Below are 72,089 nucleotides of genomic sequence, written 5' to 3'. Positions count from 1 at the left end.
TTGGGGGAGGTGGTGGAACAGAACACATTTCAATTTCTGGAGTTTTCAAAAGGTGACCAGAAATGACTTAACAATAATGTCTCTGTGACTCCCATTTTTGTATAAGAGGCACCCAGGCTAATTCAAGTACAAGTACCTGTTTTAGAAAAAAAAGTTCCTGTGGATTGAAATGTGAATCATTCTCCATCCTTTGTTCTAAAACACACACAACTCCCAACAGCTTGTCTCTGGGGTACAATGGGGTTGTCTCTGTCTTCATCATTTTTACATATAGACTTCCACAAACACTAAAAAGAATTATAATCACCTGATTATAAATTCACTGTTAATATTGCCTTAGAGCTGAGAACACTTCACTCCAGTAGTTAATTTAGTCTGTGGTAAATTCTCACTGTTATTTAATGTCATTTATCACCTGCTGTTTTGTCTTACTGTGAACATCCTGTCTGCCCTCTACTGCTTACTGTACATGGACCTTTTTTGACTTTAATGTACTCAGAACAAAGGCTCCTAAGTGCTTGTATCGGGACGGTTTTGGCAAGTTGCCTCAGATATATTCAAGCCATTTTGCTGCCTGTCACTCAGTGCTTTACAAATGGAACTCCGAGGAGAGGTAAAAAGGGTCTGCAAGGCATTTTTTTTTTTCTGGGAAGAATATGCTAATAAAGCGCCATCAGCAGGAAGCAGGTTGTTTCTGAAAGAGTTTTGTCAACTCTGAATTAATTTGGTGTGTTAAGAAGCACAGGGGTGCATCTCGAGCTGGCCCATAGTAATTAATCCTTCCTGTTTCTGGAAGAACAGGGCGTCAAAAAAACGTAGGCCAGATTCCACAGATGTCTGCATACAATGTCTGCTTTATGTGGTGGCAAACAAAATGAGGGGAACAGGGAAAAAAAGCACACCCCAAAATTAGAAATGAAAACACTATGGAAAATGCCTACACTATGATTTCCCTCTGCTTATGCAAATAGTGAGATTCTTTTAAATGTTAGCTGGAGGGGTGAGGAGAGAGAGAGAGAGAGAGAGAGAGAGAGAAAGAGAGAGCGCGCGCATGGTTTGGGAAACAACTGCCCATGTGCTGAAATGTCAGAAGAATGGAAAGGACAGATGTGACTTTTGCTTATTAATGTTAATATATATTTTTTTACAGAAGCCAAAGGAATAAGATTGCAGATTCAGTGGGTTTGATAGTGATGAGCTCTCACCTTTTGCTCTGGGGAAACAGGTAATGGGAGCAAGGTGACAACAGCATTAAACTCATCAACTTGCTTCTCAAAGGTTGCTCATAATACTCGCTTGTGTCTCTGGGACGGATGAGAAAAATGCCACACCCCCCCCCACCTCTTGGATTTGTCTACTTCCAGATATGTGCTGGACTCTAGAAAACGTGCATCGCCTCTCATTGATATTCTCTATACATAATTTCATATTGAAAAAGCACAGGTCTCCACAAGGGCGAGAGCAAAGGCACAATTCTAATCAGTCTCCATAGAACGAACACTTGCCCGTTACAAAATAAAACCACTTTGTCTGGATTCATGAAATAATCTTGTGTGCTATCTAATCGCCTCAATGTCAAGTATGCAACAAGTACTGAGATTATTAATGCTGTTGCTCGCCACCTCAATCTGCAAGCAGAGTGAGATTCTGGGGGTCCCAGGGTTTGTGTTTCCTTTTGGAAATGAGGTACAGTGGAGCCTAGTGTCTTTATGATATATTGTTTATTTACCACATACACAACCTTAGCCTAGAATTGAGGGGTTTGCAGCATCAACACCCCAAGAGGGCCTGTTTCCCCGACAGCCGCAACCTTGGATTCAAGCAGAAATCAAATATTTTGTTCTGTTCTTCCGGCTTTCCAACCTGCAGCTTCACTTTTAGGTCACATTACAGCCAATTCTCAATTTTAAACTCAGACTTTGGTCCTTCTAACAATTGAAGAGCTGAAGCAATAATAATAATAATAATAATAATAATAATAATAATAATAATAATAATAATAAATTATTTATACCCCACCCACCTGGCTAGGTTGACCCAGCCACTCTGGGCGGCTTCCAGCAGAATATTAAAATACAATGATACATCAAATATTAAAAGCTTCCCTAAACAAGGCTGCCTTCGGATGTCTTCTAAAAGTCTGATTGTTGTTTATTTCTTTGACATCTGATGGGAGGGCATCCCACAGGGCAGGTGCCACTACTGAGAAGGTCCTCTGCCTGATTCCCTGTAATCTCACTTCTTGCAGGGAGGGAACTTCCAGAAGGCCCTCGGAACTGGACCTCAGTGTCCGGGCAGAACAATGCGGGTGGAGACGCTCCTTCAGGTATACTGGGCCGAGGCCATTTACGGAGTGGCCTCATCCATTCGATGTCTGGCACAGAGCCCCCTTTCCTTTGTTATTTTATGACCCATTACATTTATTTGGTTATCTCTTAGTGGCCCATTCTTGAACATAGGAAGCTAGCCTGGCTTGATGAGCTCTTAATACTTGTTGGGTGTCTGGCCCCCAGTTTAAAACCCCAAGCCTAGATGAAATTCTAACACTTACTAAATCCAGGAATTTAGAGGGGTTGGCACCCCCAAACTCATAACACTGTTTTTATTTAAACCATTGTCCTTTTCTAGTCCCATCAGAAAAACAGTGGAGACCCATGAAATTTGACAATACCAATTGCTTTGAAGCATCAGAGAGTGATGTTGGTGGTTTACTGGAAAGAAATTTGAGTACCCTAAGGCACCCCTCCCTACTACTGAGCTCTATATGTACAAATCCAATGATTTCATCAGGAAGAACATGAAATCATCCGTTCTCCTCCTCACCTCTTTAGTTTTTTAATTAGTTAATGGAGGATTGATTTATTCTTCTTTTACCCCTTGGAAAATTTATTGTATCAAAATGATTAACAGAATCTAATCATCCAGCCATCAAAAAATGGTATTTTAAAGTCTATGTAAAAATCAGAATGACCTCTCTTGATTTATGAGTCCAGGTGTTATTTCATCTGTTCAGCTCAAACAAGCCAGCCAGTTGTTCTTGGACTACAGTTTGCATTGTCCTTGCCCACTGACCACATTGGCTGGGCTAATGGAAGCTGGAGTGAACGTCTAGAGGGTTACAGGTTCAGTTCTTCATTTCCACTTCCATAAACCAAGGTTTCCATCAGACATGAAGGAGGATGACAAGTGAATAATACAACCCAACTGAAAGAAAACTGTCTAGAACAGACATCTATTAAGACTCATATTATGTAAAGGGCATGTGCAGTTGGGTTATGAATTTCCATATAATGTACCATCAGAGGAAGAAAGGCACACAAAGAGAGAAGAGACCTGTAAAACTGTGTGAGGGGAAAAGCAAGGCTATATTTGTGGGTTCACCTCATCACATCACATTACATCCTCATCATCCAGCCCTGCTGCTGTCATGTGGCGGGGGGGGGGGGAGTCTGCTTTCCATGTGATTTAGAACCCTGCACGATCAAGGGTTCAAAACCCACTGCAGAACCTACATGTGTGGATGGGGTGAGGATAGCAAGCACAGGGACACACTTTTCTCCTGACATGACTCTGATCGTGTGAAAGGTTATATATATATATATTTTTATAATATTTTTTATTAGTTTTATAAAATACAGAAAAAAGAATAGAGAACGTATTATAAAAGTAAAAAAGAAAAGTCACAAATTTTTCTTACTCTTTTTTCCAAATCTATTGGACTTCCCCACGTCCTCCCAACCCTGCATTCTCTGTGATACATAACGTCTGCAATTTGTTAACTTATTTCAATACTTATTGTATCTTCCTTTTTATCATGTTACCCAGTTTCAAATGTATTATAACCCAAATCATGTACATTTTCATTTTAACACAATAAAGTTGTTTCATTATTCTATCTCTGACTCCTTGTACCTTAATTTCCATTTCTTTAATTTAACATTACTGAAGCTAGGATTTCCTAAAAGGTGCGTTTTTTAACATTCATACAACTTATAATGTTTTTCCAAATAGTCTTTAAATTTTCTCCAATCCTCCTCGAATGTTTCTTCTCCCAAGTCTCGGATTCTGCCAGTCATTTCGGCCAGTTCCATATAGTCCATCAACTGCGTGTGCCATTCCTCCAGTGTGGGTAAATCTTGTGTCTTCCAATATTTTGCAATCAGAATCCTTGCTGCTGTAGTAGCATACCTAAAAAAGGTTCTGTCCTTCTTAAACACTCTCCGGTCCACCATGCCCAGAAGGAAGGCCTCTGGTTTCTTAGGTAAGGTAAATCTCAGTACCTTTTTTAGTTCATTATGAATCATTTCCCAGAAGGCCTTCACTTTCGGGCAGGTCCACCAGAGGTGAAAGAATGTCCCTTCCGCCTCTTTACATTTCCAGCATTTATTATCAGACAGGTGATATATCTTAGCAAGCTTGACTGGGGTCATGTACCACCGGTATATCATTTTCATAATGTTTTCCTTCAAGGCACTACATGCCGTAAATTTCATTCCGGTGTTCCATAACCTTTCCCAGTCTTCAAACATAATGTTATGCCCCAAATCCTGCGCCCACTTTATCATGGCGGATTTGACTGTCTCATCCTGAGTATTCCATTTAAGCAGCAGGTTATACATTCTCGAAAGCAGTTTACTTTTTGGTTCTAACAATTCTGTCTCTAGTTTCGATTTTTCCACCTGGAATCCAACCTTCTTATCTACTTTAAAGACCTCTTGAATTTGTGCATAATGCAACCAATCTCGCACCTTGTTTTTTAGTTTTTCCAAGCTCTGCAACCTCCAATTGTCTCCAATCTTTTCAATAATTTCCCCATATTTAGGCCAATTGGCTTCCATATTAGGTCTCTTACGTGCCTTGGCCTCCACCGGTGAGAGCCACCTCGGAGTCTTACTCTCCAATAAGTCTTATATTTTGTCCAGACCATTAAAATTGCTCTCCTGACAATGTGGTTTTTGAACAATTTGTGCACTTTAACCTTGTCATACCACAAATATGCATGCCACCCAAAGGCATTGTCAAACCCTTCCAGATCTAGGACATCAGTGTTTTCCAGTAAAATCCAATCTTTCAACCAGCAGAAGGCTGCAGCTTCGTAATATAACCTCAAGTCTGGCAGGGCAAATCCCCCTCTTTCTTTCGCATCAGTTAGTATCTTAAACTTTATTCGGGGCTTTTTGCCCTGCCAAACAAACTTAGAAATATCCCTCTGCCACTTTCCAAAGCATTCCACCTTGTCCACGACCTGTAGGGTCTGAAACAAAAATAGCATTTTTGGCAATACATTCATCTTTATAGCTGCTATTCGGCCCAACAAGGAAAGTTTCAGTCTTGACCATGTTTCCAAATCTCTTTTGATTTCTAACCAACATTTCTCGTAGTTGTCCTTGAACAAATTCAAATTTTTGGAGGTCAGATTCACCCCTAGGTATTTTACTTTTTTAACCACATTTAATTCTGTTTCTTTCACAAACTCATCTGTTTCTGTACTTGTCAAATTTTTTGCTATAACCTTAGTTTTTTGCTTGTTCAGCTTAAATCCCGCCACCCGACCAAAGTCCAAAATTAATTCTAACACTCTTTTAGTACTAGAGACAGGCTCCTGCAATGTTAATACCAGGTCATCTGCAAATGCTTTCAATTTATATTGTTTCACTCCGACCTCAATTCCCTGTACCAACCAGTCCTTTCTAATCATGTTCAATAGCACCTCCAGAACTGAAATAAACAGTAGGGGGGATAGGGGGCACCCCTGCCGTGTCCCTTTTTCAATTTTAAACTCCTCTGTCACCACATTGTTTACTATCAATTTCGCTTTTTGTTCTGAATATATTGCTTCTATTCCATTTTCAAACCCCCGCCCCACTCCCATCCCTTCCAAATTTTTCTTCATAAACATCCAGGAAATATTGTCAAAGGCTTTCTCCACATCAATAAAAATTAACACCGCTCTAGTGTTTAGTTTTGTTTGTAAAATTTCCAAAATGTCGATAATGTTTCTTGTGTTGCCAAACAAATGCCTACCAGGGAGAAAGCCAGCCTGGTCTTTATGGATCACTTCATTAAGCACTTTTTTAAACCTACTTGCCAAAATGTCTGCAAAAATTTTGTAATCCACATTTAGGAGTGAGATGGGGCGGTAGTTCTTCAGCTGAGTCTTTTCAATTTCTAGTTTGGGTATCAATGTGATGAAGGCTTCTTTCCACGTTTCCGGTGCCTTCCTCCCCTCCATAATCTGGTTACAAACCTCCAGCAAAGGTTGTATCAAATAGTCCTTCAAAACCTTATAGTATTTGGAGGTAAGTCCATCGGGGCCTGGAGATTTGCCTAGTTGGAGGTTCTGAATGGCGCTTTCAATTTCTTGCTGTGTGATATTACTATTCAGGGTTGTTCTCATTTCCTGAGGTATTTTCTGTAATCCGTTGGTTTTAAGAAATTGGTCCACCTCCGAATCTTTCTGTGGCCCTTGTGAATAAAGTTCTTTGAAATATCTCTGGAAGCACTTTCTAATTTCCTCGGGTTTCTGAACCATTCTCCCTTCAATCTCTAGATTTGTAACAGTATTAAGTTTTTGTCTCTTTTTCAACTGCCATGATCGTGTGAAAGGTTATAAAGGATGGAGATGTCTCCAAATCTGAAGTGGCACTGGAAGATGCCACAGGAATGTAGCATTTCATCCCAATGATGCCCCCATAATAATAATAATAATAATAATAATAATAATAATAATAATAATAATAGTAATAATAATAATAATAATAATGGAAAATGGAGGGGGGAGTGATGACTAATGGGGTCAAAACACATTCATCACAATGAATTTAGAAAACAATTAGTACTTTGTGCCTATGGAGCCAAGCAGGAAATTCTGGCTGATTTTGTGTTGCTTTATGAAAGGACTTAAATTTCAAAAGGAATGTAAGTTTGATTTAACTGTGGACTAATGTTTAGGGTTTGGAATCACAGTATCAAACCTTCCTAAGACTTTTAAAATCTCTCAAATAAACAGATCTTTGGTTTCAACTCTGCCTACCTTTGACCACTTTAGGAAATGGGAGACGTTAAGGATTTATATACCAGGTCTGTTTTGTAAACAGAAGGATTAAAGAGATGTGCAAAACAATCAAAGGTCACCTTACACACCTGCAGGTCCAAGAACAGGCATCAAACTCCATTGTCTGTAGGACTAAAAATCCTGGCCCCCAAACTGAAACCCAGAGACTAATTAGTACCCCTAGTTGGACATGCTGTGGAAAAGGCTTCCAGAACACGTCTGCAAGATGACAAAGCAAGTATTGCAAAAGTACAGAAAGTAGTAGAAGCAGTTGTTAAAAAAGAACAAAACTAATGGTTACAATATAGCCACAAATTTAGTAGTTTTTGTGTATTTGGGGTAACATATGCTTGAGGATTTTGAATTACAGTGGTACCTCGGGTTACATATGCTTCAGGTTACATACGCTTCAGGTTACAGACTCCACTAACCCAGAAATAGTACCTCAGGTTAAGAACTTTGCTTCAGGATGAGAACAGAAATTGTGCGCTGGCGGCGCGGCAGCAGCAGGAGGCCCCATTAGCTAAAGTGGTGCTTCAGGTTAAGAACAGTTTCAGGTTAAGTATGGACCTCCAGAACGAATTAAGTACTTAACCCGAGGTACCACTGTAGTTCTGTTCATGAAGTAAGTTTCAGGGCCTCCAGTATTCACTGTAACAAGGCTCAGACAAGATAAAAGGAAATTTCCTTCCCTTTGAGTTCAGTGGGAAATCTAAAAATATCCACCCTCAGACTGCCTTTTACAGCATAAACTTACTACAGAATGTGTATGCATGGATAGAAAAGTATTGGTGGTAGTAGTGATAATGATGATGAAGATGATGATGATGATAGACACAAGCAAGCTGTATTTTGCTCACCAGTGATTGACATGTTGCCAGAACCAACTCTGAGAATAGTTGCTGTGAATATCCCTTAAGAACATCACACGTCTGCAAGGCTATGGCAAGAGGTTAAAGCAGCAAAACTACCTGAGAATAAAAGGAGGAGAAATTAAATCCCTTTCTTACCAAACGTTTTGGAGGGGCTGTGAATTTCCCTGAGTATGCATGCACTGAAATATTGTTGTAGTTGTTGTATACAACAAAGTCCTCCCAATAGCACGAGGACTTTCACCTATGTAACAGGACTTTCTCCCTTACCCCAATGTGCAGCAGGAAGTTGGAGGGAAATCCAGAACAGATTGGTTGTGGGGTGTCTAGGAAGAGGAGAAGACCCATTGCACAAATGGAAGTCCTTGTCCTAATGGGATGACTTTACTGGATACAAATTGTTGTTGTTGTTGTTGTTTCTTATCCAACTTTCACTACAAGGTTTGAAGGCCAAGTTACAATGATACAGAAAAAAATGCATTAAATTTTTTTAAAAAAAAATATTAGTGGAGTAAGCCCTGTCACTTTCCCAAACATAATGTCAGTTTGTTGGTGTTAGATTAAAAATAAGAGTGCAGATTGTGGGATAAGGGAGCAAATAATAATAATATGAAAATTGGAAAGATGTAAAAGTGTGTGTGTGTTTGTGTGTGTGTGTGTGGCAGTGTGGGGAACAGGAATAGCTTCCTTGAGAAGTGGCTGAAAAGTCATCCCATCTTTTGAGGGGGGATGGGATGGGACACCAAATTAGCAGAAACCAAGGATCATAAGCATGGATTTGGTAAGAGGCTAGTGAATTGTTTAGTTTGTTCACAATATGTTTTCTGTTGCTTGGTGGCTGTGCATGTGGGAGGAACATATTGCTGACTGAAAGAGCTGTGTTTGCCTTGAGTAGAGGCTAGGAATTTGTTTCTCAGGGAAATGTCTCCTAAATAGACGTGTCATTCTTTAAATGTACATTGAATGCTGCGTGTGATTAAAAAAAAAAGGCATTCTCTTTGAAATCACTTGCAGCAAGCAATTTTGGAGAACCAGATCTGTGATGATCACTAATAAAGACTACCATATGGTCTATTTAAAAAAAAAAAAAAAGTTAAAGGAAGGAGACAAGGTGACCATTCCAAATTCTTAGCAAAGCAATAATGACATTGTTATTTAACGCACCCAAGTGCATCAGATAATAAATCTTGAAAAGTTTAAGCAAGCTGTCAAGCATTCAGTGTTCCACACCCTAGTTATGACCCCCCCCCCCTTCTTGAGATGTCAACCCGGAACTCCTGTGTCCAACATTCCCAGGACAGAACAACATCAAGTAATGAACCCTGCAGAGTTGTGTTTGTCTCCAATCCCTTAAAGGAAAGAAGAAGCCTTTTATTGGTCATGAAAGGGAGGGGGCAGTGTGGATATACTACATTGGCTTTTATAAACAAATATTGGTGAGCAGGGAATCGTTTTTCTAAAAAAGCATATTGTGTGGCATTATCCCCAAACAATTAAAAGACTTCCTATACATTATCCCACTAATCCTTACAGAGGCTAGTTTGTATTCCCCATATTACCCCAATGATGATAATAATAAAAAATGGTTGTATGAATGATCTCTTAAGGGGGTAGCTTTAGGTGCCAACTCTAATTATCCCACTGATGTGGCACCCACAGGCACTAGGCAGCAAAGTGGGCATTCTGAAGCCAACATTATGCATGGGACTTGGGACAGTGCTTGAGAAGTTCCTTTAACAGTAGGGCAAAGCCTTATTTTGACTCTTCCATGCAGAGTCCTGAGTGAGGTGTCAGCTTAGCGCATAGCACTGTGGTCTAAACCTTGGGCTTGCCGATCAGAAAGTTGGTGGTTTGAATCCCTGTGATGGGGTGAGCTCCCATTGCTCTGTCCCAGCTCCTGCCAACCTAGCAGTTCTAAAGCATGCCAGTAGATAAATAGGTACTGCTGCAGCGGGAAGGTAAACGGAGTTTCCGTGAGCTCTGGTTTCCGTCACGGTGTCCCATTGCTCCTGAAGCGGTTTAGTCATGCTAGCCCATGACCTGGAAAATCTGTCTGTGGACACATGCAGGTTCCCTTGGCCTGAAAGTGAGATGAGCACCACAACCCCATAGTCGCCTTTGACTGGACTTAACCGTCCAAAGGTCCTTTACCTTACCTTTCATGTCATGGGCATTGCTAGTTGGTTAGAGCATGGTGCTGATAATACCAAGGTTTCATGTTTGATCACCATATGTTACAGCTACATATTCCTGCATTGCAGGGGGTTGAAATAGATGTTCCTCAGGGTCTCTTCCAACTCTTCATTTCTATGATTCTATTATCCTCTGTCTGCTAGTGCAAGGGCTCTTGCACCAGCTGATGGGTGAGTCTTAACCAGTGCTATTTTTTCTAGAAAAAGAGAGGTGCCGAAGCTCACAATGAACTTTTCCCTTGTTCTCTTAGAATGACAATGGTACCCACTTGAGAGGTGCTGGAGTTGAGCTCCGGTGAGCTCCAGCTGCAAAACACAAACAAAAACCCCCTGGTCTTAACCTTGCGCAATAGAGGAATCCTGTGCAACAGTTGTGCTAGTGGAAACTCATTGTGCAGCTGATCTCATACTCTACAGCGGAAGAGCATAGTTTATGAACAACTTGGATTCAGAACGCTGCAAACCTGGAAGTAGGTGTTTTGGTTTGTGAACTTTGCCTTGGAATAAGAACTTGTTCCATTTCCTGTTGAGTGTGTTCCATTTGTAAATTGAGTCCCCCGCTGCTCTGGGAAAGTACGCCTTGGTTTAAGAACACTTTGGTTTAAGAACGGACTTCCGGAACGGATTAAGTTCATAAACCAAGGTACCACTGTATTGTGCAACAAAGTTACCAGCAACCGGCTTGCAAATTCCCTTGCACAACAAACTGCAGGCACAAAACCTTTAACCAGCAGAACAAGCATACCGCTAAGTATGTCGCTCAGACTTTAAGTTAGCACTACACTGGAGTAATGAACGCATATGGTGAAAGTCAAAGCCCATAGTGGTTGCCACATCGTGGGAATGGTTACTTTCTGGATAGCGATGAGGTGATCCAAGTCAATAATTAACCTCTTTTAACTGCAGCTGTCTCCTTCTTTTTCAATTGTTTTTGTTTTGCTTTTACAGGTCCTGGCTTTTAAACCCTGCGCTAGTGAGGAAAGCCCATTTTTAAAACATCTGGCCTCCGTATTGAAACAATAGCATAGTTTGAGTGGTAATCTCGTATAATTTCTGCTGAATAGTAGGGTACGTTTAAACAGTTCCAAGGGGGCGAACAATACTATTTTAAAGGGGGCTTTGATCATTACTTATCTTTCAGCTGATTATAGGAATCTCGCTGGAAGCTTTCAAAGGGATTTTAATTTTGACTCTCTTTATGTCTTCAGCCTAGTGCTGACATTAATTTCCCCCATTGCCTGTGAAAAGAAGCACAGTTTTGTCTCAGACGGGTTTTTTTTTTTGTTTGTTCCTTGTGTCATGTCTTTTGTGCATGCAGATGGGACTGATTAATTCCAAGGCCTTCTTGCTCTCGTTGCCACATTAACCCCCCCCAACCCCACACACCCTGCTTCCTCGAGAAATAAATAAATAAGTCGGGGTGTGTGCGCGTGCGACATATATCTGTCTCCGTTATGAAAAGGGTTTGATATTGCTTCTCAAATCAAGAGCAGCTAGAGACTTCTTAACACTTCCTTCCTTGAAAAAAGTGGAGAGAACACTTAAAAAATAATAATAATATCATGGTGAGATAATCTTGAGTTTAGTGGGAACTGAAGCCACTCCAGTCTCGCTGGTGCCCTGAAGTAATTGTGAAATTCATCCCTCTGAAGAAGGTCACTGGAAGGACGATACAGCTCTCAAGTCCCCTGTAAGCTCTGAAAACAAGGTTTAAGTGGAACTTAATTGATGCATAAGCCTGGGCTGGCCTTAGGGGTTAATTTTGGCCTTTCTGAATTCAGAAGTCTCCCGCTTCACACCTGCTAAAACCGAGGGAACATTTGAGATCATAAATTTTCTAAGTAGAAGGAGACATGGGTCAAACATTTGCAGACTGACGCTTACACCTGTAAAGGTGTGTGGGTATGGGGGCAAGGGAATAGCAGCTGGATGGAAGGTATTGATTGCACAATGCTATGGGGGTTTGCGGCAGTGTAATTAAATACTGATAAAAGCACTTAGCACATGCACCTGATAGAATTGAAAAGGACCTGGAGATGCAGATGTGAGCATGGAAAGCAATTCGAGCTGATCTTATTAGCATGCATTTCCACTGAAATGTGCACAGAATTGCAGCATAAGAGATAAATTATGAGTGTTGGGGTAAAACCTTGTTCTAAATAAGTGGCCACCCAGCCTAGGACGTTTGTAGCCATGCTGTGCAATCTATGTGTGTTTTCTCAAAGCAAGTCCAGTGTGTTCAGTGGGGTTTATTCTCTGTTAAATGTGTTTGGGATGGTGCCTTTAGTTCTTTTGAGGGAGGTGGGGAGTGTGGGGAGGGGGGAAACAAGCCCTAATATTGGAACCAAAGGCACACATTTCAAATATGCAATTTATTCTGGGAAGAAACTAAACAGTAGGCAGGCTATTCGTGCATATTCTTTCTCGCTGTATATTGGTGTATACAAACCTCAGAAGGGAGCCACAAGTTGTGAAAAGCATAAGAATTGCCTACATTAAAATGAAATGTCCCGTCTTTTCAGAATCAGTATGTATAATACCGGCCATTGCAAACTGAAAGGCTGCTTTGGAGTTTGGAAGACTGAGTAGGAAACGGCAATTTTCCAGCGCTTGCAGCTACACTTTGCTGCTCTGTGGTTGGAAATGTAAAATCTGTTTTCAAATATGAATACCATCAAGCGCAGAACTGTGCTTCTGTGTAAGACGCTGGCCAATTGCTAGTTCGGACAGAGGAGATAAGAAGCTGTGCTTAGTTAAAAGACTATTTCTGAAGTCGTAATTGCTATTTTGCATGACAAAAGCAACAAACGGCGTTTAATTTATTTCAAAATCATGAAATGTGTTGTTAAAAGTGGAGGGGGAAGTTCCACAAAGGAACGAGGGCATGCTGAACATCCCTGGCACAGCCACCACAAAGAAAAATGCTCAAAATGTACTCCCACAGGGATGACAACTGTCAAGAGCTGTAAACAGATGTGACGTGCAAAACTGTGAGTTATTCAGGATGCTAACGTCGTGGGACGCAATGTGGAAATACGAGGAGCCAGAGACAAACAGAGCCGCAAAACTTTCTCACACCCTCACATAAATCACGCCACATACAAGTATGGGAAATTGCAATCCATCTTTGGCGCACAGTTTTTCATGATCGCCATGTACCAAAAGGCAAGAGAACAAAACACAGACTGACACGTTTTCAGATCTCAATCCATTTGTTATTCAGTGGAGGCAGCTGCAAAATATTACAACAAAAAAAGAAGGAGGGAATTCAAAATGGCAGCAAAAGAGCATTTATGGAAAGGACCCCCATGCCTTTACTTGTTGCTCTTGTTGTTGTTGTTTAGTCGTTTATTCGTGTCTGACTCTTTGTGACCCCATGGGCCAGAGCACGCCAGGCACTCCTGTCTTCCACTGCTTCCCGCAGTTTGGTCAAACTCGTGCTGGTAGCTTCGAGAACACTGTCCAACCATCTCATCCTCTGTCGTCCCCTTCTCCTTGTGCCCTCCATCTTTCCCAACATCAGGGTCTTTTCCAGGGAGTCTTCTCTTCTCATGAGGTGGCCAAAGTATTGGAGTCTCAGCTTCAGGATCTGTCCTTCCAGTGAGCACTCAGGGCTGATTTCCTTAAGAATGGATCAGTTTGATCTTCTTGCAGTCCATGGGACTCTCAAGAGTCTCCTCCAGCACCATAATTCAAAAGCATCAATTCTTTGGCGATCAGCCTTCTTTATGGTCCAGCTCTCACTTCCATACATCACTACTGGGAAAATGCCTTTACAGCTTCAGCTATTCCTTAGGAGAAAAATACTTATACAAAGACAGATCTGCTCTTTGGACATGTAACTCCCCCCCCCCCCAAAAAAAAGGGGTGCTCATTTGGATTTCCCGTTTCCTTCTTTTCATCTTATTTATTGGGGCCACCCACCTAGGCTTCCTTATACTAAATCAGACCATTGTTTGGTCACCTTCAGAATTAATTATACTGAGTGGCAGCAGTTCTACAGGATTTCAGAGGGTCTTTCTCTAGTCCCGCCTGGAGATGGCAGGGGTTGAACCTGAGGCCTTCTGCCTGCAAAGCTGATACTCTCTCACTTAGTTATGCCCCTACATTGCTTCATGGTTGCTGAGACAGACTGTATTTGAGGCTGTTTTCACACGATGTAAGCTAAGACTACAAGACTGAAAAACATAACAATCACCATCGAAAGCGCACCTGTGTTTTTGTGCAGATTTATTGCAATAAACCCGGTTTTGCCTAACACACACATTTTTGCGATGCAATTTCCGCTGCTGGATCATGTTTTTGCATGCTTCGTTTGTCTCATAGATGCATTTCTATGTTCACTTTACCTGAGCATATGCATTTCCGTACACGTTACTTGGCCGGGAAATGATTGCCAAAATCCAGAGAACTCCAGATTTCGAAGTATGGCCATGCCTCGCTTTGTGTATTGTTTCAGGAAGTGTAAATTAAGTAAGTTCACCTTTCAATGCAAAGTGAATTCCATTTCTACCCCTGATTCTTACTCACCACCTCACCCACGCAACATGAAGAATCATTTGCTAATGTTCTTATTTCTCTCTTTCCCTTGCATTGTTTCCGATGGTCCAAACAGACAGGAGGCAATTTTCCAATTTGCATTAACATTACGTGACAGCAGAACCATTGTCACAGGGCAGTTTATCAGACCGTTCCCCCTCCCATCCCTGCATGCATGGGTTTCTATTACCATTGCCAAACTATTCATTATATTGTAAAATAATGGATTTTGCCTCCTGCTTCCACCGTCGCAGAGGTGAAATAGGTATGTATGCCACTGCTGGTGCTGCTCTTTTAGAGTTTTTCCCTCCAGGCTGCTTTTATCAATTAAACTTGTGATCTTATTAACACCTAACACGGTTGTTTTTTTTCCTTGGAACTTGAGTGAGAATATTCTTGCCAAAGCTCACAGCTGTTCTGTGAACAAAAATAACACTCATTCGGTTCATTATTATTAAAAGGGAGGGGGGATCGTTTGCAGTTCAGCATGTTAAAGTGACTTTTTAGTTAAAAGAAATAAAGCTAACAATAAAAGAATACCTAATTGTTGTTTATATTGTAGCACTAGCAGTTCAAGGAAAGTACTTATGCGGATTATAGAAACCCCATTCTGAAAGAATATAGCCACAATCCGGAGGAACGCACAGGCAAAACAAATAATGCAATGACTATTTCTGATGCAGATTGAATTCTGTTGCCAAAGAGACAAGCTGTTGTTCCCCTTCAGAAAATGGCCTGCCTCTTTGGCAGTGGGGTTTGTGGCACCAAGATTAACAAGTGAAAATCATCTCCTGGATTTTGGAAATGTTATTTTATTTATTAACTCTCTCTCTCTGTGGCAAACATTAGGGATGGGTGAGAAATGTGATTCCATTCGCATTTTAAGTCAAACCTACCTAATATACCGCATAAGTACTTTACTTGAACTGCTAGTGGGTGGCGCTGTGGTCTAAACCACTGAGCCTCTTGGGCTTGCTGATCAGAAGGTCGGCAGTTTGAATCTCTTGACGGAGTGAGCTCCCGTTGCCTTATCCCAGCTCCTGCCAACCTAGCAGTTTGAAAGCGTGTCAAAAAGTGCAAGTAGATAAATAGGTACTGCTCCGGTGAGAAGGTAAACAGCATTTCCATGCGCTGCTCTGATTTCGCAAGAAGCAGTTTAGTCATGCTGGCCACAGGACCCAGAAAAATTGTCTGGGGACAAACGCCAGCTCTCTCGGCCTGTAAAGTGAGATGAGTGCCGCAACCACAGAGTCGTCTGTGACTGGACTGAACTGTCAGGAGTCCTTTACCTTTACCTTTTACCTAATACAGACCTTTCAAAACAATATGCAAACCAAAACACAGCCATGTTAAATTTTTCATCCAGCATAGCCAATGGCCACGGATGATGGGAGTTGTAGTCAAGCAACATCTTTATGACCCCAAACTGTCCCCCCTGGTGTAGACAGTGCTGAGCCAATGGTCAATGCTGGCCACATGACCCGGAAGCTGTACGCCGGCTCCCTCGGCCAATAAAGCAAGATGAGCACTGCAACCCCAGAGTCGGTCACGACTGGACCTAATGGTCAGGGGTCCCTTTACCAATTCTCCATCACTCTTAACAAATTACAGGATTCCCAGGATTCCAAGGCCTGGCTCCAAAAGGAGGGTAGTGTCAGGGGCTGAACAAGCTTCCTGGGGCGATCAGTGCACATTATATGTGTGTTATTAATGCCATCTATGCACATTAAGGCAATAGGGATACAGATAATTATTGTACAGATAGCTTTGCATCTTCTTTTTTGTATAGGAAAGATCAATGTTGCCCCTCAGTCATTCACTGTGCAGTGCACATAGCAGCTGATAAGCTTATCGTTTCCTTTAAAGTTATCAGATTAAACAACCTAGGATACAGGACTGATAGAAGTGATACATTTGATAGTACAAATATCCACCGCAGGAAAAGGTGTGCACACCGCTAGAATGGTATATAAATGAGCTGTGAAATCAGACGTGGATATTTCGTATGCCGATCTTCGTACGCACTTCATTCCTATTTCTCTGTTGAGTATTTTATCTGTAATTTGCCTTTACCTCTTTTGTAGATGGCAGCATAGGAAACGGAGCTCCGGTTCACATTTATCATGCCGGCAAATTGTAAATTTGACAGCAACAACATGTTACTCAATGTAAGCTATATATCAGCGTTGCCCTCCTTTATTTCAGGGATTGCATATGGTAGAAATGCTGGTGGCAGGTGGTTCTCAGGAGTGGCAGGAATCTATGCAGCATGACTGACCGTGCCTGAAGTGCCTAAGGAATTGGTGGAAAGTGATAAGGTGTCAACCCCTAGAAATAATCGTTGGAATTAAAAATATTGCTTCATCAGTTAGCTCTGCATAGCATGGTTAGAATATGTGTGTGGTCTCCACCTATGCAACAGAAGTACATGTGGCATTTCCAATTCTCTCCCCAAGGTTTGTGGGGGTGGGAGTCAGGCTTTGCACCTCGAGACCCCAAAGCCACCCCCTTGTTGAGAAATAACAGACAGAAGAACACATATATTAGGTTAATGTTATTGGGCAAATTTTGGCCACAAATTTATTGATTACAGAATGTGTGAGGTATTGGTTTAGGCATTGAATGGACCCAACTATATCTGACTCCTGTCCGTTGCGCAGGGAGTCTGGTAAGGGTTAACCACCAAAAGAGGGAGCCCTGTCGATACATACCAACTCAAGCTCCACCTGGTGTTCCCGTCGGCATCGTGTCATGGCCCTAGCCCCTCCCCAGGCTTTGGACAAGATCCATCCCCCTGGATTCTTTTAATGGAATACCCTTAAGCATGGAGGGGCAGGTGATGGCCACACCTCCCCTCCCCCATCATGAGGTCAAACAATGCCTAACCGCAACCCTAACAAAGTTGTGATGATTGCTGTGAGGTAGGTGAAAACCAAATGGCCTGTGCCAATTTGCCAAGTGGAAAAATTCCTACCAGGCCCCTCAACGGTGACCAACCAAGGTCCATAGCAAGGCCAATGTCAAAACCTGAAAATAGGGAGGGAGGGCAGGTGATTGAGGAAGCGAGGCAAAGAGGAAGCCCTCTGGCTTGCGCCTCTGCTTAAATGGTCCTGGCCACACTCCCCCAGCCAACGGATTGGCTGGCCGTTCACTGATGTGGCTGGGATTCCCCGGGCAACACTGGACTATGTCCCCCACCCCTGGAGGAGAGTGGGTGGCCATGTGGTCCACTGCAACTCCTCCCCACGGGGAAGTGGAGAGGATTTGTGGATATACAGTGAATTGAATAAGAGCAGATGCAGGGCAATCATATGGATGCATGCAACAGTAAAGTCAGGGGAAGAGCAAACGCAAGGACTGTTCAAGCACCCATTAAGGTAAAAGGTAGAGGGACCCCTGACCATTAGGTCCATTGACCCTTCCTCACTTCCTTTGGGTGTTGGCCCTCCCATCCTATGCTGAATGCAGAATTATTTGGTCACTTTATGGGATCAAGTTGAAATTTGGCTTGCTAGCAGGTTGGCTCAGATGGCAGGTTGTTGGTGTGTTTTGTTTCCCCCTCCAGCTGCTCTAATCTGGCACTGAGGTGGTGAGTAATCTAAATTTTGGAGCCTTCTAAACATGTTCATTTGGTCACATTGGGCTGGTAGGTACAGGAACACACAAGGGAGGGTTATTGTTGGGTGGACACAATCAGAGTGAGTGGTGTAGTCCCAAGACTTGGCTTCCGGACTGTGAAAAACACTGGCAGGGTACAGTTCAACTTTGAGGCTAGCCTGTATCACTGCCTCAGAGTTCTGGGGACCCAGTTGGGAATGATCCAGCAAGGCCTTCCTCACCTGAAAAATTTGAGTTTTAAGGGAAGGGATAGAATGAGCACTCCTCTCCATTCTCAGAGACAGCTCCCCTTATACATTTGCTTATGTTACAGTAAGCTTCCCACACTATCTCACCTCTGCAGATTGTTTTTCATTAACATTCAATAAATTTTGCCTTAGTTCAGTCTGTTTCCTTGTGCCTCTCACCTCCTTAGTTCGTTCTTGTGGTTTTGGAAGGACACACCTGTCAATATCAGTTTCTGTCCATTTCCTATTTTTCAGTTCATGACATTTCCATATGAATTCAAGAGGGTTTGTTGTTGTTGGTTTTTTTAAAAAAGTCAGCATTTTAGTTTCTCCTAATGGGCACCTTTTATGCAATTTTGCTTGTCGCACATTTCTATGCCATTTTCACTAACATGAATGCATTTTCAAAGTATGCTTCCTCCTAATGCATGCACTTCTCTACATGTTCTTTGGCTGGGGTACCGCAAAATTTGGAGGATTGCTCGCTGCATTTCAGTTCACCTATTGTTCCAGAGAGTACAAATTAGGTAAGTTAGTATTTACATATGAAGTGAAACCTTAGCTGAGGCCAACATAAATTAGCATGGCAATTGTATCCCAGCCCAAAGCGCAGTCAGTGACTGAGAGAACCGACTTATTTGTCATTATTGGTACTTTTCAAGAGTCGGCACAAATATAGAAGCAAGAGGTGCTGAAGATTCATGGCTTTTACTTGCTCCAATTTCAAGGATTTATTTCATTGGAGGGGGGCTTTATCTGCAGTCCATTGGCTTCAGTGGGTCTTTTGCATAAAGAGCTATATGCATGATAGCACTCCAAGGATATCACTACAAATGCCAACCTATCAGGGCACCCCTTTCATCAAACGCCAGGAACGAAGATTTCATTTTAATGGAAAAGTACAAGAAAGCACTTAGTTTCAATATCAGATCTGATCTAGTAATTGTCAGGTATGCCACAAAAAAACCCCACTCCTGGAAATAATAAATTGGTTTAAAAATTACTGCTACCTAAGTATATCCATTACCAAATTGGGAGGGCTGTATTTCTAGAAAAGAAGGTAGCAGAAAGAATTGGAGGTGAGTACAATAAATGCTGTTTCTATCACTGAGACAGAAATTATTAGGATTCTCTAAGTGTCTAAATTTGACCTCTGTAATTTGTTTGTATACAGTATATAGATGACAGATATTTTTTATTTTATTTTTTACACAGAGCAATCTGAGTTTCCAACAGAGACAAAGGAGTCCCTTTGTTTCACCACCAGATACATCTATTTGTGTGGTTTCAATTTTATTACTTGGCTGTGGCAATTAAAGTTGCTCAGAAGTAACATAGTAAGAGAGGGAAAATGATCTGACCTTAAGCTGCAATGCATGACTTTGTCACTTAATTAGGATTGAATGTACATACAAATTTGTCTAGCTATGGGCTTCTAGGAATCAATTTACCGTTCTAACATTTATTGCTAAATGTTGGGGCAAAATAAGGAGATAGTTGGGCTTGTCTGCGTGCTGTTTGTGTTTTAAACCTCTAGAGAACCTATATTTCAAATAACTAAATGTCATTATATCTCCCATTCATAGAAAGAATATAATGTAAAAAAAAAAAAAAAATCACAAGCCCCAGGAATGATAAGATCATAAATGAGACAGATCTGGCCACCCTTGGGCTCCATTAAGTACTGTTACTTGCCATAAAAAATATTGCAAAAAATCTGTGATCGAACTATGAAGTAACATAAATTCAGAAGTAACTAGGTTTGAAGTAGAAGAAACCATAACTTCTCATCTCTTGCCTATAACTATTCAGAAGTGCAGTGCTTACTGGATCATTGAGGGTCAGGCAGCAAAAGAGCCTTCAAAAATCCTTACAGATTTAAGACTAAGGCTGTAATTTCAACACCACTTACCTGGGGGGGGGGGAACCCACTGCATTCAGTAGAACCCCCACCTAGATAGATGATAGATAGATAGATAGATAGATAGATAGATAGATAGATAGATAGATAGATGATAGATAGATAGATGATAGATAGATAGATAGATAGATAGATAGATAGATGATAGATAGATAGATAGATAGATAGATAGATAGATAGATAGATTAGATAGATAGATAGATAGATAGATGATAGATAGATAGATAGATAGATAGATAGATAGATAGATAGATAGATAGATGATCGATAGATAGATGCCACCCCACCCCACAAATAATACCTTCATCAGTGGCTTTTGCATTTCCCAGATCTTCCAGTTGCACAGTTGTTGGCTGAAAACAAAATAAAATGCATCACACATGTTTTTAGATGCATATTTTAAAGGGAAAATGAGTCAGATCCCACCTAAGTTAATTGAAATGACTAAGATCTTCTAACTTAAGTCTGGATCCCACCACTGATGTCAGTCCCACTGATGCCAAGGGTAACTCTGGGTTTTAGCAAACACTGCTGCTCACACAGCTGGACTTCACCAGCCTCTCCTGCCCCTGCAGCCCCCCTATACCCTCAAAATCTGATACAGAGGGAACCCTCTGGAGCAGAGTTTGGTGGTGCATGGGGGAGTTGGGAAAGTCCTGTTGCACAGGTGGAAGTTCATCCACACTGCATTGAATTCAACCCTCAGTTCAGCTAACTGAGGGTGTTGCATCCAATGCTTTTACAATAATGATTTTATTACTGATATGCCGCTCATCTGACTGGGTTGCCCCAGTCACTCTGGGCAGCTTCCCAGACCAAGTTTTATTGTGGCAAAAGCCAGTGACACTGAACACCACAAGGTCAAACAAAAGAAATCAACAGCAACATCAGAAAAAAAAAGATTACACAAGGGCCATTCAACAGAAGAGATTTACGCTTCCTGATTACTAAAGTGCAAAATTTGGCCACCTCATATGATATTGAGCTTGAGGAATCTTCCAGAAGGTATTTTCGTAGAATTTTGGGGGAGGATTCCAAATAATGTTGTAGGGGTATAAATTTTGATAAAAGCAGCAAAATAAGTTGAACTCGTTCTTCACTATAAAATTCACAGAATAGAAGAATGTGTGTAACAGATTCTACCTTATTAGACATACAGGGGCAGAGACGTGCATGCATTGGTACCCGTGTGAATTTGCCGTACAGCGCTGCTGAGGGCATTGTCTCAAAGCGGGCTCTAGAGAAAGCCCATCTATAAGCTTCGGACAGCTTCCAACAAAACGTGAAAATACAAAATGTATCCAAAATTCCCGATCCGCTACTCTCTTCTTCCCTGCACCTTCAAGAACAGCTCTGAAGAGCTGGAAGAGGAGAGGCAATTCAAGTGCTACAAGGTAAAAGGAAAAGGACCCCTGGGCGGTTAAGTCCAGTCAAAAGCGAAATATGGGGTTGCGGCGCTCATCTCGCTTTCAGGCCGAGGGAGCTGGCATTTGTCCACAGACAGCTTTCTGGGTCATGTAGCCAGCAGGACTAAACCACTTATGGCGCAACGGGACACCATGATGGAAACCAGAGCGCATGGAAAAGTCGTTTACCTTCCCGCTGAAGCAGTACCTATTTATCTACTTGCACTGGTGTGCTTTTGAACTGCTAGGTTGGCAGGAGCTGAGGCAGAGCAATGGGAGCTCACTCTGTCATGGGGATTTGAACCGCTAACCTTCTGATCAGCAAGCCCAAGAAGTTCAGTAGTTTAGACCACAGCGCTAACCTGCAGCCCTACAGCACTAGCATAACTCCACTGATGCCACCTCGGATACAACCCTTAGTGTGAATCCCACCCAAGATGTTAAGAAATGCCTATGTTGGTAGAAAGTACATTTAAAACACAGATTAAAAGCAAACAAACCAGTGCAGATTACAGTGGAAATGGGTGCAACGTGGGTGAACGCGCGTGAAAGTGACAAGGATTAGAAAAAAGACTGATGAGAGAGCCAGTGTGGTGTAGTGGTGAAGAGCGGTAGTCTCGTTATCTGGGGAACCGGGTTCGCGTCTCCGCTCCTCCACATGCAGCTGCTGGGTGACCTTGGGCCAGTCACACTTCTCTGAAGTCTCTCAGCCCCACTCACCTCACAGAGTGTTTGTTGTGGGGGAGGAAGGGAAAGGAGAATGTTAGCCGCTTTGAGACTCCTGAAGGGGAGTGAAAGGCGGGATATCAAATCCAAACTCTTCTTCTTCTTCTTTTTCTAATTCCTTGCTCATCCATTTCTCATTTCAAATAGAAACTTGCTGTACAGAGGGGTGAGAACCCCCACAACTTTGTCTGAGAACACTGATGATTCTTGCAAGGCAGGTTCATTGACAAAATAAAGGCCCCATCCTCCTGCCAGCGAAATGTAAAGATCATATTGTGCAATTCTTTTCAATGAAGCTTTGTAATGAGTTTCAAAGAAGCGCTAGTATATGAAAGGATTGCACGCTGGCGTTTAACAAAATGCGGTGGATGTTTTATCCTGTTGTTTTACTTTATTTTATTTGCTTTGTTTCTACTGGGGCGATCTTTCATGTGCTGCAAGAGCTGTGTCAGATACGTCGTGCGCTGTCTCTGAAGTCGACATCAAAGGAGAGAGTCGCAGGCTGCGCAGGTGGTAATTCACTGTTCTGTCAGTCGTGTTTTCTTTTCCGTCAGAAGCTAACCACAAATACTAGAAAGTGAAAAGTGAAGGCTTGCGCTGATGGAAACTTGGCCGGGCCGTACGATCGGGAGCAAGCAGAACAGGTGTTTCAACAACTCTGCAAGGATATTTGTAACTGAGCAGTTTCCACTACAGCCATGGAGAAAGTCGTGCTATGCGCTGCAGGTTGTATTCAGCAAAGTCCAACTCAGAGCAGACCCACTGGAATTAATGAACCAATGTCCATCATGTCCATTAATTTCAGTGGGTCTACTCTGAGGAGGACCAGCATTGGCTAAAACCCTGTGTATCTACTAAATTTATATCTTGCCTTTCCATCAAAGAGCTTGATGTTCTTCTCTCGCACTTCTTACCCTTATGACAACTTTGTGAGGTAGGTTAAGCTGAGAGAGCGATTGGCTCAAGGTCTCCTAGCAAACTGGATGTATAGAAAAACAGAAACAGTTGTAGAGCTGGAATGACCGACCAGGGTGATTTTGTCCAAGCCCCTGCCATGCAAGAAATCTTTTGCCCAACATGGAGCAAACATGTTTTGCCCAACATGGAGAAGTTTTATCTTCTACCATAACGGGACACGGGTGACACTGTGGGTTAAACCACAGAGCCTAGGACTTGCTGATCAGAAGGTCGGCGGTTCGAATCCCCGTGATGGGGTGAGCTCCTGTTGCTCGGTCCCTGCTCCTGCCAAACTAGCAGTTTGAAAGCACGCCAGTGCAAGTAGATAAATAGGTACCTCTCCGGCGGGAAGGTAAAGGGCGTTTCCATGCGCTGCTCTGGTTCGCCAGAAGCAGCTTAGTCATGCTGGCCACATGACCCGGAAGCTGTACACTGGCTCCCTTGGCCAATAAAGCGAGATGAGCGCCGCAACCCCAGAGTCGGCCAGGACTGGACCTGATGGTCAGGGGTCCCTTTACCTTTACTATGTTCTACAAACTGAGCTGCCATTGAAACCTACATCTCCTCAGTCTTAATCTAAACACTTAATGCAATTTCAGCTCTGTAAATGTTTATTTATCACTTAGTCTAGCATTTGCTGCCAGCCACTGTTACCATGTAACCTTCATGTACAGTTGCAAACCTCCCAGTGGCTGTATAGCCGCAAAGCTACTTCATACATAGGCAAGTTTAGGGGAAGTTTGCTGCTGGCTTTTCATACAGAATTGAAGGCTTCCCTCATTATTCCTTATGTTAATGATATTCTAAATACAATTAGAATAGCACTGATTTTTTTCTTCCTTCAGTGTCCTAGGAACGATGTCATAATGTTAAATACAGTGGTACCTTGGGTTACAGACGCTTCAGGTTACATACGCTTCAGGTTACAGAACTTTGCTTCAGGATGAGAACAGAAATCGGGCTCCAGCGGCGCGGCAGCAGCAGGAGGCCCCATTAGCTAAAGTGGTACCACAGGTTAAGAACAGTTTCAGGTTAAGAACGGACCTCCGGAACGAATTAAGTTCTTAACCCGAGGTACCACTGTACCTAAATTCCTTCTGCGGCCTTTGGATGAAGCCCAGTGCCCTTGAAATCAATGGGAGTTTTGTCATAACTTTCAATGGGAAATGGATCATACTGTTTCAGTGGCATTTCTTGATTTCCCAACAGAGTGATTTAGACTGCAATCCTGTGTACACGTACCTGAGGTTAAGCCTCATTGGTTAACCTCAGAGATTAACCTGAGGTTAAGCCCCATTGAGCATTATAAACTTCATTTTTGAATAGTCCTGTCAAAGCAGTTCCAAAATGTCCTGTAGATGCTAAGCTGTGCAGCAGGTGTGTGTGTGTGTGTGTGTGTATTTGTGTGTGTGTAACATTCCACACCCCGATCTTTCACATCAAAATACCAGGACAAAACAAAGAGCTTGCCAAGACTGGAGATGTAAAAATATAGAAACTGCATGTAATGGTGTATTCTCAAAACCACTTGACCATAGAAAAAGTGGTTCAAACTATAACTGCAGTCTTTAATGTGAATCAGGGGGGAGAGAAGCAGAATGTTTGGCATGCCCACAAGCTTAGTTTGGTGTAGGGGTACAGGGGAGAGGATTAAAACTTTTAAGCTCCCCAAATCAGCAAAATGGGAAACACTTTTCACAGAGGACAAATATGCCCAAAAAGTTTCTTCCTGATTTTGCTCAGATCCAGTGATTGGGGTACTCTAGGGTTACTCTCATTTTGACTCAAGAAAATCACCATTTTATAGTTCAAATCGGGGAAAATAAATACAGTAAATGGACAAAAGTACAAAGATTCACAAAATGCTTAGGGGTATGAATACCCCTGTGTCCCCCCCCCCCCGAAAAAAGCACTGCTCAGCTCTAATTATTATCAACTCTTTGGCACAAATATGGAACTGAGGCTGAGAAGTAATTGTTTGCCTAAGGATAATCCAGTACATGTGATGGAGGTGAGATTTGTACAATTGATTCCTTGGCTCATATCCTTCGTGACCCCCAGATTGTGGAACTCCCTCCCCATGGAGTTGTATTTGGCCCCAATGCTGCAGACTTTGAGGAAGGAAATATTAATTTTTAAATTTTTTAATCATTGATTTTAGACCACTTTCTCCTAAATAAGCACTCTTGTTAGAGAGCTGCTTTAAGATGGGCACATTTTCTATGTCTTGCAGGAATTTTGTACTGCTGGTTTTATGTATTTTAACTGGCCTCTTTTTGAAGCTGCGTTGTGTTTCTATGCTGTGTGAGATGCCTTGAGAGGGCTATGCCACACAAGGCAGCCTATAAATCGTTTAAAAAATAAATGAAATGAAATATTTGGCCTTTGTAATACTCACTATACCAGATCTGATTTTGGATTTGTGATTTGCATATCGTTCTTGCAATGAATTTGTAAAAAAAAACCAACCACATATCATTGTACTCATCATTTTCTCTGCTGTTTGAATTGCATTATATAATGAATTGGCATTTGCGTAATTAAGCATGGTTCCAACTTATTATTTTTTTAATTTAAAAATTCCAAACTAGAAATTTCAACAATTCATGCACTAGCACATGAGAAATAAGGAATCTGCTTAAACAAAACAAAGCAAAAAAAATCCCTTTGTGTAGCTAGAAAGTATTCATTTGGACGATCTTTTCATTTGCCTGTGTGAAAATAGGTAGGCTTAGGGATTTATTTATTTTTAAAAAATATATTCTTCATCACCCTTCAATTTTCGGGTTAATTGATAAGAACAAAGTTGAGTTTAGGTAACATGTGCAGCTTGCCTTCTGTTGTGGCCAGCCTACATCGCATGAGGTTAAATTGGAAAACTTTGCTACCTACCACCAGTGATAGTAGGTGGAAGGAACCTTTCTAACCCAAGATCATCTTGCATCTTTCACATAGAATGTATTGTTGCATTTTTCTGCCCAGACGACGCCAAAGCCACACACCCGGACAGGCTGATAATGTCTTCTCAGATTAAAAAGGGGAGGGGAGGGTCTTAAAAGCTTTTATTTTCCCCTCATCCCCTTTTCCTGTCAATGAGCCATTTTCCTAAGAACAACTCCTGATCAGTGTGTTTTGTCAGCAGGTTTAATAGAAAAGAGTTAGCGTATCAAAAATTGATGACAGAAGCGCAGCTTTTCTCCTGCAGCTGAAACTCAGGACTCTTTAGATACTAGGCCTCTTATCAGGGTGTCCATTTCAATTAGCCTCCTTCCTAAAGGAACACACATCTCAAAATGTTTAGCTTCCCTCCCTCCTTTTCCTTTCCATGAATAATTTCCCATAGGCTCAACCGGTAGCTGGTTTGTGTCACACAGCCTTGAGCCATGCCATTATCATGGTGTTTTTCTCTGTCCTGGAATTTTGGGTGGCTTTCACAAGCTGATAACGGCCGATTGGGCCTTGCAGGCCCGGTATATTTTGCTTTCAACTTATTTCTGTGACCTATAACTCAGACAAAATAGGAGCAAATGATGCTCTAAGAAGCAATAAGACTTGGAGGGAAAGGTAAATGGCACAATATTTGGTGCCGTGTATGAGCACAAGCTGTTACTTTGATTACATGACATTATTTTGACATATTCAGCACACCAGGACTGATTCTCTCTCTCATGCACACATTGTTGGGTTTTGTTAAAAAAAACCGACGCCACCCAAACATATATAAATTTAAATACGAGTTAATTGATTGATTGATTTGATTTTCATTCTGCCCTTCCTTCCCAAGGACTCCAGAGCAGTACACAGCAGCGATAAAATATTAACATAAAAATAACCCAGAAACCATTAAAATCATTATAAACTTGGTAGAATGATGCATGTATCATACATACTGGCAGTGGCGTAGCGTGGGTTGTCAGCACCCGGGGCAAGGCAAGTAATTTGCGCCCCCTAACCCGTGGATTTTAGTAGGGGCAGAGAGCTGTGAGTGCGAGCGCCCCCCCCCCAGATGTTGCGCCCGGTGCGGCCAGCCCCCCTGCACCCCCCACGCTACGCCACTGCATACTGGCTATACCTTTAGAAAGGAGGGGGTTTTAAGTATTCTGGTCACCCACTCCATTTGAGTGCTCTATGACTCTAAATATATATGTGCATCATGTTCCTCCACACAAGTGGCAGCCCCAGGCCTATTCATTTATTATACCTCATATTTTGATTTAAAAAGTAAAATTGCCCCAAGCAGCCACTCAGGACCACCATTAACATGGAAGTGATGTATGCATGTACAGTGGTACCTCGAGTTACATATGCTTCAGGTTACATACACTTCAGGTTACAGACTCTACTAACCCAGAAATAGTGCCTCGGGTTAAGAACTTTGCTTCAGAATGAGAACAGAAATCATGCTCCGGCGGCACGGCGGAAGCAGGACGCCCCATTAGCTAAAGTGGTGCTTCAGGTTAAGAACAGTTTCAGGTTAAGAACAGACCTCCAGAACGAATTAAGTACTTAACCCGAGGTACCTCTGTACACCTCTACATGCATGGAACCACTTCATCCTCACAATGAACACGTGAAGGGTGGGGAGATCAGTGGTGAACGTTGGGATCTCGGATTTCAGTGGCCCCCTGTGCAATGCTAAAATTCAGTGTCTCTTGGCCTCTCATGCTCTGTTCTACAGCATTATTGTGGTACTCCCTTCCTTCAGCAAACTGCCCAGTACAGTCAAACCAGCCATGCTACCCTAAAACCACCTCTGGGAAGATGCACCCAGCAGGGTAGGCCATGTGACTTGGTCTTGTCTTGGAGGGCTCAGAATAGATCCAGCAGATACTTTCCATGACTATTTGGGGGAAGTTCTCACTCTTCAAAGCGGCATGACACTGTTTAAACCATATAGTGCAACTGGGGTCCTAAGAGTCTGGGAACAAGTAACTTTTCTTGGCCTGAGATTTGGTCAGGGAAAAAATGATCCAAAACCTTCTGGAGTGTTTCTGGAATAATGTAGCCTATTTTTCCAGTTAATCTAAGGAGAACCCACCCATATCTACCAGCAATTGTGCCAGGGTGGGGCTGTTAGCATGGTTTCGCTTGCCCATCTTCCCCATGTGGCTGTTCCACTCCTGGATAAAAAGAACAGTGTTGGAAGCAGGCAGCATGAAATGGTTCCCACACCCCTGCTGATAAGTATAAATCAGACGCGTTTCCATTCCTAGAGAATAATAAACATAAATGCATGCATATCTATTATTACGGAGCAAAACACTGTAGCGTGGTGTCTTTCCCTTGCCATTGCACCACACAGTCAAGGTGACAAATGTCCATTCTTATTTCTTTTTCAATCGTCGTTATTTTTTGTAAGCTAGCTTGATGTAGAAGCCCAAGATGCGATGTTCCCTTTTTTGAATGGGTTTCAACAACCCTCATGGTCCACAGTTTCTGTTCCCTCCCATTTCCCACATTTATATAAATCAGTGCCGGCATGTAAAGGGATCCTGCGAACAAGGAACAATCCCATTTGTGCAGGCTTTACACCGCCTTTGTGGTTTGACTCTCATTTACATGACAACGAACCCCTTTTACACTGTCTCCTCTCCTCCTGACTTCTGCTTCGACTGTACAAGGTTCAGGTTTGTTATTTGTGAAAAGGTAACGGCTCATTTGGAGAGCGAGAGAGAGAGCACAAGAAGAAGAAAAAAAGTGTTGTGTCTTTAATTTTAAAACTGCCTTAGGGCCCTATGGGGTATATTAAATCTGTCTCATTGCCATATATCTTGATGTACATTTTACTTGAAACCAGGTGTTTTGTATATTGAACTTTTTAACACGGCAGGGAGGTAAGTATTCACAGCTGGAGTTTTATGCTTCACACATTTTCATGTTTCAGAACAAGAAGCGACCCCTTGGAGGGGGAAAAAAAACCCTCCTCTAGCATGAAAAGAGGTAGAACAAAGCACTTCTGTATCTGGTGGCAGGACATGGATATGATGAAGTCACAGATAGAGGACTTGCATATAAAATAGTTGCCGGTGGAAAAAGGGAGACAAAAAGTTGCAAGCAATCAAAGTGTGTAGGCCTGCAGATCAATCACAACCTATGAGGTTGTCACTGCAGGGAGGGATTGTAAAAGAGAATTAAAAACTCCCAAGGAATGGGTGTCGGGATGCCTTTTGTATTGTAGCCTAAGTTTAGAGCTTTTGTTTGCTGAAATAATATAGAAGGCTTGCATGCAGTGGCTCTGAATAAGTGGGTTAGTAGTATGTTTTTTTTCTGGAACTGTAATATGTATTTAGCTCCCACAATGCTTAAGACTGAGCTGGTACAATTGACACCAGTATATTTTATTTATATATTTGCAGTAGCAACAAAATGGCTAGCCAAAGGATCTCTTCAAAATGGGGTATTTAGTTTGTGTGTTATCTGCTCTTCATAATAGCACCCCTATTGTCCTCTGAAAATTTCTCTCTCTCTTCATATTTAAATATATAACCAATATGCAATATTCTGGTTATGTCTGCGATGCATTTGGTTTTCTTGAACTGAAATGGATTTTTGCTGACAAATAGCAAAGGTTAGTTTGGGGAATGTAGTGGAAGATGAGTAGTTGTTGCTTAAAAGGGGGAAACAGCAACAGCTAGCCACCTAAAAAAACTAATCAAAAATTGGGAATAGAACCATAGCAGGTGGCCAGGTGGAATGGGCAAGGTTGTCCACTTTGCTTTCCAGAATAAAAGCCACTGTCGGTAACTTTGGGGAGACCAAGTTGGTAGGGAGGTTGCTGTGGTGGACACGCAACAGCAGATTGGCTCTGCCACTGTACCAATTCTGACCTCCTCATCTCCCACAAACCCAAACTAATGTGGAGCGGGGTGGGAAACTAGGAATCGGTGTAATTTATTTCCTTCTCTCTGTTTCTAACTGGATGGTGATTTTTTTAAATAAAAGATTCCAGAAAAGGAGGGAGCAGCTCAAGAAAGCACAACGATCCCTAACAGTTAGAGCATAACAGAGCGTTGGAGGATGCAGATGCCATAATAATAATGCAAAGAAAGAAAGAAAGAAAGAAAGAAAGAAAGAAAGAAAGAAAGAAAGAAAACTGATAATTCTGTGTTGGCAATGTGTAGGCCACTTTACGTCATGCAAACCAGCCTGTTTACTGAGACAGGGTTTCTGGTACCTCACAAAGGCTGGCTACCATGAACAGTCCCTGTTGTTCCTCTCACATAGCTATGGAAAACCCTCTCCAAACATCTTCCCCTGTCACTGTTTTTTAATGTTTTGATTTTAAGTATTTATAGACAGATTTCCCACCTGTCCGATTCTGAGGTTTGAGGCAGTTAGACGCCGGTAATAAAAGCAACCAAACCATAAAGCAATTTGTAAAAGCACAGAAAAGCAGCAGGTAAAAGACAATGAAACTAGAGGAGGGAAGTAAATTCAAACAGCAGGCAATCAGGAAACCCTGCTGAAACAAACAAACAAAAAAAGTCTTCAGTCAGCAGTGGGAAATAATTAAGGAGGTGTTCTGCTCCTGGCATTTATAATGTTCTTCAACCTTAGGTTCCCAGATGTTGTTGGACAACAATCCACATCATCCTTTATCATTATCTGAGGATAATGGGAGTTATAATCCAACAATCTCTTTGGGTGCCCAAAGTTGAAGAACACTTTTAGATTATGATTTTTCTATGTGTTATCACATTAGGGAGAACCTTGAGAGAATCACAGAAATTAAAATATTGGTGGGTAAATCAAGGACATTGAATTATATAAATAAAGCTCATGAAGAAGTTTAGGTCAGCTGAAGCACGACCATTTGGGACCAGATGAGAACAGAAATCGTAAATTATATAAAGGATTGTGCAGGAATGATATGAAGAAGAATGTTAGACTAAGTGTTAGTGTTAGAAGACTATAGACAAGCTACACAGCAAACACCAATTTAGGCATACATTTCATCATAGCCAGATCATGCCAAGAGATGTGACAGACTGAACATGAAATGACTGTGAATTTCTTACATGCAATATGGTAGTGCTAAGGCAGGTGACACCTCAGGCAAGGAAAGTTGGAATAAATTCATTAAAAGGACTGATGTTAGCCTTGGGAATCAGTTGATCACAACGGCCCACTTGAAAGGAGATCTTATTGCATCTGATCACAACAACTCCTGGCCTGGTAAAAGTCTTGGTCTGATAAACCAGTTAGTAGGATTGATGCTGTATTGGGATAGTATATCAACTATTAGCTTAAAGTGTTAGATTATGATTAGAGTAGGATGTGTCCACTGAAGTATCGCCTAAGAGAATAGTCTTAATCAAAAGTATGAATAAATGTGTTTTGGAGGCAATTTAATTGAATCTTAAATGTATGTTTTGCTTCTTGTTTTCTCATCACAGGGAAACAGGAAGAAGCCTTATGGCTAGCTAGACCAGTGTTTCCCAACCTTGGAGCTTCAGCTGTTTTTGGACTACAACTCCCATCATCCCTAGCTAGCAAGACCGATGGTCAGGGATGCTGGGGATTGTAGTCTGGAAACATCTGGAGAACCAGGGTTGGGAAACACTGAGCTAGACCATGGGCCCATCTCAATAACACCAACATAGCTTGGCGGTAGCTCTCCAAGGTATCAGACCAAGAACTGATGCAGTCCTAGGTGAAGATGTTAGGGATTTTGCCTGGGAACTTTTGCACACGAAGTATGGGCTCTTCCACGGATCTGTGGCCCTTTCTTTACTCCTTGCCCTCCATTAATGAAAACCAAACTAGGGTCCCGATACCTTGCACTGTTACCTTGTGCTAATAAAGCAGTGGGGTCCACATTTCACATGAATTTAATCCACTAAAGACAACTGCAACAAAAGCACTTGTGCACACAGGCCTGACAGCTCCTTTGGATTCAAGAAATGACTGCTGGGAGTGGGGTGGGGATTTAGGAATAGCTTTATGTAAACCATATGAATGCAATGAAGAAATTAATTACAAACACAGGTCAAGGGTAGCATCTCACCCCAAATCAGGGATGGGGGGACCTGTGGTCCTCCAGATGTTTTCATCCTAACCAGCACAGGCAATAGGCAATAGTAGTAGTAGTAGTAATAATAATAATAATAATAATAATAATAATAATAATAATTTATTTATACCCTGCCCATCTGGCTGGGCTTCCCCAGCCACTCTGGGAGGCTTCCAACAAAATATTAAAATACAGTAATGCATCAAACATTAAAAGCTTCCCTAAACAGGGCTGCCTTCAGATGTCTTCTAAAAGTCTTGTAGTTGTTGTTCTCTTTGACATCTGGTGGGAGGGCGTTCCACAGGGCAGGTGCCACTACCGAGAAGGCCCTCTGCCTGCTTCCCTGTAACTTGGCTTCTCACAGTGAGAGAACCGCCAGAAGGCCCTCGGCATTGGACTTCAGTGTCCGGGCAGAACGATGGGGGTGGAGACGCTCCTTCAGGTATACTGGACTGAAGCCATTTAGGGCTTTAAAGGTCAGCACCAACACTTTGAATTGTGCTCAGAAACATACTGGGAGCCTATGTAGGTCTTTCAAGACCGGTGTTATGTGGTCTCGGCAGCCGCTCCCAGTTACCAGTGTAGCTGCCAGGGCTTATGGGAGTTTTATTCCAACAATATATTGAGGGCACCAGATTCCCCACCCATGCCCTAAATGTTGAGTAACATCAGTGGTTTCCAGCCCTTGTGCAAATCAGTCCTAAGAGAGCTCTCCAGACTGGTTTCAAAATGCTGGTTTGGGTATGTTTGCTTTAAAATAAAAAAAATAAAAAAGATTGTTTTGTAGTAATTAGATGTCCTTGATATGATACACAGGGACTTTGAAAATACTCCAGAATTTATTGTACATGTGTGCGAGTTGTAAGGAAATGTTTATAATGAGAGCTCAAGTGAATGACTGCTGTGATCACCCAGCCTTGTGCTTGAGCCTCCCTTAAAATATCACTGTCTTGGAGCAAAAGCAAATACCGATGGGCACTTAGGAAAATCCATAGCAGGGGAATCAAATTGCTTCTCTTTGACATGACTTCAGCTCATTAAAACACCAGTGGCCCTGTTTCTGTGGCAGGAGTGATATTTTATGTAACAATTACCATCTTGCCTTGGGTAAATATCACATCCCTGCACAAAAGCAGAGCCTCATTGGCAGTAGACAATGGGATGTCTTCACAACTCCTGACCCGGCAAAGCCTGCATGTGGTTTCTGAACAAATAAATGGCTGGACTGTCTGAAGGCAACCTTTTATGAGATCTTGAATGGCCTCTGTTCAAATCAAATATAAATGCATCTGTCAGTCACTTTCTCACAACCAAGCAAGATTCTTCTCCGATAAGACTTTTAGAGAGCCAAAAATCTTCTCTTCTTTCTTTCTTTCTTTCTTTCTTTCTTTCTTTCTTTCTTTCTTTCTTTCTTTCTTTCCCTTCCTTCCTTCCTTCCTTCCTTCCTTCCTTCCTTCCTTCCTTTCACCACCCAACTATTTCCAGACATGAGAAAAGATGACTATGTCTGTTTCAATGCTGGATTCCTGCCACAGTTATGGAAATCACTTTTTTTAACATCTGATTTTCTCCTTTTGTTCACTATAATATGAAGAAGATGAATCATTTTATGAGATAAATACTCACTTTAAAATGGAAAGAAGAGTTGAGCTGGCCAGTTCTGTTCCTTAGAGTGCTGTGTACATTGTTGATCAAAAAATTGTTGCTAAAAAAAGAAAATCACCCATAGACAGCCAGCTTAGCTACATTTTTTATGCTTGCCTAACTCTCTGGGAAATCAATGACATGCACATGGTTCAGAGGGGGTAGCTGACCCTTTTGTTCCATTGTGTCCTGGAATTTAAGATTTCCAGTTCTGAATAGAGCTAATTTCACCCCTGTTGAAATCAATACAGTTGAATGCAAGTTCCTGGTGAAGAGAGAGTGAGAGAATTTGAATAAGCCCTGGAGCTCCCACTCCTGCCTTAAAAATCACACTGTCTATTTTGCATTGTTGGTGACCTAACCTCAAATCATAGAGGAAGACTGATTGTATACAGTTCGTAATAAATGGAATACATTTAAGGGGTGATGTTAAGCAAAACGAAAAGAAAAAAGGGGCAGAATTGCTCTTCAGCTGCTAGTTTGAGCTATTTGCTGCATTTTATGTGTCTAACATGGAGATAGCAAGACTGGAAACTAGCTCCAGGTAGGCTTCAGTTTATGGGGAAGGAGCAGACATTTTGGTCCCTGAGGCAAACCACAAAATGGTCCCTCCCCTCCCTGCCAGAGAAGAAGGGGTGAGTGAAGATCTACATCAGGAACAAGGGGGGAATAAAAATCTACATAGTGATATGGTGCCCCTGTGGAACCTGCCACCTGAGGCAGTCACCTCACTTTGCCTCATGGGTGGGCCAGACCTGGGCAGGGAAGCAAAAGCCTCAGGGTCTGTATGCAATGTACTGTACTTCATTATTGTTGGCTGAACGGCATCATGACCATTTTCATACGCTGTGCAAAACCATTATTGGTTAGTAGAGTACGCATTTCACAACTGCAATTTTTGATCATCTGAATCCTAAAAGCTAGCCTTGCTTCAGAAGGACTTAGAGTGGTGAGCACTGCTTGTGCTGCATTATCACTGAAATCCATGACAAAAAAATAAAAATTAAATACAGTGTAAATGCATTTTGGATCTTTCCATGGATACAACCACCCTAATTATAACCATATTTTTCTGTCTTTTTAAAAGATGCATATTTATGGTAAATTATATGAATGAGCAAAAATAAGCTTTCCCTCAGTGACTTAGGAGAGAGAGCATTGATGGAGCATTATTTAGCTTTGCTTGTACTGTATCAAAGACTGCAAAGTGCAATTGATTTATTGTATTCAGCTCTCTTCGCTCACAATCTTAACATCAGTAGGGAAGCTGGTTCGTACTCTGACAGAGAAATGGGTAATTTGTGACACAAAAGCCCTTGAATTGCATTTTGTCGTTTGTACATATATTCTAGTGCTTCACAGCCTTGGCTTTTTGCATGTGACCTATGTCATTCTGCGTCATCTTTGACTTCCAGCTATGTCATGGCCTCAACGTGACCCTCTCCACTTAGGAGCTGCTTTCGCATGGCGTGATCCCACAGTCAGGGGACGGTCTATAAATGACAAAGGCAGGCAGGTGTAGCCAGCCTATGCATTCAGCACTTTTCTCTCCTGACGCCAATCTCTGTGTGAACTCTGCTGAGAAGAATTGCGGCTGAGGGGTTGTGAAATGTCAGCAAGTGGCGAATGCTGTTCCAGAGTCATAAGACATCACTTGACGTCGCAGTGACTGAGTCATGATGAACAGGCAGAGGCAAATTCACCCAAACCTGGGAACTGTTTACATGTATATTTGCTGCTGAACGTCCATTAGATTAAGTGAGTCCTTGCATAAGTGAATGACCCATTGCTGGCCAAACAAAGCAAACAGAGCTTTCACATCAACCCATCACAATAGACACTGTTCACGATCTGTATGCAAGTGGTGTTCAATCCAATCGACAAGAAAGGAAGTGACAATGTACATGTGTGAGTAAGACTCTGTCCTTGAGGTTTCTCAGAATCCCATTCATATGAACTGTGGTGTTGAGGCAGCAGATCACAGAATATGGCACCCCTCCTTCTAAGGAAAACTCAGGTACTGAGTGTTGATGGCTATCTAGACGAAGCAAGAACACTACAAAACAAGATAGATGGCATCACCATGCTTGGGAGAACCCCAAGGTTTACAAAAGGATAGTAAGACTTTACAGTGGTACCTCAGGTGAAGTACTTAATTCATTCCGGAGGTCCGTACTTAACCTGAAACTGTTCTTAACCTGAAGCACCACTTTAGCTAATGGGGCCTCCCGCTGCTGCCACACCGCCAGAGCACGATTTCTGTTCTCATCCTGAAGCAAAGTTCTTAACCTGAAGCACGATTTCTGGGTTAGCGGAGTGTGTAACCTGAAGCGTATGTAACCTGTAAACTGTATTATTATTATTATTATTATTTTGGGGGGTAACAAAACCAGGCCAGTGACTATTGAGCATGCTCAGTGTCCACAGAATACCTATTTGGGGGAGGGTGAAAAATGGAAAGGGGAATTGAGTGGAGAAAGATAGAAGCTTGGAGCCCTGAAATGCAGCAATCCAGACGGCAACATTTTGTTACAGGGCCCATTTGTGAGGTTTCTAATATGAATAAAAAACTTGGGACAATCCCCTCTCTGCCAGCTACCAATATACCACACCATGACTTGCTAGCCTTTGTTACAACTTTCCCTCCCCATACCCTAAGTACAAGAGTTTTGCAATACAAAGGATAATAATAATAATAATAATAATAATAATAATAATAATAATAATAATAATAATTTTATACCCTGCCCATCTGGCTGGGCTTCCCCAGCCACTCTGGGCGACTTCCAACTAAATATTAAAATACAGTAATACATCAAACATTAAAAGCTTCCCTAGACAGGGCTGCCTTCAGATGTCTTCTAAAAGTTTGGTAGTTGTTGTTCTCCTTGAAATCTGGTGGGAGGCGCCACTACCAAGAAGGCCCTCTGCTGAGAAAGATAGTGCAATACAGCAGGGTGGGAGGCTGAAGTCTTCTCCTGCCCCATTGGCCTTCTGATTTCTAGGTTCCAGGAAAGCCAGTGCCAAGCTGTGCCAACGAGAGCTGGCAACAAGGAGGAGTCAGAGCTGGTGAGCTCTGCCTTTCCTACATCTACTTTTCACCATGGCAGCACATGCCAGAGTTTCCACCATTGGATTCGGCCATTCAGTCCATTTTCCTACATGTTGACGAGAGGTTCAGCAACTTGGTTGCAATTCATGATTTGGAGTTAAATCTAAACTGAGGCACTGCATGAAAGGAAATCTTTAACTGGTTGAAATGGATTCAGTTATTATTTTAGTTGTTGGTTCAACTGCCAGGTTTTAATTAAATAGGTTTGTCTTGATTTATGCTTTAAATTCTGTTTCATTTTTTTCTGATTTATGCTTCATCAATTCTATTTTGCTTTTCATCACACTCATTACATAATGTCAATCTCCCCTGTTTTATATTGTGATAACTTATGGTTGTAACCAATAAATCTGAACTGGACTAATATTTGCTTTTTCACTCGCTGCTCCAGTAACACACAGGAACCAAGATAGCCTCAAAAATAAACATGTCCCTTTAATTCACCGCAACACTGATTAAAGTTCACCTGTACTCATTTAAATTGCCCCCAGATTGATGTAGTTGGCTAATCTACTGGTAAATTGATTAAACCTGCAGTTCTACTTGTTTTACAATCTAATCAAGGAGTACTTTTTATTATTGGAAAATGTATTGGAATTTATTTTCCTGTTCATGGATATTATTGAAGTAGCCTTTATTCTCCTCTTTGTTTTGTTCTCCTCTGTGTAATCTTGTGTTTCCCTGTTTTAAGTAAGGATTTTTACATTACAAAAGTCATTTTAACGGATGCAGACTTAACAACTGTTTTAATTAATAAGAAAATAATTAGACTGAAAGTGTGGTTCATTTTTAGAAGCAAGCGGTAACCCCGTGTAACAATAGTTCAAAATCTGAGAGAGAGAGAAATTCTACTCAACTCCTTAAAAAATTACTCCTGAAGAAATCACAAAACTAATGAACTTAATATTATTTAACAACACAATCCTGTGCATGTCTGCTAAGAAGGAAACCCCATTGAGTGCAATGGGTTTACTCCCAGCAGTGTCATGGGATGACAGTCAAAATTGCCTTTCTTCCTGCTGGTGGATCTCAGCCAATTTAAAACATCTGATCATCTGCTATTGTGCTATGTATATCCACGGTGTGCATGTATCATTCATAGAAGTAGACATATATGTTCAATTAAGATAACAGGTGGTACAAAATATCAAGTGCAAATGTCAATTTCCTCCCTTTCTTTTAGTCTTAACTTATGCAGATAATTTCCTAATATCGTTAACGAAATCAGTTAGTTCCCCCCCCCAAAAAAAAACCCCAGGCATATACAGTCGCTCTGATCTTCACATGCAGCAACCATATCTGTCCACAAAGATGTTTTCATCACCTTCACTGAAGGTTAGTGGGGACACATGAAACTGTGAGATAGTGATGACTATTAGCATATTGTACGGTCTCTCTTTTTTGCTGGCTGAAAATCTGGATCAACTTCAGAAATTAGAATCCTTAACTCTAAAGGAGAAGACAAACTAATTAATTTTAAAACAGTAGTCCATCAGAACTTGTGAATGGATATGCACCACTCTCTGTGTATGGCCCAGATGTTTCTAATTCTGTTTTCTGTAAGGCTTACAACACTGCTGGACCCCAGAGTGAGTGTCAGTACACAAAGTCTATTGTCTCCTACAATCAAAAGTGTGTTTACAAAAGAGAGATTATCCTCCAGCTTCCAGGATGCCAATTGTCCTGATTTTCTAGATGGCGAAACTACAAGTTGAGACACTGGGACATTTTATCGGGGATAAGATTACAAGGACAATACTTTGCTGTCAGGACTGCCTCTCGGTCCCAGCTCACAGAGGACCAACGCCCGGTTGATGTAATGTACAAAAGTCTTTATTGAAGTTTAGTTTCCATTTCAAACCCCAGAGCGCGCAGCCCTACGTCTTGACTCTAGATCGGCGAAGTCCCCTCTGAGTCACTATCCCTTCCGCACCAGTTTAAGATCCTAGCCCGGCTCCACCTCCTGCGCTGTTCCTTCCTCCTCTGGGTCCTTCTGCCCCCTGGGGTTTCCTCCTTCCTGGACTCTTCTGATGCTGACCCCCCTGAGTCTTGCCCTTCCTTCCGGCGGGCTTTAAGACCTGGCTCCCTATCCGGGCTCCCTGCTGTGCCGCTCACCTGTACATTTGAACTTGGCGCGCACGCCCAGCCGGTAACCTTCCTCCTGACCGTTTCCCCGCTCTCCGATGTGGGCGTGGTCAAACCTGACTCATCTCCTCTCGCTGGTGGTGAGAACACTGGTCCCGATTCCTGGGACTCCCCCTCCCTACTGCGCTCTGGTGGGGAAGCTGGTCCTGATTTCCAACTGCTGCTCAGGGAGTCCCCGCTGGCCCCTTCCTCCTGGGGTTTTCCCCCTGGAGCCCCCCTTGCCCTGGCCATCGGCGCTCCCTTCTGTGAATCTTCCGATTCGCTGGAGAGGCTCGTGGAATGACTCTGGCCACTGTCACTGCCTCCATCCCACTCGGATTCCTCCTCCTCGCTCTCCATTTGCTCCCCCTCCTGTGTCTCTGCTCCTGAACCCCTGACATTTGCTATGGATAATATAAAAGGTATTTCATTTGTTTCCTCAGATGTATTTTCACAAGATCAATGAGTATTTTGGAAGTTTGTTTTTTCTACCTCTCTACCTTGTTTCTCACTTAAGAGAATGCAGCTACCAGGTTCAGGAGAATTTCATTTTCCACACATTAGGTTATTCCACAGGCAGGGCTTTTGTCAGCTGGAACTCTCTGGCACCACTCAGGTGGGCACCATTGCCTTTATAAGAGAACAAGGGAGGTGTTCATGGTGAGATTCGGCACCTACTTTCCTAGAAAAATAGCACTGACCACAGTTGCACGTAACAACCACAGGCAAGTTTCTTCTTCTATGAATACTCCATCATGGTATTCACAAGAGATGATTTAGCTAGCACCCTTCATGAGGTGGGCAGCTTTGGCATGTCAGACAGTTCAGAAATGTCAGCTGGTGCAAAACTTGATGGCTGTGTTCCTCACCGGGGCAAGATGGTTTGAGCATATAGTGCCAATCCTGGCCCGACTACACTGGCTGCCAATCAATTTCCAGACCTAATTCAAGGTGCTGCTTTTGACCTATAAAGCCTTAAATGGCTCAGGACTGCAATACCCCCGTAAGAACCAATCCAGATCCTCAAACTACCTTCTGATGGCCTTCTTCATGTGCCTCTTCCATGAGAGGTCCAGAGGGCAGCAACATGGGAATGGACCATTTCTGCAGTAGCTCCCCATTTGTGGAATGTTTTCACCAGGGTGGCTCACCTGGAACCTTCACTACATAGCCTTAGGTGCCAGGCAAAAATGTTTCTCTAAGAACCAAGCCCCTGGCTAATTCAACTTCTATAGCCTTTTAAATGTGTTTGTGAGAAGGAGCAAAATAAAAAAAAAATCCTTCCAGTAGCCCCTTAGAGACCAACTAAGTTTAAGTGGATTGTAAGGTAAAGGTAAAGGGACCCCTGACCATTAGGTCCAGTTGTGACCAACTCTGGGGTTGCGGTGCTCATCTCGCTTTATTGGCCAAGGGAGCCGGCGTACAGCTTCCTGGTCATGTGGCCAGCATGACTAAGCCACTTCTGGCGAACCAGAGCAGTGCATGGAAACGCCGTTTACCTTCCTGCCAGAGCGGTACCTATTTATCTACTTGCACTTTGACGTGCTTTCGAACTGCTAGGTTGGCAGGAGCAGGGACCGAGCAATGGGAGCTCACCCCATCACGGGGATTTGAATCGCTGACCTTCTGATTGGCAAGTCCTAGGCTCTGTGGTTTAATCCACAGCGCCACCCACGTCCCTAAGTGGATTGTAGAGGGTTCTTAATTCTAAGACCCTTAGGGATAATGTCCAGGTCCTTGCATTTAGTCAGAAAGAAGATGTCAGTCTGTACCTCTGCAAGTTTCTTGGTGAGGCTGATGGACTTCCATTTCTTGCGGCTCAGTGTGGTGCCTTCCATAGTTCTAGTTTCAGGTAGGTAGCCGCGTATGGTGCTACTGGAAGGAATATTTTTATTTTGTTTCGACTCCTGCAGACCAACACAGCTATCTACCTGTGAGAGGGAGGTTATTGCTTTGTTTTGGTTATGTATTTTATGTTCTCAATTTGTATTTTTATGTTGTCAACCACCCTGTGATATTTGGGTGAATGGTGGTATACAAATTTAATAAATAAAATAATGAATGAGATACCCCTACAGTTTTAACAAGAGAGACATGGTATATGTCAAGATCAATCACATATATAATCAATTACAATTAGACCTATATGCTCAGGCCACATTAACTGTATTGGGTAATTCAGTGAAGACAGAGAGACAGACTTTTCTGTGCAAGAAATGAGTAAATTGTGGGATTCATATATCAGATCAGCTGCTGGGTTCAGGTGGAATTTTGTTGTGTTTTGCTTTCTGTATTGCAGTTCAAATATAATTTACCAGTAAGTTCTGCATGGAATTATCTTCAGAATTATTGGACTTCTCAGAAAACCAAATCCACAACTGCTGTTTATCAATGCCTTTGGAACGTTTGCAAAGTAGATGTTCAGGGAGTTGTAGAATAGAGAATTAGAATGTGCTGAACAAACTAAACAATGGGAAATTGCATTAGAAAGTTTATCTAGAATTGAAATTGAGGTTGATCTGGCAAACATTGTTTTGGGTACTTTGGACTCCACAGGAAGGTACTAACTGCTGGAGGTGTAATGCTGAAAAGGCCGTTTTGAGGCATATGATGTGAGCATGCTCAGTGACATAACAATTTTGATCTGACGTTTTCTGCACTGGCAAAACCTTTGATATTTGATACTTTTAAACCATATTCCTTTAGCGCGGGGATTAACAACAGGTACAAAAGCGAATGTTACAAACCCTTACATTTGTCAAGCGAAATACTCTGAGCCCAAAAGGATTAATACCCACTGTCTGAGGACCTCACTGCTCTGGCTACATCTGAACATCTTTTTGATAAATGCCAATTTCATGTGGATAACTACCTGGCTATCATGAGGGCTTATATTGACTTTTATGTTTAATTTCAGATGGAAGCACTGATGGCTATTATACTCTCAATGGGAGCTGACACTGTGCATTGAGATTTTTCTGTCCTTTTAAAAAAGCTGCCTTTTTGTTGTTGTTGTTAAATCTGACGCACATAGACCACTGAACAAGAAGTTGCTATTATTGACAGGCTTAATTAGCAGTATTAGCTAAATCGCTTTTCTATGTCTGAAATTTGCTTTAATTTAAACATGATTTGCTGAATATCAGATGTGTTCATTTCTTGCTGAACAGCCTGCCAATCAAGCCATACTACTTGCTGATCGTTGCTCTTCCTGTAGATTGTTTCCCACAGACTCACATAAATAATTTCAATATATAACTTTAAAGCTGACTTCCTGTGGGAATTTTTGATCTCGTGGAACATATAAAACGGCTAATACTTGCCTGATTTTCAATTTCTTAAAAGATGACTTTGAATAAGCCAGTCAAAGTTACCTATACCACCCTATGCCATCTCAGTTTCCACTGGGGTAGCCATGTTAGTCTGTTGTAGCAAAAGCAGTATCTGGCCAAAAGCTAAATTAAAAAAAGAAGGTGAACACATATAGGTATTCTCCCATGCTAGAACTGTTAAGTTGTGAGTGAACATATCAGACGACACAGCAATTCTTCAAACACCTCTTGTTTATTCACAGGCCAGAACTGAACTGAACTGAAGGGTTCAGCCAGCCTGCTTTATATAGAGTTCCACTAGAATGCAACAGTAACCATTTTCTGTAACTATCCAATCACTGAACGTCACTTTCAATCCCTTATTTGCATATGTGGACCTGAGTGAAAACTATCTACAGTATCCCCCTGCTGGCCCAGGGTGAGAACTTCAGTACATAACAAGAACTTTAGTTAACATCTCAGTTAACGTCAGTTGAATCTATGTGTATCCAGTTCATCAGACAAACATGGCCCACCAGGCCTTCTCATTTGGTCTGTGAGGCCATTTCTCCAAACTATCATATGTGACATCAGGTGTGGGGCCAGTAGAGATGCAGCTGTGGGGTCAAGCTAATGTATCACCTATAATGCTTGATTCAGGTGCACCAATGAGTTCTCATGCGGAACTGGCTAGCATGCCTGAACTCTGAAAGAAACAAGTTTGAACTCCCGTGCATCAGTCAAACCACACAGAGAACAGGATTGAACCCCTCCCTCCACATCAGCTGGTGTACATGCAGCATTTGGACACAAACAAACCAGTTCCCAGTGAAGTGGGAGGCCCACTGGGCCAAAGTGTGTTCTCCCTCATGGAGAGCACGGGTTGCGGGCAGGGCTGACGAGACACTTCACTGTTGCTAGGCAAATGGTTTGGCCATCCTTTAAGCAGGGGTGGGCTGTTACTGGGGAAATCTAGATGTTGCCATTTGTTGATTGACAGCCCTATTTGTTAAATACAATGCTTGTAGCGATGAACTTCCTCTTTTCGCTGCTTACTTCGGATCACCCGCCCAGTGGCGTAGCGTGGGGGGTGCAGGGGGGCCGGCCGCACCGGGTACAACATCTGGGGGGCGCGTGCTTGCACTCGCAGCTCTCTGCCCCTACCTGGCTCCACGGGTTAGGGGGCGCAAATTACTTGCCTTGCCCCAGGTGCTGACAACCCACGCTACGCCACTGCACCCGCCCTCCCTTACCTAATTTTAGGCTTTTTGCTTGACCTTGCTATGCCTGTCATGGGGTCGTCTGCTTTGGGGCAGGGGCCCAGTAGGAATTTTGTCCATTTGGCTGATTAGTGTGTGCCACTTGGTTTTTTGCCTACTGTGTAGCAAATTGTCACAACTTGTAAGGTTTGCGGTTAGGCATTAGTCTTGGAATTGGTTGGTGGAGGGGTATGGATTTGGCTGTGCCTGCCCTTCCAAAATGCTGCTGCTGCTGCTTCAAGGGTTTTCCGTTAAAGGAACCCAGGGGCTCCCCATGCTTTTGTCCGAAACCCCCTGACAAGGGGCTAGGGCCACGCAAGCCCCTGGGAGCATTCTGGGGACAGGTGAGGCATGGTTCCCGGTCCCGTCTCTCTCCCCAGGTGACTTACCCTTGCTGACTTCGTGGGGGGTGCGAATGTCAGAGCTGTCCCCGTGCAGGGTCAGTTAGTGCTACCAATGCCTAAGCAACCACTCACATTGCTGTAATTTGAATAAAGCTGTGGCCAAAATTATGCCAAAAAACCTTAAACAAAAATTAAGTGTCAACTGTGTTTTTCTTTTGGGGGGGTGTCTTGGGGACCTCGACACGCAAAAGGTTTTGCCACCTCTGGAATGAGGCCTCATGGATATGAGAAAGGCATTGTTCAGGAGTCCTAATGTGTGTGGGTCAGGGGTGGAAATTGTCACCATGCAGCAACTATGTTAATTCCCCCCCCCCAAGGGTTATTTTTCCCAAGATATCTTCCCCTTAAACTGATACTACAAATGAAATTAGCCCTTAGATTCTAAAACTGAGAAAATAAGGATACAGGGAAAGAACTACTTTAGTGTATTCATTTCCTCCTAAACGCATTACTTGTTATGATGGTGATGAGCAGAAATGCATCTCATCAGGTGAAATTAGAAGCATAAGTACATGGATGCTACAGTTTAAGGAAAGAACCAGGCATTTATGAGTCAGCAAGGCTGTCAAGAACATGAGAGACCCAAACTTACCCTAGAGCAGCAGTTCTTAACCTGTGGGTCCCCAGATGTTGTTGGACTACAACTCCCATCACCCCTGAGCTCTGGCCTTGCTAGCTAGGGGTGATGGGAGTTGTAGTTCAACAACATCTGGGGACCCACAGGTTGAGAAAGGCTGCCCTAGAGGAATACAGAATACTCATTGGTGGGTGCAATTATGGATGAAAAGCCGTCTTGTGATAATACTTAGCAGGTAACCTACAACAAACAAGGGCAAGCATAGGCAAACTCGGCCCTCCAGATGTTTTGGGACTACAATTCCCATCATCCCTGACCACTGGTCCTGTTAGCTAGGGGTGATTTGAGTTGTAGTCCCAAAACATCTGGAGGGCCAAGTTTGCCTATGCCTGAGCAAGAGCATCAAATGTCTTGGACTTGAGATGCACACTGGGGGCTGGGGCTGCTTATTTTGTGCACCTGACAACTATGGTACCAGAGACTATGGTACTGGAGACTATTATTTGGATTCATTGTAATTCAGTTTTCGGTCAGGTTATAAGAAGCATGGTTTTGCTTGCTCTGGTGGGTGACTTGTCAGGAATTGGGGAATTGCAGGAGGGGAGTGCAATCTTGTTGGTCCTTCTGTATCTTTTGATACCATCAACAACAGCATCCTTTTGAACCTCCCCACTGGATTTGGGTACAGGAGGCACAATATTGTTTTGACCATAGTTCTTTCTGGAGGAAAAGTTTCAAATAATAGAGCTTGTGTGGTGTGTGTGTGTGTTCTGTTTCATATCATGGTCAATGGCCTTGTAGGTTCCTGAACGTTGCAGTCTATCTGGACCTACAGATCTTTCTGCATTTCCTCCTTCCAGCCAGTTCCAGTCCCAGCTTCTCTCCTCCAATCTGCTTTCTCTGTCTTGAATGTGCTTTGGGAATTGAGATCACAGCTTGCCTCTCCCATCTGCAATGCAATCTTGTCCTGGGCTACATTTAGGGGCAAGCCAAGCTACAAATAGTTTTTTTACAAAAAATAAATTAATAAATTAAAACTGCTAGGCACCTTCTAAACAGATTGGAGAGCCTTGGTAAAATAATTCCTTGTCACAAACAGCTAAAGCTATCAATCACGAAAGAGTTTCCCCTGCCATGCCATCTCCCTACCCTAGAATTTTATTTACATGGCAAGCCTCCAGAAGGAAGTTCTGACTTGTGCAGACATACTGAGGGTCTGACCAGTTGTTAGTTTTTTAATGTCTGAAACTCCAAATTACCCTAAATCATTTCAGAGGGTCCTGGTTCAACTTTGGTGATACAGAGGGACCCTACTTCAGCTCAGACAAGCTCTGCATCTTTCTAAATCATCCCAATTTGACTTCGCGTTTGGGATTCATCTGAATCCAATGCAGTGCCCTGAAATGGTATCTCAGTGTCATTTCAACAAATGGTGAGCGTCTTCATGAAAGTGATTATATCTGTGCAAACAAATTTATTGTCCATGTATTACAGGGATAAAGATCGTGCACTGCAAATTGTGCACTAAAATTCAGAAATGGGCTACAAATGCAATAAAACAACGACAACGTGCTGAAAAGCTGAACAAATAGAGAAGATGCCCAAGTAGCCCTGATATTGCCCCTTGGTCAGATTATGAAGCCTGACAACCTTGCTTGCAAAGGCCTGCCCATGCAAATATCCAGGATGGTGCTTTTTGAGTGTAAAATGCACAAGTCTGGTTAAGTACATTACAAGGAATTAATAGGATTTTGTAGGCTCCATTCCATGCTAAGCAAATTGGGCAGGAGAGAGAGAGAGAGAGAGAGAGAGAGACTGTCATTTGCATCTCTTGATGGACATAAAACAGATGGAACTGAGTCAAACATATTCTGGCTCCCTATGCTGACTTGAGTAACGTCTGGCAGCTCAGAAAGCAGTTGTGTTTTTGGGAGCCCTAGCTGCTATCTTCCCACACGGCCCATTTTAAATGTGAATCCTGAGGCACAAACTGATCATTTCCCTTGGCATAATTTGTTACTATTCATATATATCCTTTTTGTAGCACTCCTGATCTACAAAGCCATTTGCAAGCTTTTTTTATTATTATTCCAACAAAACTGTCAGATGAATCCTACCTTTTCCCTGAGTCTGTGAATTGCCCAATGTCAGTTAGTGAATTCAGTCACCTGATTGGAGAAGAGACTCTATTAACCAAATATTCTAGAACTCATGGCTTAAGCAAAGATTTTAAGATACTGAGCCACAATCATTGGTGAATGAAGATGATGGAATGCCATTTTGCTGTTCTTAGAAGATCTATGCAATGGTGCTTAGTTTTATCTCAGCTACGTCAGTTGAATTGCTGGTCTTAATGTGAAGCTCTCCTTTACATCCCTTTGGATTTATGTGACCACAAATGATGAGGCCTTTATGGTGGTGGGACCCAGTTTCTGGAAGTCTCCCTCACTGCTTGGTTTCAGTCCCATTATGAAAGCATTGCCTTTTCAGAGGACATTTGAGCTTGGTGGTAACGGAATGTGCCCTTAGATTTATTTATTTTATAGTTCCCCCCGATGTAACTTTTGACATCTTTCTTGTTAGAGTTTTCATTTTGTTTTTATTTACATGGCTCTTAGCCATCTTTGGGGGCAGAGTGATTAATGGACGGGAAAGTGGGATCTCACTGTTTTAAATAAATACATAAAATACGTTTCACCTTCAAACTCGGAAAACCTAAATAGTGGTCTTCCAGGTTTAGCTGCGACATTATCACTTTTGAAAGCAATATTTCAACCTAAGGGGTAAATTGGTTAATTCCAGGGGGGAAACCCATTTGGTATGCCAATGGCAAAATGAGGTTAGCTTTTCATTTGACTTATGCCTTAAAATAATAATTTTAAAAAGTGTTCCTAGGACCAAATGTATTTTGTAGCTGTGATGGAAAGGACATAATGAAGGATGCTAATATATTGTCCTACAAAATCCAGTGCAGAAGAAGCTGGTTATAAGAAAACAACAACAGCAGCAACAGCAGCAGCAACAACAACAACAACAACTTCATTATTTATACCCCGTCCATCTTGCTGGGTTTCCCCAGTCACTCTGGTGGCTTACTGCACATAAAAAATGTAAAACATTAGACATCAAAAATTTCCTGATTCAGGGTTGCCTTCAGATGTCTTCCAAAAGTCAAATACTTGTTTATTTCCTTGACATGAGAAAGGTAGTGGGGTATTATAAACATACAAGGGTTGCCCTCTTTTTTCAGTTGTTAAATTTTGGAAGATATCTAGAGTTATTTTCAAAATGGTTTTAAAAACAATTAATAATCCTCAATAGGTGCAATTTATATTTTTGCCACGCACGGGACAGTTTAGAAAGTTCTCCCAGGTGCTTTCTTCCATTATCACCTTCTGGCTATGGGCTGACCTGGATTGTTTCCATGTCAGCCAGAATGTAACATGCTTGAGATTATGTTGCTCTTGAATTGATATGGCAACAACCTGGGCAGCTGTAGGCAAGTAGGGGATGCCACAATGGTGCACCTGGGGTGTGACTTACAAACTTGTGTAAACAGCATCAGCAAGCCCCAGGATACTGCGAACTCTGAAGAATATTTTTAGACATCTGCAAGTAGCCTGAGGTTTAACAGCTAATTTCTTAGCCCACTTTCCCCTAATTGCAGGTCTCCTGAGTGATTGTTTCCATTTTTTTAAATGGCATGAGCAAACATGTGTTCAGAAGCAGAGCCATAGTTACCATCATCTTAGCAGTCTCATAGAAAATATGGAGGAGAGTTGAATTCTCAAAGGAGCTAAAGATATATTCTATAAGCAACACACCCTGAGTGCTGTAGGGTTGTAAAGGTATGTACAACAACCCTTTCGTCGTCTAATGCAAAATGATACCAGAGCTGGAGAAGCAGAAATGAGTGTTGCTTCCATTCAGCTACAGTTCAACTTCTACTAAAACCCACATTTTTCATATTGCTGTCTGTTATGGCCAAAAGTAATTAACCACATTATTAATTGTTCAATAAAATTCAATGAAAGGGAAACATCAAAAACAATGCAGGACATCATGCAATTATTTACTTCATGTTTCCAGACCAAAACAACCACCACCACCAAGCAATGGTGAACACTGCTGATATTTTCTTTTGTGATCTCCATCCCTGACCTTGGATTAATAATAATAATAATAATAATAATAATAATAATAATAATAATAATAATAATTTATTATTTGTACCCTGCCCATCTGGCTGGGTTTCCCCAGCCACTCTGGGCGGCTTCCAACAAAGATGAAAAATACACTAAAATGTCATCATATAAAAAACTTCCCTGAACAGGGCTGCCTTCAGATGTCTTCTGAATGTCAGGTAGTTATTTATCACTCTGACATCTGATGGGAGGGCGTTCCACAGGGCAGGCGCCACTACCAAGAAGGCCCTCTGCCTGGTTCCCTGTAACTTGGGGATAAGGGGGTGAACTATGGCAATTTCCACTTCTATGTCCATTTCTGATGAAATCCTCTGACCAGTGGTATAACGTGGGTTGTCAGCACCCGGGGCAAGGCAAGTAATTTGCGCCGCTAACCCGCAATCCTGGCACCCCCCCTCCACAGTGGACTGCGACCCGGCGGCTCGGATCAGATTCGCACAGCCAGCACTGCAGTGAGAGAGAGTGAGTGAGCCAAGTAGGGGCAGAGAGCTGCGAGTGCGAGTGCCCCCCCGATGTTGCGCCCAGTGCGGCCAGCCCCCTCTGCACCCCCACGCTACGCCACTGCCTCTGACAATCATTATACAAGACCAATAGGCTTCTCTTAGGGATGGGTGGATCCAGTCTACTTCTGTTCCATGTCAGTTTCACATTTACATAGCTCCATTCTGTGCCAGGACAATGCCTGGACAATTTCCCATTTAAACTGTATGCACTTTCCCCTTAAATATACATCTTGTAGACAGCCTTCCCTAAAAACAACAACACATTTTAATATACTTTTATGTGTATTCCCCTTAAAATATGCACCCCCCTAAAGTACACATATTTGAACCAAAACTGCATTGCAAAATTTTAATAGGTGTGCATTTGATAAGTTTCCTTTAAAATGTGGACCATGCATAGGTACGTTTCTTGTCATAGGTTTCCTACCTACGGAATCCTTCTATCCAGCTTCACAAGGGCTCTTTGAAAGCCAAATCCCAATGCATGCATGCAATTTTAAAAATCTATATAAAAGGCCTATGCAGCATAGGTAAATTTTGATTTAGACTACTGCCTTTAAAGTATTTTGGCAGAGCGCATATCTGATGGCATTAGAAAGGCATGTGTACAACCTATCTTTTCAGAAAAGCCCATGAGGGCTGATGTTGTCAGGTTGGGCTTAATGCTACACCATTAGCACTGGTTTGTAGTGATATGGTTTAAACCGTATTAATGATATCTCTAGAGGGCACGATCCAGCCCAAGCTCAGCATGTTTTAAGTCTCATTAATTTCAAAGAGAAAGATTTGCACATGTTTTTCAGCTGAAATAAATGGGATTTGAAAGTGTCAAGCTGTGGTTGTACTCTCCTGGGAGCTGCCTCAGTGGTGGCAAGGAAATACTTCATATGGATAAATCGCCAAGGAGGGAATGGAAAACAAATAATAACAAAGTCTTCAATCCAACACTAGAATAAAATGCTAGCCCACCCATTATATGCCTCCTCAGCCAAAGGCTCATCAAATCCAGACTTCCTCAACCTGATGCCCTCCAGAAGTTTTGGACCACATTTCCTATCTGTGGAAGCCAACATAGTCAATAGTGAGGAATGATGGGAGTTGTAGTCTGAAATATCTGTAGAGCACCAGAAAAAGCCGCATCAAACTGCTCTATGGAGAAAGAAGAGATTGAGCCTCTCAGTTCTTAAAGGATGTTACATTTGCACCCCAGACTTATCCATGATAATCCATGATACCTCACTCACCTTAAGGAATTTCCTTATTATGCTCCATATACAGTTTCTTTAAAGAACTAATTGTTTTAGGAATGTAGTCAAAGGGCATCTAGCAGGGATGAAGAATTCTCTGAACAAATAAGGAGAGCTGTCAAAAATGTGATTACTTCCAATTTTACTGCAGTGTAATGGCTTGAATGAAAACATAAGTACCTGTCTGAGTGAGTAGATTTTCTTTAGACACTGAAGTCTGAGAGTTATTTTCTGATCATCTGAGTAATATCTCAAAGGAAGGTAATTGGCCATCAATTTAAACTTTCATGGGGAACTTTATCGACCAATTCAGGTTGTTTAAAGAAAGTCAGTGTTTTTGAAGAGAGTCCTTAGCTCTTTTACAAAAAAAGTAGACATGTGACATTTATTCCTCTGCACTGATTTGAGCACAAATCTGCACTTGATTTTAAATGTGGCACCTATTACTGCCATTAAGTAGCAAAATTAATTTCACCACGACAAGCAAGGAAGGGAGGCTTAGAGAGAAAGGGCGATATTTTGGAAATGGATTCCTGCAAGGCAGAAACTGTAGCTCAGTGGCTGAGCAAGAGGCCCCTAATTCAGCCTCCAACATCTCCATTTAGGAGACCTGGAGGATGTTGATGTTGGAATCATGTCTCCAAATACAGTCTTCGATTCATTCCCACCCCACTACTTTAGAGTAAATCACAGTTTTCTCACTTATATGGGAGGGACTAACAGAGTAAATGTGATGCTGTGGGGTTAGATGTAAACCTGCCTACAACCTTTGGGGCGTAGCAGGTTAAACCCCAATCCAGTTGTGCCAAAGGATATTCTGCATAGAGGGAACCGCTCAAAATCGAGCCTGTTCATAGCTGTGTAGCCTTTACCCTTCAGCAACATAAAGTCACCCAGAGGTTCCATTTCTCCATTTCACTGGAACATGAGAGAGATTTGGACTTCAGAACTAGCCTTTGTAAGCTCTACAGTGAGTGCCCTTCTTCGTGTGCCTCCTCCATGAGAGGTCCAGAAGATGGCAAGACAAGAACAGGCCATTTTTGTGGTGGCTCCCCATTTGTGGAATGCTCACTACATATCCTTCGGTGCCAGGCAAAAACTTTTCTCTTCTCTCAGGCCTTTTGCTAATTCAACAATCTATGGCCTTTTAAACCATGGTGTGTCTGTGTCTGTGTGTGTGAGAGAGAGAACATTTTTTTTTTCTTTTTGATAATTTTTATTGGGAATTTTATTTACAACGTAACACAAACCCCCCACCCCCCAACACAGAAATCCACCCCCAGCAGACACAAACATAACAAACAACAAGCATAATATACAACAATACAAACAACCAAATAACAATCCTTTATCCTGTTTCTGGCATCCTTATTTACTTCTTAGAAGCTGTTTCCTTTATGAATAATTATTAAGATTTTTCTAATTATAACTTAAATATCCACAAAGTCTCCTGCAGACATTAATTGAAACAAGTCCAGGTATGAATTTTAGGGCACTGTTTTGTGAAGTATTCTCTTTTAAACCATGGTGTGTGTGTGTGTGTGTGTGTGTGTGTGTGTTGTTTTGTTTGTTAATGCATTGTTCATGCTTGTGTTTTTATATCATAAACTGCCCTGTGGTCCTCAGATGAATGTCAGTATATAAATTTACTAAATACATAAATAAATACAGTTGAGAACATTTATAATGTGCTGTCAGGGACTTGATTGGAAGCAGAGGAATGGTGGGAGGAACCAGCTGGGGAACCTCCAAGGGAAGAAGTCTGAGGGCCTTGGGAGTGGTGGCAGGACACTGTTTGGTGGTCACAGGGAAAAGAGGGAGAGGATGGAGAAGAGGAGGTGTTAGAAGCTGAGGAGGTAACAGGCCTTAGTGAGCTGGGAGAGTCTGTGGCAGAGAGAAGTCTAGAATCAGAGGCAGAAGTTGAAGAGAGGCCAAGAGGCAGAGATGAGTAAGGCTGGTGAAGAGTCACGGGTGCTTCTCCTCCCTGCCGATGAAGCGTATTATCTGTAAGGATGGCCCCTATCCAGTGGCGTAGTGTGGGTTGTCAGCACCCGGGGCAAGGCAAGTAATTTGCACCCCCTAACCCGTGGATTTGCGCCCCCAACCCTAACCCCAAGATGTTGCGCCCGGTGCGGCCGGGCCCCCCTGCACCCCCCACGCTACGCCACTGCCCCTATCCACCCAAGGGCACAGAGAGTAAGCCACAACCCAGAAGGGTGCCTAAAGGGGTCACCAGGCCGAAAAAACTACCGTATTTTTCCGCCTATAAGATGCCACCATGTATAAGACGCCCCCTATTTTTGGGGACTCAGTTTTAAGAAAATGGGGAGGAGAGATGTATCCATGTATAAGATGCCCCCTAATTTTTGACATTATTTTTTAAGGGGGGAAACCTAGTCTTATACACAGAAAAATATGGTAGTCCCCTTTCCACACCTGAAGTGCCATAAAACCAGCCCACATGCATGCAAATGAAACAGGAGCATTGAACAGGATTTCTTCCTCATCCTAAACAAGTCACAAATGCAGCCTACTGGCCAATACCAGGCCAATACCAGGGGTGTCAACTTGACTAAAATATTGGGGGGGGGGAGGTAAGTCCTGCCCCACCTAATCGATCACAAGACTCAGTACATGTACACCATTTGAATGGCAATGCCCATCAACTTTGGGGAGGGGACCCCGAAGGGACCTCAGCCCCAAGGAGTTGGCTCCTATTGCCAGTAACAAGGTGGAATGGGAAGCACAATGAGCCTTCCTAACATTCTAGTTTTCTATGTGAATCTAATTTTTTTAAAAAAAATGAATGGAGAAGTATTCAAGGATGTGAACCTGCGGTCCAAAGTGGTGCATCTCAGAGAGAGCTAGACCATGCTGTTCATGCGTATTTATTATTATTTTCTTTATTCAATTTATATGGCCACTCATCAGTAAAATTCTCAAGGCAGTTTACAAAGCTGAGTGGGTGGGGGGACCATTAGTCTCTCTGTGTTTCTCAGTTTTACTACCAGACATATTTTTCATTAGTTCCTTATTTAGAAATGACATTTTAAAATGGCGTGATTTTTATGTGTCCTCTGCAAAAGGCTGCATACTTGAAGCACGTTGCTCCTTATTGCGAGAGGGAGGAAAAGTCACATCCACCAAACCTTGAATGGGTGAAGACGCTTTTATAGCTCAGCACAATAATTCACATCAAAACAGTGAACTTAACTTAGTTCTGCACAGAGCCATGCAGAGCTCAATAAATTTCCAGGCAAAAGTCACAATGACTTCTGATAAGTTCTTAATGAATTACAAAACCAGAAAGAATCTCGCTGGGTTGCTTAATTTAGATTTGTTTTCAGCAAAACTGCCGTTGTCAAGCAGGCGTAATCTCCACAGTTTGTACAAAGGCTTGCAGGTGCTGTTTTAAGAAAAAAGAAAAATGCTCAATTAGGAAATGTAGAGCTGTTCTGTAAGAGTGTGTGTGTGTGTGTGTGTGTGTGTGTGTGTGTGTGTGTGTGTACAGGTCCATTTACTTTCCACAGATAGAAGCTAGAAGCTAAAGACATAGATATCCATAGTGTACCTATGGATATTAAGAGAAAAACAAAATACATAAATGCACAGCATCCATATCCGGAATAACCATACTGATATAACTAAGATAGGAGACAATTACTAGGCAGCATGATACATACTCCCAGTCAGCATAAAATACACAATAGACCCAAATACTCACTCTACCAATCTATTCAACGCCCAAGCCAATGATGGGCAGAGCCACAGAAAAAATATCCTGGATAAACTAAGCAAGAATAAACACCACCTTCTTTAATTTTCACTATGGCTACCTCGGGACGCGGGTGGCGCTGTGGGTTAAACCACAGAGCCTAGGACTTGCCAATGAGAAGGTCGGCGGTTCGAATCCCCATGATGGGGTGAGCTCCCATTGCTTGGTCCCTGCTCCTGCCAACCTAGCAGTTCAAAAGCAGCACGTCGAAGTGCAAGTAGATAAATAGGTACCACTCTGGCAGGAAGGTAAACACCATTTCTATATGCTGCTCTAGTTTGCCAGAAGTGGCTTAGTCATGCTGGCCACATGACCCGGAAACTGTACACTGGCTCCCACGGCCAATAAAGTGAGATGAGCACCACAACCCCAGAGTCGGTCACGACTGGACCTAATGCATGTCTGCTCAGAGGTAGACCCACTAGGTTCCTCTGAACCTAGCATAAAAAAGAGGTTTTGGTTGTTTTTAAGAACAACAGAACAATACTGGAAAGCAAGAAACAGCAATTCCTTCCTGACTTTGGTTTGCACACACAAACACACACAGAAGCCTACCAACTATTTTTGAAAATAAAATACTGCCCCTTCCAATTGCTCTGGAATGACATGGATTTTTTTTTTAAAAAAAAGCCAAGAAAAATTAAAAAGAAATAAACAGAATATGACAGCTATAGAACGTTGTGTGTGAGAGAGAGATTTAGAAGGATGCAATGTGTCTCATTGTGCAGAGTTGTTGTTACACATAAGCATGTACACAGAGAGATATACACAGTGAGAGAGAGGAGAGAGAGAGAGAACCAGTGTGGTGTACATACGCTTCAGGTTACATACGCTTCAGGTTACAGACTCCGCTAACCCAGAAATAGTACCTTGGGTTAAGAATGTTGCTTCAGGATAAGAACAGAAATCGCATGGCGGTGTCACGGCAGCAGCGGGAGGCCCCATTAGCTAAAGTGGTGCTTCAGGTTAAGAACAGTTTCAGGTTAAGAACGGACCTCCAGAACGAATTAAGTACATAACCAGAGGTACCACTGTAGTGGTTTGTGTTGGACTATGACCTGGGGGATCAGGGTTTGACTCACCACTCAGCCTGAAGCTTGCTGGGTGACCTTAGTTAGGCCAGTGGCTGCCTCTTAACCTAACCTACTGTATCTCACAGGGTTGTTCTGGGGATTAAATGGGTAGGGGGAGAACCATGCACACCAACTTGAAGTCTTGGGAGGAAAGATGGGTTAGAAATCCAATGAAAATAAAATAATAAAATAATTTCATGTAGTGTACAATGCCATCCTTCCACACATAACTCGCCAGTCATAATGGCAAACATTTTGTATACAGTGATACCTTGGTTCTCAAACACCTTGGTACTCAAACGCCTTGGTTCCCAAACGCCAAAAACCTGGAAGTAAGTGTTCCGGTTTTCGAACGATTTTTGGAAGCTGAACATCTGATTCAGTTGTCAGCTATTGTTTCCAGGGTGCCTGCACCAATCAGAAGCTGCACCTTGGTTTTCGAACATTTCGGAAGTCAAACGGACTTCCAGAACAGATTAAGTTTGAGAACCAAGGTACTACTGTATTTGGCGCTTTTGTTTTTGAGGCTTTTTTGGTTCATTGTTTTTGTGACTGTGTGGAATCCAGTTCAGCTAATGATTGATTGATTGTGTGGCTGCAGAAATGGATAAAAGACCCCCCCATCCAAACAATCACTATCATCAGTGCAGGTAAGAAAAAAAAATACTATTAATTTTTATCATCTATAATACTGTCTTCTTTATTTTATAGTACAGTACATTGATGGTTGCTTTCATTTTATGGACCAATGGTCTCATTGGATAATAAAATGCATGTTAAATTGCTGTTTTAGGGGTTGTTTTTAAAAGTCTGGAACAGATTAATGCTATTTGCATTACATTCTATGGGAAAGCATGCCTTGGTTTTGGAACACTTTGGTTTTGGAACGGACTTCCGGAACGGATTAAGTTTGAGAACCAAGGTACCACTGTAATATAAATTTATTTTAGAAAGAAATCCTGTTAACTAACAATCTTTTAAATATGTGCCCAGAGGAGATTTGAGTTGCTTTTCTCTAGGTTTTAAAGACCAAGTTCTGCAACATGGCCTTTGGTTTTCATTCTAAAGGCATTCATTCCATTTTTTAAAAAAGTACAGAGAACTGCATGCAGAGCCCTGAGGTCATGAATATATATTTTTTCTTATATATTTTTTAAAAACACACTAAACCATGAAGTGATTCTTTTTTTAACAAAAATAAATAAATAACATCTTTGAGCAGATTAAAATTATTAATTTATTAACAAATAAATCAAGGGGGTCTCTCTCTAGTGCCTACTTTTGTGGTGTCCCTTGAATTCCAAAGAGTGTGGTACGGAGAAGGAAAAATAGAGGAAATTTTGCATAGTATAATTGGAAACAAAGAAATCATTCAAACGGTTGGTACATGCTATGGATAAAATACATTCCAGAAGAAAGGTTAGGACCCCAGTTGGGTAATGAATGCCTCTACAATAAACACCAAAGCTCTGCGATGAAACTGGACTTGTTGCTGTGCTCTATGTAGGCTTCAGTTTGGAAGAAAGGACAGAAAATAAATTGTATATAAGTCATTCTAATCCTCTTTGTCACCACAAGCTTCTCATTGGTTTCAGTGCAGACAAGATTTCATGGTGTTCAGCAATCTAATTAATTAAGGAGTGCAAACCCTTATCTTATTAACGGTGGGGAAGATGCTACTTCTTTTAAAGGTAAAGGGACCCCTGACCATTAGGTCCAGTTGTGGCCGACTCTGGGGTTGCGGCGCTCATCTCGCTTTATTGGCCAAGGAAGCTGGTGTACCGCTCCGGCGGGAAGGTAAATGGCATTTCTGTGCGCTGCTCTGGTTTACCAGAAGTGGCTTAGTCATGCTGGTCACATGACCCGGAAGCTGTACGCCGGCTCCCTCGGTCAATAAAGCGAGATGAGCGCCGCAACCCCAGAGTCGTCCGCGGCTGGACCTAATGGTCAGGGGTCCCTTTACCTTTTTACCTTTATGACTGAATGATCAGGCAAGTGATTACTGGGCTTTGGGAAGGAGGCAGGAGGGCTCCAGGGCCCTGCCAGAGCCCTCACACCTCCTTCCCAAAGCCTGGTACCTCTTACTCAGCTTTGGGAAGGTGAGGCGAGAGCTGGAGAGGGTGTCAAGTGACCTTGCACAGGGTGCCATATCAGCAAGGTCCACCCCCTGGGAGGAAAGTGGTTCCCATGGGAAATATGCATCTCCAACTGGGAGTCTCAGCTTGTCTAGGCTGCAGATCACCTGTTTATTCCCCCACTATCAGACAGAAACCTCTCCTCCTTTCGGTTTGGTATTTACCATGGAGACAAATGCAGCCTCTTTCACAATGCAGGAAGCAGTCCTTAGCATGTAATCTTAAATTGCTGCTGGTGAGTGCCAGCTCACTGGCTAGCTTTAGAAGAAAGTATCTGAAAATGTAAACCAAAGCACACATGCTGTTTCAGCTCAACTCCAGTCCTTTGAAAACTTTCATTATCAGGCACAATATCTCTGATTTCATCATGTACTGTACTGTGTAATCTTTTGCTTAATACAAATTTCACCATGGAAACAAAATAATCTGCCAGAGACTGTGGTCACATTTTTATATTAATGCTTGTCTTGCTGGCTCTCCCTGCTCCTTGTGTTAAATTTATTTATTTAAAACTATAGCCCAAATTTCTCTCTTACCTTCTTAGTGGTGATGGTGACAATGTGGGAGGTGTGTTGTTGTTGTTGTTGTTATTGTTGTTGCTGCTGCTGTTGTATTTTGCTCCCCCCGCCCTCAGGTAGCAGTGAAAATAGAAGTGAATGGTTTAAAACCTTGTTTTTCAAACTATCTTTTTGTCTTAGCAGATAACTTGTTAGGGGTTCCTCAGTGAGGACATCAGTTCTGCAGAACAAGCTTCCTGGTACTCAACTATATAGCTAGTTATACACTGCATGGGAAGTTCAATAGTAGTAGGTTACGGGATAATATTGGGCAGGGGAAGATTTAGAGCTGTGTGAGGGGTACACACACACACACACTAGGCCCCAAGTCAAGAGGGTGCCATTTCAAAGCAGAGTAAGCGAGACACTGGGCTTCGAGAAGTTGGCATGAGGGTTGTGACAGGGCCCTAGAGTCCTCCTGTCTCCTTCCCAAAGCCTAGTTAGCACTTTCCCAGCTCTGGGAAGGAGCTGGGAGGGTGCTAGGACACTGACAGAGCCTTGTACCTCCTTCCCAAAGCCAGATGAGGCCTTACCTGCAAGGGCTGGTGTGTGTGTGTCCACGCGTGTGTGCTTGCGTGCCAAATTTTGGCCTTTCACAGGGTGACATAGTACCCAAGTCTACCACTGCTCTGGTTACTGTAGAATGGCAATGAGGTCCGACCAGTGATTCAGAAAGACTGGGAAGTGCTCTCTGGCCTGTTGGAAGATGAAAGGTTGGAAACTGGTCAATGCTCAGGCAAGTAGGTATGACTGAAATGATGGTGCTGTGGAAGACATAACAATGAAAGTGTAATCATTTCTGTGGGGGTATTAATCTTCTGCTGAGGAAAAAATGCACACCATTTAGGGAGGACAGAAAGTCATGTCTACCTAGACCAGTTCATTCATTGGGTGCACCTGTATGTCTGACCAGCCTTACACAATTGCAAGGGACGAGGGTGGGTTAAACCACAGAGCCTAGGACTTGCCGATCAGAAGGTCGGTGGTTTGAATCCCCGCAATGGGGTGAGCTCCCGTTGCTCGGTCCCTGCTGCTGCCAACCTAGCAGTTCAAAAGCACGTCAAAGTGCAAGTAGATAAATAGGTACCACTCCGGCAGGAAGGTAAACGGCATTTCCGTGTGCTGGTCTGGTTCGCCAGAAGCGGCTTAGTCATGCTCGCCACATGACCCGGAAGCTCCCTCAGCCAATAAAGCGAGATGAGCACCGCAACCCCAGAGTCGGTCACGACTGGACCTAATGGTCAGGGGTACCTTTACCTTTATTAACAATTACATGCACTATGTAAGAAGCCAGTGGCAACCAATATAGTCCTGGCATCACTGCACTACCATTCCCCCCATCCCTGATCATGCTGGCTGGGGCTGGTGGGAGTTGTAGTCCATCAACTTACAGAAAGCACCATGTTGGCTGTCCTGTACCAGGTCACATGCAACGAGGGAAAGAAATAAGTGTGAAAAAATGGCACCATTCACACACACATGGTGGCTCTTCTACGCAAGCACAGCCTAGCACAGTCCTACATGCTCCCCGTGTGATCACACGACAGATCCCATCCTGTATGAACCTACGAAGTGCTCCTACAACAGAGCTGACACAATGCAGTGACTGTGAGTCATGAATCAAGGCAGTTCCCCGTTCACAGTTCAGCCCAACCAAGTGCAAATATGAGTGTAATAATGCTGGCTTACCTGATAATTGTCAGGAATACTGGGATCAAATATGCAAAGCTCTCTGGACATTTTAAAACATGGATAAAGGCTAGTTAATTTCCATGCTTGCGTTTCTTCCTTCTGATTTCATTTTCTATTTTATAGTCCTTATCACATTGTGTCCCCAAGTCCTCCCTAGTCCAGGGTTCCTCAATGAGCTCAGTAAGCTTACAGAAAGCACAATACGCCCCCCCCCCCCGAGAGAGACTGAGAAAAAATGACAGACAAAAGAAGGGAGCATTGACTTCCTTTGCCTCTAATGTTCCACACTGGGTGTTAATTTGCAAGGTATTTTCTAAATACTTCTAAGCACTGGGCAGTGCTTTTTGGAGAAGCGTTTATGAAGAACTTTGGGGGGGGGAGCACCACTGATAAATGTTTATTCAGTATTTCATGTTTGATCTCCCCCCCGCCCGCCCACCCCACACTTGTACAATCTTTATACTAAAGCTGGAATCTATTTTCTGTGACTACATATAAATGCAGCACACGCTCAGCGGCCTAACAGATGCCATCTGTAAAAGCATTTACTTTAAATTAGTGGAATAAGTAATCAAAAGGGCTTTGTACTTAATGCAGAACTTTTGGTGACTATTAAATGCTCATTAGAGGGTGTTTTTGCTGTATGACTGTCAGAATCAGCAGGACGTTTATGATAGATTTCCTGAGTAGGTCAAGATTGAATATGATTTTACAACTTAAATAACATAAATGAATGCAGGTTATTTCAGCATCTCCAGATGTTCTTCTAACTCCCTACCCAGCAAACACACACACAAACTAAGACCCAATTTAAATTTTGCAACAATATTACAGTGCAGATTTCTCTTTTGGACATTTAACTATCCCCTTCCACCTTACTAAGACAAAACATTTCACAAGCGTTGAAAATAAAGGAGGGAAGCAACAATGTCTGGCGTTTGTAAAATACTGTACAGACTCTGAACCAGTGATGCACATGTACAATGCAGTGTGTGTGTGTGTGTGTGTGTGTGTGTGTGTGTGTATCTCCTTATATGTGTGTATCTCTGAACAACTAGAGCTCCCACATCATGTTGCAAGTAGTTTGCTATTTGTAAATTCTTGAGAATGTTTGAAATAGTTTACAATGAGTTACCGGGGAGGAACTACAGTCGTACCTTGTTTCTCGAATGGAATCCATTCCGGAAGTCTGTTTGGCTTCTGATTGGCTGTGGGAATTTCCTGCACTCAGTTGGAAGCCATGGAAGCAGCGTCGGACATTCGGGTTCCAAAGAACGTTTACAAACTGGAGCACTGGAGCGTTCGGGAGCCAAAATGTTCGAGTTGCAAGGCGTTTGACAACCAAAGTACGACTGTATTGGGATCTGAGCCCTAGGCTACATCACCTATTATTTGCTCCATGCCCACTGGCTTTAACAGGTCGTTGCTCTGGAATAAGACAGGTATCAGTTGAAGTCATCCTCCAAAGCATGGGGCAAAAGACTTGAAATCAAGGGTTTTGCTTAGGCAAAATCTGAATTTATTTTCTAGTGAGACATCTGATTATGAGGAGAAAGGAGCGCTAAATGGCTCGAACTACACACCCTAAACACTACACAAAACCTGGAAAATCATGTAAAATACCTTCCACACAAAATATTGTAGAACTATTCCAGATCTTTCACAAATGTCAGTTGCGGGTCTCTTTTTCGATAAAAGAAAAATGGTTTGGTGACTGCTATATTCCAGAATAGTGATGATATGGGCACCGACTCCTAGGGGCTGAGGCAGTTTCAGTCCCCCCCCCCATGTATTTTTGAGGGGGCTGGGCCCTCTCAATTTTCAGAGGGTGTTCGGCTCTGCTCCCAGCTCCTTGTGACATTGCACACACAAGGTCTGGAAACCCCAATCCTCTGAAGAAGCTGGCACCTCTGAGTGACAATAGTCATGTGGGAGAATGCAGTAAAATCTGGAAATAAGGTGGCGCTGTGGGTTAAAGCCTTAGCGCCTAGGACTTGCCGATCGAAAGGTCGGCGGTTCGAATCCCTGTGGCGGGGTGCGCTCCCGCTGCTCGGTCCCAGCGCCTGCCAACCTAGCAGTTCGAAAGCACCTCCGGGTGCAAGTAGATAAATAGGGACCGCTTACCAGTGGGAAAGTAAACGGCGTTTCCGTGTGCGGCTCTGGCTCACCAGAGCAGCGATGTCACGCTGGCTACGTGACCCGGAAGTGTGGTGGGAATGCCAGAAGGTTAAAGGGTTTTGGGAGAGTATATATAACGAAATGAAGAAAATTTTGAGATACACCTTTGTTAAAAAACCAGAGGCTTTCTTGTTGGGATTGGTAGGAAGGGAGATAAAGAGGGAGGATTACAAGATGTTTCAGTACGCAACAACGGCAGCAAGAGTCTTACTAGCTAAAAACTGGAAATCAGAGGGTCTACCGACAATCGAGGAATGGAGATCAAAACTATTAGAATATGCGGAGATGGATAGGATGACAGGGAAAATCAGATATTTAAAGGATCAGAGGTTCACCAAAGATTGGGAAAATTTCACGAACTATCTGGAAAATCTAAGTGATGGACAGATAACACTAGTGGGTTTTAAAGGAGCTCTGTAAAAAGTAAAGGGTACTGTCTAAAGAGAAACGGGAGAATTAGGATGAATAATGGCATTACAAACTAAGAACTGCGAAATTCCAAAAAAGATTAGTATGGATGATTTGTGGAAAGGTTGAAGGAAGTCACATTTAAAATCTGTGAAAGTAACAATCGAATCTGTATATCTTATCTTTGTATTTTGAATTATGCAAACTAATAAAAATCATGCATTAAAAAAAAAGGAAGTGTCTCCGGACAGCGCTGGCCCCTGGCCTCTTGAGTGAGATGGGCGCACAACCCCAGAGTCTGTCAAGACTGGCCCGTACGGGCAGGGGTACCTTTACCTTTACCTTATAGTGCTAAAAATGTTACATCTGTAAGAGCCCCAGGTCTCTGGATTCTCAAGACAGAAGTCTCAATTTGGACACCAAAATTTATTGAACCATTGGTAAAAATGAAATAATTCAATTTAAAAAATATATTGGATTTAACATTGGGTGATAAATAACCAAAGCTGCTTCTTTAGATTGTGACTGAAACCCAGTTCTATGGTCCAGTACACTGAGATAGCAACTACTAGCAAACATGAGTAAAAAGTTTACAGTTGTGAAGAACATTACAGTGTAACCACATGAGGCAGGAGGAAATTCTATGAAGCAGGGCAGAACAGGATGAAGGAATCAAGGAGAACGTCAACCATATGGCAAGGCAACCGTATTTGTACTCCTCATCTTTTGAGGGCTGGCAGCTTGGGTGTGGTCACTCTCAAACACCCCACAAGATCCATCAAAACATTACCAATTTGGTATGGGTTCCGTGCAGAGAAAAACAGCAACCATGCCAGTAACATATGAACAAGGCCCAAGATATCACACTATTATTTCTTTTAATCTATTCAGCTTTTGTTTTGAAGCAACTTATCTGACCCAGTTTCCTTATTTGGCCAACAAGTTGGTCAAATATTTCATGGCATAGTTTCCACTGTCCCTGGATATGTATGAGTGGGCATCCAAAGGGAAGAATTTTCTAGAAAAAGAGGTGCCAGAACTCACCATGAACGCCTCCCTTGTTCTCTTAGAATGTCAATAGTACGCACCTGAGAGGTGCTAGAACTGAGTTCCGGTGAGTTCCGGCTGAAGAAAAGCCCTCAGAATCAGACATTTCATATAATGTTAAGAATCTCCCTCTGGTGTTTGTAATACACTGAAGCCATCAGTGTTTTCCCTCACTATTGGCCAATTCCATAATGCCTCAGCCATTAGGAGCCACTATGCTGCTCTCAGCATGTTGTTTAATCATGTTGTTATCAGTTTGAATGGCCAGTAATTCTTCCTGGAAGGCATTAATGGGGCCGCATAGTTATATGATGATTATATAAATGTTCCTAGTGGGGGTTGGGTACATTCAATAGTCAAAATACAGGGGCGGGGTGGTCAGGATGACATGGAATAAAAAAAAATGTGTGTTATTTAAGTTCCCAGTTTAAAGCAAAGATGGCAAAAGAAAGCTTTAAAGCTTTAAATACCTCTCTAAAAAAACAACAACAACCCACTGTGATAAAAAGAAGGAAAAGTCTGTTGGATCTTTAGAGTGGGGCTGGGCAATTTTTCTAATGCCAAGAGTGACATTATCTTCTTGGCAAGCTTCATGGGGGAACATTCCAGCGGTGGGTGGGGCTAGTGGCAAAAGTCGGTGGGCCAGTGAATGCAGGTACAGTGGTACCTCAGGTTAAGTACTTAATTTGTTCTGGAGGTTCGTTCTTAACCTCAAACTGTTCTTAACCTGAAGCACCACTTTAGCTAATGGGGCCTCCTGCTACTGCCGTGCCGCCGGAGCATGATTTCTGTTCTCATCCTGAAGCAAAGTTCTTAACCCAAGGTAGTATTTCTGGGTTAGCGGAGTCTGTAACCTGAAGCGTATGTAACCCAAGGTACCACTGTATTACTTTTGTACAGTAGACTGGTCTCTACACACACTTGCCCCCTCCCCTCCCTATCCAGGCAAACAAGACCCATTGTTAGAGTTCAAGCACACATTCCAGCCAGGCAAAAACACTCCTGGAGGAACAGGGCCAGTGGAGTGTGTGGTTTGGGGAGAGTCCCACGAGCCAGATAGAGAGCTGTATTCTGCCCCTGGGCCTGAGGTTACTCACGCCTGCTTTTGTAGTTATGGTGTCTGAAGCCATCTGCAGTAAATCACACAGAGCAGCTGAAGTTAACTTTCTATTGGAAAAAACAGCATATGCATAGGGAGTGCCAGGCCACTGAGCACAGCAATTGCCTTTGCTATAAGTCAGTGGCAGAGGTCAAGAAGGACACTGACAAACTGGAACGTGTCCAGAGGAGGGCAACCAAAATGGTCAAAGGCCTGGAAACGATGCCTTATGAGGAACGGCTAAGGGAGCTGGGCATGTTTAGCCTGGAGAAGAGGAGGTTAAGGGGTGATATGATAGCCATGTTCAAATATATAAAAGGATGTCACATAGAGGAGGGAGAAAGGTTATTTTCTGCTGCTCCAGAGAAGCGGACACGGAGCAATGGATCCAAACTACAAGAAAGAAGATTCCACCTAAACATTAGGAAGAACTTCCTGACAGTAAGAGCTGTTCGACAGTGGAATTTGCTGCCAAGGAGTGTGGTGGAGTCTCCTTCTTTGGAGGTCTTTAAGCAGAGGCTTGACAACCATATGTCAGGAGTGCTCTGATGGTGTTTCCTGCTTGGCAGGGGGTTGGACTCAATGGCCCTTGTGGTCTCTTCCAACTCTATGATTCTATGATTCTAGGTGAAATGTCCCTGCCTCCACACAGCTGGCTGTCTCCTCCTTTTCTGGGTTTTCCCCAAGCAATCTGAGATTCTGCCGGCATGTCTGCCTTTGCTCCTCTTGCTTCATGACTCTCCTAGTCCTGGGAAGAGAAGGGGAGAACCGCACGATTCTTCACCAGCCCGTCTCATCTCTGCCTCTTGGCATCCCTTCTCTCCTGCCTCCACTTCTACTTCTGCTTTTGGTCCTTTCTCTGACACAGACTGTCCCTTCGCATTCAACCCTGTTACCTTTTCATCTTCTGACACCCTTTCCTCCCAGTCTTCTCCCTCTGAGCACTCACTGTCATCACACCACCAACCCCCAAGCTCTGAGCCTTCTTCCTTCAAAGGTTCCCCAAGTTGGTTTCTCCCACCATTTCTCTGAATCCAACCAGTCCATGAAACATCCCATCATGAAATCTTGGCACGTGTGTTAAGTGCTGTTTCAAAGCAACTACTTTTAACAGCATCAAATCCCTACTCGACCCTTTATTGAAGTAACTTTGCTCCAGGGAACTACTTGTGTCCATTCCCGGAAGCTGATTTAGGTCTGAGTGATACAAGGTAAATTCCAACCTTTGTAATTTTCCTGCATAGTGGATAGTATACCGATAGCATGCTTTGGAGAAATTATGGCTTTCTGAAGCCAGCCCATTGCCCAGCATCACAGAAGTTTCACGAGATGCCACACAAACTGGTATGGATACCATTAGTTTGTAGGAGAAGCACAGGTGATACTGTGTGTATTTCTGCTTGGCTGCAGGTAAGATCAAAAATATCCAGAAGGAATTATCACTGGTATGAAAATTTTAAGGAACGCTCACTACAAAGGAGACTAAAAATGTCAGCAAGGCGTGAACATCCCTCTCTTTTTGTACAGGTGGCAAATGCACCATATTATAAAGCTCTTCCTTGACAGTCAGGCTCAACCTGTTCCCTGTCCTAAAATATGTAAAATAATAAGAGCAGCGATAAATCCCTGAACATGAGCATCTGAGCACATGACAGCATGCCTGGAACTACCCCAGGCATCCCTAAATCAAATTGATCTGAGGGTCTTCCTCTTCCGGTAGGGACCCTCTCTTTAAGTTATTAGAGTTTAAGCATTTAATATGTCTATTTTAAACTTACAATGATGTCTGGTGATGGTGGTAATTCACACATGCATCTGCATCCCCAGATGTCTCCACTCTTGCTGTCCTGATGAATATGCATGGATTTGATGAATGTACAAATTGCCTCAGATTGAAATAATATATGGTTCTTGAGATGCTGAAAGTGCGTTCTTCCTTTAAAATGCAGTTCACCACTTCACACATGCAGGTCTTCCCCTGCAGGTCATCTACGTATCAGTAAACCTACATATAAAAGGTCATCTAGCAGTAAACATGCATATAAAATATTGCCAGTTTATTGGACTTCCTACATTTTCCATAGCTCTGCTACTAAATAGAAGTTATTTTTCCAGCCTGGTCTGTATTCCTAGTGGCTTATATAGCTTCACATGTACAAATCATAAAAAAGGTGTGTTGTATGCTGCTCCCTTTCTCCTATATACTACATATACATATACATATACAGAAAAGAACCCAGACAACAAATATACTGTACACACAAACATACATAGACAAGATTTCCTCTCTTTGCTGTATTTCCAACACAACACTTGATGTGGATCACTCTGAGAATCAATTCATAAGTTTGAATAAGCATAAGCACATACCTTCCAACATTTCTATGATGAAAATAGAGACATCCCTTTCCATAATGATAATTTTATTATTTTATTTATACCCCACACATCTTACTGGGTTGCCCCAGCCACTCTGGGCGGCTTCCAAAATATATAAAAACGCAATAAAACATTTTACACACACACACACTCCTCTTCCCTGTACAGCATTGCCTCCAGAGCCGGCCCATACCCCCCCCCCGATAACCCTGATGTCCCCCAGATCCCTGGCTGGGGACTGGGAAGGATAAACACCCAATGCCTGAGCCAAGGTCTACCCACATCTGAAATATAATAAAGTTGTGGCCAATTTTAATCCCATAGCTCATTGTCTTGAGTCGTTATTCCACATGGGGGGGGGGGCTATCCAGGGTTTGGGGGACTCTGCCTGTCCACGCAATCAAGAATACTGAGCTAAATGGACCAGTTGTATCACTTTGCACAAGGCAGTTTCTTGTGCCCAGACTCATGGGCTGCTGTTGTGATGATTCTCAGAAATCCAGAAGTCCTGGCCATGTAATGATAATGGTCACATCCAAACCATACATTTAAAGGACATGACTTCTCCTGAAAGAATATTGGGAATTGTATTGTAACCCTGGTTTAATTCATTTCTGGCACCTCTCAAGTGGGCGCCATTGGCATTACAAGAGAAAAGGGAGGTGTTCATGGTGAGTTCCGGCACCTCTTTTTCTAGAAAAAAAATAGCACCGATTGTAACCCACACAGAGCTACGATTCCCAAGACCCATAAAACCCCAGAATTATTTGGGGGAAGAGCTATTGTGGATGTGATCTCTGGCACTGAGAGAGATCAGAAATTATCTCTTTAGATTACTCTGAACCAGGTAGATGCTGATGCAGGCATATGACTTATGGATTCCCAAATGAAAATTGCAACAGTATCAAAGGGAACCCTTTAAACTATCCTTTGTCTTTGCTTTCCTTATTTGAATCTGATCTTCTTTAAACCCATTGCAAACGCATATGTCTGTTATATATCCAACCTCATTTTGCACTAATTAACATCCTTCTGTTCTAATTAGGCTTAACACTTAAAGAAGCCTCTTTTTTAAAAAAGAAAGAAAGAAAAGAAATGGAGTCTAGGTATATGGTTTACAAAGAGATTTGTGGATGTTTGACTAAAACCTCTGTGCGGATAAAGCATAAACTGAAGCTGGCTATAACAAGTCCAGGCTGCATGACATGGGATGGAAGCCTCTTCCCAACTCTTAATTGCAAATCATTGCTATCTACCACAGTGCATATGCACTGATAACTGTCAGTTTTCTCAGGAAACTAATTAAAACAAAACTGGTAAATGCAGCCCCTCCCAAGTTGCCATCCCATTATTCACATATGGTTTTCCAACTGTTTCAAGTAGCTATGGGGGTGAAATTCTGTTTGCTTCACATTCTAATGCAAACCTAATTTGCACTTCCCAAAACAATACATGAACACAGCAGTCCTTTGAAGATAAGAAAAGCCCAGCTGGATCAAGCCAAAGGCCTATCTAATCTACCATTTTGTCCTCTTATTTGGCCTCCTTGGGAACTGCTACACTGCTGCACCTGGCACTCCCAAATTCTCACATTTTTGCATACACCAGTGAAGTGAGACTTGTACCTTTGTTGGAGGTCCTTGATTTTCTTACCCAGTCTTATTTTCTTCATGTCTTGCACACACTGGGTTGTTCTTTCATCGCTCATTTTTGCCTGGGCCCAGGAAGGTCTGGAGTGTGGCTTCCTTCAATATTTAGGGATAGCAAAGCAGACATCTCCCATGAATATGTGGCCAAAGTATACTTGGGCTGTGGCCTCCAGACATTTTTTGGGGTCCCCAGCAGGGATTGATGAGTGAGTGGGTGGGAAAGACACTCTTGGTTCAACAGTTTCACCTCGAAAGCAATTTCCTCACTCACTTGGGTCTTGGGAGCAGCAACAGTAGCTCGTGAGGAAGGAGGCATCGGCATGAAATCATCCAAGGTGGAAATCAACCATGCAACTTCCAGATGGAGGGCAGTGCTGCAACTGACAATACTAGTCACCTGTAATGGATGTCCTATCAGCTCTGTAACATGGCAATTGATGTACTGATGGCCCCAGCATGGTGGACACACAGCACAATCCTGGTGGTATGGTGCAAAGGACAGCAAGGACATTTACAACATAGAGGTAGATCTGCCTCTGTTGCACACCCTATATGTTCCTTTTAGCATAACCCTTAAAACTTGCATCAAAATGTAAGATGAGCTTTTCTGGATCAGGCCACTAGTTCAGCGTCATGTTCCCACCATGACCAACCATTTGCTTGGTTCTAGCAAAGGTAACTTTTCCTGCCCCTGAACATTTTGTTCTTTAATAGACCAAGGTGCTCTCCTGCTTTATGATCCAGTGGTTCAGCTTTCTCCAATCTGGTGCTCTTCAGACATCATTAGACTACATCCACAATCATCCTTGATCTTTGACCATGCCAGCTGAGGGGGCATTGGCTGTGGAGGCTGCAATAGCTTTTCAAAAAACGTTTAGTTCTTTGCATCTAAATTACTGAGAACAATGCCTCTGCCACACCAATCAGGTGTGCTGTCACGACAACCCATTAACACTGATTACTCATCACTGATTGAAACTCTTCACTTTCTATCGTTCTTTAGTTTTGTGAAAGTGTGCAGCGTTTGTTTTCTGCAGTGTTGGAAAGGTGAAGGAGAAAAAAAGAATGTTATCTAGATATTGACACATATGCAGAAAGTTTGTTGGTTTCAGTAGGTGATTTAGGGAATGGAAAGTCTGCATCATAGGGGGGGAAAGCCCTAAAGTACATTTTATCTAAAAAATGTAGAAAATAAAACATATTCTCAATATTTTTTAAAAAGGGAATTATGCCAATGAAATGCAAAGCATTAAAATACGAATCTGCAGAGAAGGAATGTAAGTAGGATGTGTTTGGGGTTTGGGATATTATTATTATTTCTTGCTCCTTTAGAAGTAATACTAGAACAGAACATCACATCTGACATTTCCATAATAGTAAATTGGAGAGAAGGCAGCGGGGGGTGGGGGCACAGCAAAGAATGCAATAGTGTTCCCCCGCCCCCAAGTTTTGAAGAGAGGAAGCAGCATATGTCAAAAAGTGCAATCACTGTCCATTAGTTCCTTGCAGGGTGACTGGTTTTGAAGACTGGTTCACCGTCATAAGCAGCTTCACAGTTATTGCCTGCCAGTTCGCTTGTCATTCCAGTCATTGTGAACGTTGCTTCCATGTGTCTCTCATTTGGAGCTGAGCATCGTGTTGCCATGTCATTTCCCTTTCAGGATTCTTCAGACTGCGCAGCCTTTAAAATGCCACAAGAAAATGAAGCCTCCAAAAGAAAAGAAAAGAAAAGAAAATGTCCACTGGGTTTACTTCCCAGTTCTGAAAAGCAAAACCTTTGTACCCTTGTAAGTTCCAGAAAGTAACTTGTTTTATTTGTGAGTTGAGTGCCCAGAAGGCAGACCTCTTGGACCTTATAGCAATGGGTTGAATCAAACTGAGCCATACTCAAGATAGAGCTAGCTGTAGTCAATGAATTAAGCCAATTGATTTCAGTGGCGCTACTCTGAGAAAAACTTGCTTTGTTGTTGTTGTTGTTGTTTAGTGGTTTACTCGTGTCCGACTCTTCGTGACCCCATGGACCAGAGCACGCCAGGCACTCCTGTCTTCCACTGCCTCCCGCAGTTTGATCAAACTTATGCTGGTAGCTTCGAGAACACTATCCAACCATCTGGTCCTCTGTTGTCCCCTTCTCCTTGTGCCCTCCATCTTTCCTAACATCAGGGTCTATTCCAGGGAGTCTTCTCTTCTCATGAGGTGGCCAAAGTATTGGAGCCTCAGCTTCACGATCTGTCCTTCCAATGAGCACTCAGGGCTGATTTCCTTCAGAATGGATAGGTTTGATCTTCTTGCAGTCCATGGGACTCTCAAGAGTCTCCTCCAGCACCATAATTCAAACTTGCTTAAACACAACCAACTGTATTTTTTTGAAGGACCTATCTGAATTCAAAATGCCACAGAGTACAAATTAGGATTTTTATTTCACAAGTGTCTAACTGCCCATACTGAACATTGTCATTTAGGAATACATATCAATATGTTCAAAAAAGATTTATTCCCAACTGATTACAAGATAGGGTTTTCTTTTTTTACCCTTTGAATAAGCACGATGTACATTTATTTAAGGTATTTATTTGAGGGAAAAAGTGGCACTGTGGTCTAAGCTACTGAGCCTCTTGGGCTTGCTGATTGGAAAGTCAGCAGTTCGAATCCCCACGACGGGGTGAGCTCCCATTGCTCTGCTCCAACTTCTGCCAACCTAGCAGTTCCAAAGCACACCAGTGCAAGTAGATAAATAGGTACCGCTGCGGCAGGAAGGTAAATGGCATTTCCATGCACTCTGGTTTCTGTCATGGTGTTTCATTGCATCAGAAGCAGTTTACTCATGCTGGCCACATCACCCGGAAAGCTGTCTGTGGACAAACGCCGGCTCCCTCGGCCTGAATGATGAGCACCACACTCCATAGTCACCTCTGACTGGACTTTATCATTCAGGGGTCCTTTACCTTTTACCTCTATTTAAATTTTTATGTCAAAATACCCCATGGTCTCATCTTTCATGCCTTGAAAATACCACTTGGGGTCCTCTTCAATCCAACTTTCGTACGCAGTTTTTCCTAATATATTATTGTTAATCAGTGGTATTTTTCTTTTTAAAAAGAGGTGCTGGAACTCACCACAATCATTTCCCTTGTTCTCTAAAGTGTCAATGGTGCCTACCTGAGAGGTGCCAGAACTGAGTTCTGG

Source organism: Podarcis gaigeae (genome assembly GCF_964106915.1).
Source record: "Podarcis gaigeae genome assembly, chromosome: 4".
Lineage (NCBI taxonomy): Eukaryota > Metazoa > Chordata > Lepidosauria > Squamata > Lacertidae > Podarcis > Podarcis gaigeae.
This window is presented reverse-complemented; position numbering follows the sequence as displayed.